General features: G+C 47.1%; 2 protein-coding genes across 2 annotated transcripts in view; both read left to right on the top strand.

The window, feature by feature from the left end:
- The first annotated feature begins 343 nt into the window (after positions 1-343).
- On the top strand, positions 344-33,375 carry CCDC92B (coiled-coil domain containing 92B). Its single transcript, XM_080983189.1, has 4 exons — positions 344-1,182; positions 5,932-6,088; positions 20,867-20,914; positions 29,553-33,375. The coding sequence occupies exons 1-4, from the start codon at positions 1,129-1,131 to the stop codon at positions 30,314-30,316; spliced, it is 1,023 nt and encodes a 340-aa protein (XP_080839315.1). The 5' UTR covers positions 344-1,128; the 3' UTR covers positions 30,317-33,375.
- A 16,931-nt stretch (positions 33,376-50,306) lies between these two features.
- CLUH (clustered mitochondria homolog) overlaps positions 50,307-60,948 on the top strand; it is a 74,924-nt gene continuing 64,282 nt past the window's right edge. Inside the window, exon 1 of the mRNA XM_080982813.1 lies at positions 50,307-50,579. Within this exon, the coding sequence (XP_080838939.1) occupies positions 50,465-50,579 (115 nt within the window). The 5' untranslated portion in view covers positions 50,307-50,464. The remainder of the gene's footprint in view (positions 50,580-60,948) is intronic.

Raw genomic sequence — 60,948 nt, 5'->3', positions numbered from 1 at the left:
AATGGCAATGTTCATCAGCATCGGGGGTGCCCCCCAAAATATTTTATTGGGGGGCAAGTGGGACCTTAGCCCCTAGGAGTAGGCTCCTATGATTTCAGGTAACTCATATATAAACAGCTGTAGCCCTGCTTTGCGCGAGAACAGCCTGCCTGGCCGAAGATGGAACCTCCATGGAGAAGAGCAGCATATCTCTGAATTTCAGCCGCTGGCAGTCCAGCAAATGATCTAAAGCTATTACCTTCAATTCCTGCCTGTGAGCTTCCTCTAAGTACCCGATTGGCGGATTGGGTGCTCCGCTTCCTGCTCTGGGATCTCAGAGAGCTGCAGGGAAAAGCAAGGAGGGGGGAAAGAAGAGGAGGAGGAGGAGGTCTGGCTTAAAATAGATGTCTCCGCCTCTGTTCCCCAGGTGGGTCTCTGCCACCACCACCCCAGTCTCCATCCACTCTCCCCTGGCTCTGTGCTGAATCAGCAGCCTCCAATGCCATGGCCGAGTCCCCTGGGGGAGGCACAGAGAGGTGATTTCATCGGCTGGATGTTGTCAAGTGGAGCCATCCTCCTCTTCCCTCCTCCTCTCCCTGCTGCTCCTGCTGCTGTACAAGCCAACCCAGACTGATCTCACCAGTTCCGGTCACGTTATTCTGTGTTTACGCCTTCGCTCGCTCCCTCGCTCGCCTCTGCTTCTCCTCTAACCTGCCAGGGCCTGCTGCAAACCACCTCCGGCGCCCACCATTTCCATCACCATCACCTCCCCAGCTTTGCCAAGAGGGCGCAAGAGGAGGAGGAAGAGGACGGGGCCCAGGGAGACGGGGGAGAAGCAGCCGAGAGAGCCACCATGGAGTCCGCAACTTTGGGACGGGTGCCCTTGTGTGTCCACTGCGCCAGGAGGCTTTGAAGGAGATCCAGGAGGAAGAGGAGGAGAAAACCCAGCAAGGGGGCGCCAGGGGTGGCGGGAGGGGATCTTTCCCCTCCATTCCCTCCCGCCTCCCTCCTTAATACCTCCCCCCCCGCCGCCGCCGCCCGCCGGGTGTTTGTGGCTGACACGGAGGAGGGGAGCGTTTGGATAACCCTCCAGAGGGGACGAGGACCCAACCTGTTCGCCCTTCCTTGCCTTGGCATCTCCTTCCATTGATGACACCGAGTCGTGGCCACCAGTTCCTGCTGTCGCCTCCTCGTTTTGCCCAGGTAAGGAAAGCGAGGCGGCGGAAAGCGGGGGGAGAGAGACGGAGAGGGAAAGATGTGCATATTGAGATCTGTTTGGGGAGGGAGAGAGAGAGAGAGAGAGAGAGAGAGGGGGGGGGGATTTTCCTAGGAAACCTGAATACAGAGCAGCTGTCTGCTTTCTGGAGATGGAGATCCCACTGGCTCCCTGCTAAATAATAGAAGTTTGTGGATTGGCTGGTTGTTGTTTTTTAGAAGGGCCAGGGAGCAGAGCTGCTTTGCAGTCCTAGAATCTGAGAGGTGGAAGGGGGTCCCCCAGAGGTCATTTAGTCCAAGCCCCTGCTGGTGCCAGGAATCCATGGCACAGACTCAACTTATCCACCTCTGGTTAATTTCAGGGGAAGGGCCGTATAGGTCAGTGTTCAGAGCATGCAGAGGAGCATCCAGAGTTCAGTCCCTGGCAGGTAGGTCTGGGAATAGCCCCTACCTGAAACCATGGAGAGAGGCTGCCAGACAGTGTTGGCAATCCTGAGCTGAATGGACCAATAATCTGGCTCGGTATAAGACTCTTCCTCTGTTTCTAAATCCAACAAAGGGAGGTGTTGAGTTTTGGGGCAGCAGAGATGGGGACTCCTCAGGCTTGGAAGGTGCCTTTTTAAGCCCAGATTGGAGTGGGTGGGTGGGATCAGAGAATGCGCTCTGCTTATGCTCAAAGGCAGTTGCCCTAGGCAGAAACAAGAGAGCAGCAATTGAGCTTCCCTTAGTGCAAACATCAGAGTGTAAGCCTCTCTAGCTGCAAAGAAGAATGAGAGTCAGCGCACAAGGTCTTTGAACTATTTTTTTAAAAAAGAAAGCAGATAAAGCGGTGGCTCAGAGGTCAAATACCCAGCAAAGGCTGGTCCATTTGGGCAAAAGGGGCTTTGCCACCAAGCTGAGTTTCTTCCCTCAGCCAGCCCCCACCTGCTTGCCTCCTTACTTACTCTCAGCCCAGGGGATGGCGCTGCCTGTCAGCTTCTTCGTCCCCCTTAAAGCGTTGCCTTCATACCACTTGAGCACTCGGTCTGGTCCTTCTGCTCTTCTGACCTGCAGTGATGGGTGGAGGTTCAGCTAGAAGACCTCCCAAGGTCCTTTCCAACTCTATGAGTTGGGCAAACATCTGGAGAAGAGGTCATAACCGCAGGGAAGAGCCATAGGTCAGGGGTTCAGCATCTTCTGTGCGTGCAGAAGGTCCCAGCTTCTGTCCAGGTAGGGCAAGGAATATCCCCTGCCTGGAACCATGGCAAGCCAGTCTGGGAATTTATTTATTTGTTACCTGTATTTATATCCCACCTTTCTCTCCAAGGAGCTCAAAGTGGGATACATGGCTCTCTTCCTCCCCGCTTTATCCAAACAACAACCCTGTGAGGAGGTAGAGCTTAGGCTGGGAGATGGTGACTGACCCAAGGTCACCCAGGGAGTTTCATGGCTGAGTGGGGATTTGAACCCTGGTCTCCCAGCTTCTAGTCCAACACTCTAACCACTAAACCACCCTGGCTGCAGACAATACTGAGCTGATGATCCCACTCAGCTTCCTATGTCCCGTTGGGTCACTTCTGGGTGGGCAACCTGTTTATTAGGACTCAGTGGGTAGATTGTGCTCTAGACTGCTGTGTATTCACATGAGGAGGGGTTACGTTTTGCCTCTGACAATGTGGGCTGTGACCCCACACATGCCAGTGACGCCACCATCAACCTCTTCCTTTTAAAAGTTTCGTCAGACTCAACGGCTGGACTTTGCTGCGACACACAAACTGAGGCTTCCTCTCTGGAGTTTGTCTGTCTAGTAAAAACGCCACCGGGAGTGATGTCTCTTGAGTTGGAAGATACCAAGGAAAACTGCATTGCCCAGGAACTGGAAACACTTCCCATATAAGGGAGCTGCTTTATATACCAAGTCAGATCATTGGTCCACGGAGACCAATAGCTGCCTCTGCTCTGGCAGGCAACTCAGCCTGCCTGTGTAATCCTAAAACAACCAAAAGTCCTGAGAAGATGAATCTCCAGAGCAAATGTTGTGCTTCTGCGGTACAGCTGTGGAATCGCAGATCTATCCTACGGTAAGGGTTGTAGCTCAATGGAAGAGCATCTGCTTTGCATCCAGACAGTTCCAGGTTCAATCTCCTGGCAACTCCAGGGAGGGTTCCCACTGGGGGTCAAGGGGAACCCTGTCTGAAACTCTGGAGGTCAACTGCCAGTCAGTGTAGACAGTATAGGGCTAGCTGGGCCAGTGGTCTGGCAACTTCCTATGCACCTTGTTTCCTCTTTTCCACAATCACTTTCCCTCTGACCCACACGCCTTTCTTCTCATGAAAGGGCCCCCTTCTTTCCTACAAATCTGGTTGAAATATTATAATCAGAAGCCCTGGTTTGGTTCCCAAGTGCCCATTGGGACTGATAGGGCAGAAGGCAGGGAGCCGAACAGTAGGTGGCGCCAAAGGCAATGACAGCCAGAGCAAACGGCTTCTAGTGTGGGCCCCATCCTCCTCCCTGCTGAGTTCTGCAGGGGCAACAGAGCAGAAAGCTGACAGGCAGGGCCACCTTCGGGACTGGTTGCATGTGAGAAGGCAGGCAGTTGGGGGATGGCTGAGGGCAGACTGAGGCTGGTGGGCAGCACCCGTGGGTGCCCTTACGGACAAGCCTCCACTGGTTGGAGGTTAGGTGGGCAGATCAAGAGCAGAACCTCCCCGTTCCAATACTAATACTAATAATAAACATTCTTGCTAGAGATGTTTACTTGCCACTTCCCTTGATATTAGTTAAGTACCTAGAGAACATCACTGTATTCTCTTGGGTGTACTGTCTCAATGCTCCTTAATGCATTTGTACCTACTTTGCAATTGCCTTCTTGTATTTCCAGATTCTAGGTCTGCGGTTATACAGAAACCCACAAGGGAAAAGCACCTGAGTTTGCTCATTGTTTGTTTATTTGTTGTTTTGTTTATAGATCTTTCCTTTAAAAACAGTAAGCCACTTTTAATAGCACCAGTGGAAAAGCAAGATCTCAATGTGTGAAGGGTGCAGTTCGAGAAAAACGTAACCAACTCCCATTGTACTCAATGGGGCTTACTTTTGAGTAGGCATATAACATTCCACTGCTCCCTCTCTTATGAATTGGTGTCCTTTACGAGGTTCCCAGGTGCTGATCTTTTCCTGGGAAGATATAAGACATTGTTCTGCATAATTGATTTATTTTATTTGCATTAGGAGCACAGACAGAGAAATATCTGCCAGAGGTTGGTTGGTTGGTTGGTTGTTGTCTTGAAATAGTTCAGAGGCTCAGTGATAAAGCATATGTGAAAGCAAAAGGTCCCAAGATCAATCCCCAGGTAAGGTTGGGGAAGACTTCCTGCCTGGAACCCTGGAGAGAGATGATGTCAGTCAGTGCCAACATTACTGATCTAAATGGACCGCTAGTTTGACTCTGTATAAGGCAGCTAGCTCTCTGTGTTTCTGTGTTCCTGAGTCATCTTTTAGGCTGGTGGTTGACAACTTTAAAAAAACCATGTAAAACTACATAATCATATTCTAATAAAAATCTAATCATTTGAAATAGGTGTTTTAAAAGTTTCACATGGCAGCAGGGCACTCGTGTAACATTAACTGAAACAGTGAAATGTTTGAACACCAGCAACACTAACATTAAATTGTTTCTAGATTCAGACTAGTATCTCAGCTGGAAACCAAAAGAGATGGATTTTTAAGGCCTGTTTAAAAACCCTTGTTGATGGGGCCAAATGTATCTCTCTTGGGAAGGGGTTCCATAAACATGGAGCCACCACCAAAGAAGCCCTGTGTCTCACGCCCTCCAATCCCAAGGATCTTAAATGTGGGTCTGTAAGCAAACCCTTCAGAAGTTGAACTCGAAGGCAGGTTCAGATAGGATACCATGTATTAAATTCAGCTAAGTGCCTGGTGTGCTCTGGTCCATGGGGTCACGAAGAGTCTGACACGACTAAACGACTAAGCAACAAAAACAAAGTGCCTAGCAAAAGGAGTTGCAAAAATAGGCTTTAAAGCCACTTTGCAATTCTGTGAGTGCATATCTAGGTGTAAGCCCAGCTGAAAATGGGACTTGCTTCAACAAAATCGTGTTGAAAATCACCTAACCTACAATTCTGTGAATAATCTTGATTTCTCATTCCGTGTCTAATTAAACACCATATTTGGAATTTTAAAAAAGAGCTGTTTTATTTTTATTTTTTGCATTTATAAACCACCTTTATCTTCTAAGGAGCACAAGGTGGTCACATGGTTCACCTCCTCCCCATTCCATCCTCAGAGCAACCCTGTGAGGTAGGCTAGGCTGGCCCAAGGTCACCCAGTGAACTTCATGGCTGACTTGGGATTCAAACCTTGGTCATAGTTTTCAGTTGGCAGAGCGTGAGACTGTTAATCTCAGGGTTGTGGGTTCGAGACCCATGTTGAGCAAAAGATTCCTGCATCACAGGGGTTGGACTAGATGACCCTGTGGCCACTTCCAACTCTACGATTCTGTGGTTCTGCTCTGTGCAAGAACAGCAGCCTGTTTGATTTGTTTTTATTCAAACAGGTGGAACGTGCAAATATATTCAGATATATCAGTTGCTTGATGTGTTTAAAGCCAATGTCTTTCAGTAAATCAACCTACAGGAATCACTTGAGACAGGGTAGCAGGAGAGAAGAAGAAGCTCCCTCTTCCCGCAAGCCACTATTGCCGTGAGGGCAACTCATGAATCCACGTCTAATTCCCTCTAGGCTCTGACGGTTGACAACTGTGTTGCGATGGAGACCCTGTCCCTGGAGCACCATATCCAAAGTGTGCAAAGACACATCGCCTTCTTGAAGAAGGAGCAGATGGAACTCCTCCACGATTTGCACCTGGAGATCCTCCACTTACAGAAGCACTGCACAGGTGAGCTGTGTGGGTTTGGGGGCAGGGAACTGGTGGCCCTCCAAGTCTCGTGAGGCTCCCTAACCACACAGACCCTGCAGGTTGGGTCTGGCGGGAGTTATGGGCTTCCAGAAGTTATGGGTGTCCCGTCTCTCACTGGAGGAAGATCTTGAACTCCAACCTCTGCATACTATCCTTTGCTTTTTCCTGTAGGACTAATTGCAGTCGTTAATAGTCGTCAACAGGTTTACCATACCCATTGAGTCAATCACTCATCTCCTACTATCCTTCTGAGAAAAGCCCCACCCCACCCTCCCACTATATATAAAGGTCTGTTTCAGTGTATCTGAAGAAGTGTGCATGCACACGAAAGCTTATACCCAGAACAAACTTAAAGGTAAAGGGACCCCTGACCATTAGGTCCAGTCGTGGCCGACTCTGGGGTTGTGGCGCTCATCTCACTTTATTGGCTGAGGGAGCCGGCCTACAGCTTCTGGGTCATGTGGCCAGCATGACTAAGCCGCTTCTGGCAAACCAGAGCAGCGCACGGAAATGCCGTTTACTTTCCCGCTGGAGCGGTACCTATTTATCTACTTGCACTTTGACGTGCTTTCGAACTGCTAGGTTGGCAGGAGCTGGGACCGAGCAACGGGAGCTCACCCCGTCACAGGGATTCGAACCACCAACCTTCTGATCAGCATGTCCTAGGCTCTGTGGTTTAACCCACAGCGCCACCCACCTCCCTTGGAACAAGCTTAGTTGGTCTCTAAGATGCTACTGGACATTTTTTTAATTTTTTAATTTATTTCCAATGTCTGCTTCTGCCCAAATCGTTCAGACTTTATTCACTATGGTGCATCGGCAAGGCAAAGGTTCAAAGGCACTGCAGGTGACTTGCATGGCTTAGGGGCAAGCTAAGTGGATGCAACCACCACCTTTCTTTAGAAGAACGGGCCAGGTACAGTCTGTTTGCACAGCAAGCAGGAGGAGTCTCAGGACTGGATAAGGCACCATTCAGAAGGCTCATCCACAACTTCCACTTGTCCCACCACTTTCCCCTGAGAAAAACTTGCACTTTGCCATTGAATCGGAGCAAACGTCAAAACGGGTTTTCTGCGAGTTGATGTGTGCTCCGATTCAGTGCTAAAGAGTGGGTTTCCCCAGGGAAAGTGTGGGTCAAACATAGAACCTCTCAGACCTGTGGTTTCTAGGCATGGGGCAAGCAGAAATGTGTACAAGCCCTGAGTTGGTTGATGTTCACGCTGGAATTTCCAGGGCCTAGGAAGGGGAGTCAATGCCAGGTCAGCATCCAACTTGTCTCTTCCAAGGGAGAAACTTTACTATTAGAGGAGGCTCTGGAGGGAACTGGCTAGGGTGTCTGGTGGTAACACAGGGGAAAGGTCTTTCCCTGACAACGGGCTTGAACCCTCTCCTGAACAGCAGCTCCTTGCATTCCTGCCCACCCAGTGACATAGCATGGGACAGTTGGCCGGGTCCCAAAAAATTTAGGGACACAAAATTTCAATACCCAGTGCTGCTTCAATACAGTTGCTTGCTTCTGTCACTGGGCTCTATTGAAAATGACTTCTTCATGCAAACCAGGAAGTGACCTCTCCAGACAATGGAACAACTCTTCATTTCTTATCTCTACAGCTGCGATCTCCTGGGTGATGCAGATGCCACTAAGCAGTTGAATGCACATGTGTACTCTGTCCCTTTCCCTCCCTCCCATCCCGTTCTGCATGGCCCCGGGCTCTGGCAACCCACTCTACGCCACTGTGCCCACCAACTCCCTCTCTGGCTCCAAAGTTTCTTGGGGCTCCAGCATTGCTTTTTGGACTCCACTGGGACCTTCCCTGGGGTCATGTGGTTCTAACTCTCCAGGCTCCTCCCATCCCTCTTCCTGATCTGACCGTTCCCTCCACGCCACCTCCAAGGGACTCCAGCTCCCATCAGGACCAGCCAGCATGGCCAGTGGTCAGAGGCAATGGAATTTGGAGTCCAACAACATCTGGAGGGACCACTGGATCCCCATCCCTGACAAAGAGCATCAGTACGTACACACAGCCAGAAGTTTCTGGTCATAGACCCAACAGCTTCTGAGAAAGACCTTTAAGAGTCAGACAGCAATTGAACACATTGATGTTGGGAGACTGTGTAATCTGCTGCCTGGAAAGGTTTCAAGGATACCAGAGTAAGGCCACATTCACACCCTATATCTAAAGCACTATAGCACCACTTTAACCAGCCATGACTTCCCCCAAAGAATTCTGGGAGCTGTAGTTTGGTGCTGGGAGTTGTTAGGAGAACCCCTATTCTTCTCCCAGAGCTACAGTTCCCAGAATGGTCTAACAGTCAATCCCTCTTCTGAGTTTTGTAGCTCTGTAAGGAAAACAGGGGTCTCCTAGCAAATCTCAGCCTCCTTATCAGCTCCTAGAATCATTTGGGTGAAGCCATGACAGATCAAAGTGACAACACGGTGCTTTAAATGTATGGTGCAAATGTGGCTTACGTTAGTAATCAGTTCTCTAATTGGTTTCCTTCTGGGAATACACGTTGAATGAAAGAGAGAGGTTTTTCTACCACATTCTCTCTCTGTCTGTCTTTTAGGAAACGCAGTTGGAATTGTAATTAGGATGGTTGGGCTAAATTTGATTTCAATGCAATCCAGTTTAAGACGTTCCTTTCTGTTAGGAAGGACGACTAAACAGTGTTTTGAGTTACAATAGACAAAAGCCTGGGGGTGGGGAGGGGAACATATGAGTGTGAGCATTTTGTTAATCCAGCAGTCCTTTGCCTGATCCAAGATTGTGGGAGGGAGCCACTGTGGGGGAGGGGCAAAGTACATTGTGTGTTACAAAGCCATCATTAAACCCCCTGTGTCTCCTCCTCTTCAAAGAGGATTAATTTCAGCCCTGTGCCATGTGCATCAGTGTTAAGTGATCTCATTTGTACCGGTTTTGGCGCATGGGTGGGGGACGGGCGGGCAACCGCGCATCCAGCCAGCTTGCAGAAGTCTCTTCTGAAGAGACAAAGGAAGCTGTGGATCCAGTATTTAGATCCCTCGGTTGCTGCTCAAGTTCCAGAAGCGTAATCCGAAAGGAAATTCGAGAAGCAAAAGGTTGCCAACAGAGAGTGAGGAGATTAACTTGGCTTTGGGTTAAGTCATTCTTCCTTGCGCTTGACCCAGAAAGTGCAGCTGGCGCAGAATGCTGCAGCAAGGTTGCTGACAGGTGTGAAGCCCCCGTCAGCATATATAGCACCTGTTCCCAGAGATCTGCACTGGCGGCCCATTTGCTACCAGGCCAAGTTTAAGGTGTTAGAATATAAAGCTTTAACAAGCTTGGGGCCAGTTTATGTGCAGGGTCACCTTAGCCAACATATGCCCACTCAACCTTCTTCCATCTGTGGAACTGGCACGGTGACGGGTTCCCCATAATATTCATTCTGCAACTGTAAGAGAATCAGTCTTTTAGTAGCAACCTATGCTTTGAAAGTCCCTGTGTATTGAACTCACTCAATTTCAATGGGGGAAGGAGGAGAGGGGCAGGGCCCTGCAAACACCAGAGAAGACTTCTGTCCCATGGGCACCATATTAGCAAATCATGATCTTGGAGTGCTCCTAAGGTAGAAACATATTTATGGTTGACTTCTCTACAACCCACTGGACAACAGTGTATGTATGACTTCCATTGGAGCTCTCCGAGGTCCTGAAGAGGCTTAACCTGCTTCCAACAGTACTTAGAACTGCTGCTCTAGGTAGTAGGCAGGGTGAGCCACTCCAGGACTTAGGAGAGCTCCTGGGGAGGACATATATTACTGTCCAGCTGTAGGTAGCTTCATATCCTAGGAGACCTCCCAAGGAAAGGTGGGTGATGTTGCTTCAGCAGTTTTTGGCTGAGCCACAGGTAGGCATTTGCTCTCTTGTAAGTAGTAAAGGAATCTTGGGGGCGATTTAGCGAAGGAAACAACTAAGCCTGGAAGACTTAAGCACACACTTACTCCTCACTGCTCAAAATTGTAACCTTCAATCAGAACTTCGTTACAGGAGAAGGACTAAGCCAAAACAGGAGTGGATGCTTCCCCTCCGCCATCCTCTCTCCTCTCCTCCAGTTTCATTAGAAAGCCTTCAATTGACTCCCCCCCCCCAAAAAAAAAGAGCCAAGAGATTTATCACTTTGACTACACTTCAAAATAAAGTTGCTCTGTTTTCCCCTTACTTCAGGAGTCTTGCCCACCTGCATTTTCTTTTTATGGAAACGCCAAATGAAATATTTGTTTTCCAGTGACACAATCGTACCAGCAAAGCAGGCTCATATAAAAGGAAGACTGAACTTGCTTAATGCCTTCCTTCTGCCTCAAATGCATTAATCTGTTAGGATGGGGGTTGAATTAGTGACCCACGGTTACAGCAAATGTGCTACCCCCAAGTCAGCCCACTTTCTTCTGCTTGCCTTGCTGTTCTGCAAGTTGTACATGGTCTTTTAGGTGCAGGAAACGGGCAGACAGCTCCCTGGTGGCATGGAGATCAGCTAGGGGATCCTGCTTGCCCTCTTCTTCCACTGAGGAGACCCGCCCCCCAGGTTCAAAAGCTAGGCAAGGCTGTAAATCTAATAGCTTATTCTACATCAGTGGTGGGAAACGCATTTTTTTAAGCCAGACGGCCACATCTCGTTTCCAGTATCCTTCTGGGCCCACATGCCAGTGGTGGGCAAGACCAGGAGCAAATGTGGGTGGAGCCACATATGCTAATTTACTCAGACAACACCCTCTGTCCTCTACCCATTATCAGAATGCAAGGATGCATCATAGTGAAGCAAAAGGTGAGGTGTAGGGTCTGTGGAGAAGGGGTGCAGCTACAAAACTGCTAGCACATCTGCAAAGCTAAGCAGGGTCCGGTATGGTTTCAAATTGGTCGGGGGACTGTGTGTTGAGATTGCAGCGGGTTGGACTAGATGACCCTCGAGATCCCTTCCAGTTCTACAATTCTACAGTTCTATGGTATGGCTGGGGAGGGCGGCTTAGGGAGGACCACCACTCCCCCCCCCCATGAGTCAGATAGAGAGGCCTGGATGGCTGCAGTCAGCCTCTAAGCCCATCCTGTTCCCATGTGTGAGTCATTTCCGAAACACAATTGTGTTCCCTGAGTAGCCACCAGAAAGAAAAAGGGCCAAACTCTCCAGTCCTTTGTAATCCCCACATTTCCAGTATCGGGTCTTGTGGGAAGATAAATGCTGTTAACAATACAGGAATGAGTCATTTCTTGGAATGAGCCTGACATACGAAAGGCGCAACTTGGCCCTCCTCCCATCCTGCCTAAACTTAGGCGGAAAATGTAGGCTTCCAGTTCTCCTCACCCCATTCTTTCTGTAGTCCTGGGAAGGTAAAATGGGAACCTTAATTAGCATTGCCATGAACAAAAAAGAAGTGGACTTCTCACACAAAGGGATTGCGAGGATGTGTTTCTTTAGACGCTAATCATCAAAACACTCAGCCAAAACGTTCAGTTTTGTTTCTGAAGCGATAATGAAATGCCAGAATTGGGCAATGGATTTGACCAACTAAGGGAAACAATAGTACCGCTCATTCTGCCTTGGTCAGACCACACCTGGAATACTGTGTCCTGTTCTGGGCACCACAATTTAAGAAGGATGTCGACAAGCTGGAACATATACAGAGGAGGGCACCCAAGATGATCAAGGGTCTAGAAACCAGGTCTGATGAAGAACGGTTGAGGGAGTTGGGTTACGTTTAGTCTGGTAAAGAGGAGACTGAGAGGAGATATGATAGCCATCCTCAAATATCTGAAGGGCTGTCACATAGAGGATAGAGCAAGCTTGTTTTCTCCTGCTCTGGAGGGTAGGACTCGAACCAACAGCTTCAAGTTGCAAGGAGATTCTGACTAAACTTCTTGATGGTAAGAGCTGTTTGACAGTGGAATGTCAGTGGACCCTCCTTCTTTGGTGGTTTTCAAGCAGAGGTTGGATTGTCGTCTGTCATGGGTTCTTTGAGATAGTTGAGATTCCTGCATCGCAGGGGGTTGGACTAGATGACCCTCAGGGTCCCTCCCAACTACAATTCTATGAGTTTCAAAAAATCTTCACATTAGTTAAAATTGCGTACAAAACTGTCTGTGCCGAGAAAGAGTCACCCTGAAACGCTAGTGGATTTTCATGAGGACTTTCTGTTTTCTTGGAAAAACACAAACTGATGTGGAAATGGGGAGAGCTGAACATAACGTTGGAAAAAAAATGAGAAACTGGAATTGGCAGATTCGCCCATCTCTGCCAGAGAGATGCTGTGGAGTTTTACAGTAGCTGCAGGAACGAGGCAGGAGGAGGTGGGCATAAGGCTGCCCGTATTGATTTGCAATAGGATAGCAGGAGAGATTTGAATGGCTTACCAGAAATTGCTGTGCCTAGTCCATTACTTGCATGTTTCCGCCACTGATCTCATTCTCAGAGGATCCGGAGGGGAGGGGGAGGGGGAGGGAGAGGAAGTGAAGGTTCAGCCCTGTTGATCACTGTCTCAAAGTCACAGCAATGACTCGCACAAAGGTGAGGGACCTGTGGCCCTCCAGATGTTGTTGGACCTCCATCAGCCCCAGCTTGCATGGCCAATGGCCAGGGGTGATGAGGTTTGTTCTCCAGCGACATTGATCCACCACAATGCTCAAGCAAGGAAGGTTAGAGTCAACATGAAAACTGTTTTATATTATTTTTAAGAAACACAATGATTAACTATTTCAGTTCTTGTTCTTTTTTCGGCCTCCTCATTTTCCTAAGTGCTTTCCCCCCCCCTCCCAGTTTTGTTCCACCATTGTTCTTAATTTCATGACAGTCCATTAATTATTTTGGAGGCATCAAATAAGGCCAGGGATAGCTCAGTTGGTGGAGCATGAGACTCTTAACCTCAGGGTTGTGGTCTTGAGTCCCACATTGGGCAAAAGATTCCTGCATTGCAGCGGGTTGGACTAGATGACCCTCGTGGTCCCTTCCAACTCCACCATTCTAGGGTTCTATCAGGCTCAATTATTAGAAAAGAAAGACTAGGGAACAAAAATAGACGTGGCACCACGGGAGATCCAGGATTTGGACTCACCTGTGGTTCTTGCTTTTGCTTCAAAACACTTCTGCGTGTCCAAGCTAAAGGGAAGAAATTCAATTCAGTTGACATTTAAAGGTACATCCACCTAATTCAAACCAAAACGCAGCTGTCCTTTGACATTTTCGCTTCTGCAAATTTTTCAACGAAGTTCTCCCACCACACAATGTTTACAAAAGTTCTCCAATAGAAGTTCTGCAATAAAACAATGTTTGCAAAAATGCATATACCAGGGAAAGTGTGCATGAATGCATATATTAGTGAGGTCATGAGGTCCTCTTTTTTAAAAACAACAACAACAACAACACAGAGAGAGAGAGATTGGACAGAAAGGGGGAGAACCGAACATAAGGCTGGGAAAATGAGGACATGAAATAGATTGAAAGTGGCAGAATAACACACACCCCATCCTTAGGACAGACGTGGTGGAGTTGAGCTCACAAGGGCTGGAGTGAGGAACGATGGCTCCCGAGTTTCGGCTGAACTCCAGCTCCTATCACCTCCAAACAGTGGCCAGTTTGACTGGGGCTGATGGAAGTTGAAATCCAACCACATCTGGAGGGCCACAGGTTAGCCATGCCGATTTAGACTAAAATCTAGAAGAGCTTCCTGGTGGTGCAAGCTGTTCAGTGCCTTGAATGTGGTGGACTCTCCTTCGTAATCAGAGCCCAAATGGCCACCTATCAGAGATGCCAGAGCAATGGGTTTCTGGTAACAGCATCCCTGATAGGTGAACCTTTCAGGCAGCTCCCAGCTCTGTGATTCTAAGGTTCTCCGCCCCAGGGAGAATCCACAGAGCAGGCGAAAAACTCCAGCGTGGTGACTTTTGTAGCTCACGTTGATGCGGTTTGAAGAAGGTACCCATCTGGTCTTTCCCCAATGGGGACCAAACAGGCACAACTACCTACAATAGGTAAAAGAAAATTGGAACAAACCCCTGTTAACAGAGGCAGTTGGGACATGTGGTTTCAATTGTTCTTTGCAACTAAACGATTTGCAGGAGCCCGTGTTTCATTTCGGTTTGTTGCAATTCTGTGATCGGCAACAGAAGAAAAGAGACAGGCCAAAGAAGAAGCAATTGTGCTTGAACTGCAACTTTAATTTGCAAAGCTTGCATGAGTTGTACAAGTCAAAGAATGCAGTGCTTTTTAGGGGCTGGCTGCGGAATGCTCATTCTGTTCTTTGTTTTGAGCACTGGATATGAATAGCAGCCTGTTTGTCATAGGCTCTGAGTGGAGCAGGAGCTGGCTAGGCCAGGACAGAGGAGACAAGTGGCCAACAGATGAACACTGAGAAGGATCCAGTGGGCTGGGAAGGTCTCTACCTGTGTCAGGAGAGCCCAAGGAAGAGGATCCTGGGGAAAGACCTAATGGGGTGGATTTCCCTTGCCTTGTCTCCCCACCAGTCCCCACAGTGCAAGGCACAGGCTCCACCTCCAGCTGTCAAACAGCTCTGTCCATCAGAAAGTTCTTCCTGGTGTTCAGTAGGAATCTCTTTTCTTGCAACTTGAAGCCTGTGGTGAAACCAGGTCTGCCTCCAGGAATGTCATAAACCATGATCTGCACTAAGGCAAGAATGTCCAGCTGCACAAATATAAGATAATAATAATAAATAATAATTTTTTATTTATACCCCGCCCTTCCCGGTTCAGAAAACCGGGCTCAGGGCGGCTAACAACAAATGTAAAACACTTAATTGTAAAAGCAGCATAAAATACAGTATAAAAACATGAATAACAATAAAATTCAAAGTTCAGAAATCAATTTGGGGGAAATCCATCTAATAAGCATTAGATAGTCACCAGGGCTAGCTGGCTGAATTAGTCCTACCTGGGCCAGCGAGGAGGCCAGGGGAGAATTAGCTGTGGGGTCTCAGAGTGGGTGATCTTCATAAAAGGGGAGGGGGAGGGAAAGAAAAGATCAGGCTGAATTCAAATTAAAGGCCAGGCTGAATAGCTCTGTCTTACAGGCCCAACAGAAGGAGGTTAAATCCTGAAAGGCCCTAGTCTCATGGGACAGAGCATTCCACCAGGTTGGAGCCATCACTGAAAAGGCCCTGGCCCTGGTGGAGAATATAAGATGTGGGGCTTCTGGCTTACTAGCAGTACATGTGAAAAAGATCTAGGGGTCTTAGTGGACCACAAGCTTAACATGAGTCAACAGTGTGATGCAGCAGCAAAAAAAGGCTAATGCTATTCTAAGCTGCATCAACAGCATTCTAGTATCCAGGTCAAGGGAAGTCATAATACTGCTTCGGCCAAACCACACCCAGAGTACAGTGGTACCTCGGTTTAAGAACAATTTGGTTTACAAACTCCGCAAAACCGGAAATAGTGTCTTGGTTTGAGAACTTTACCTTGGTCTAAGAATGGAATCTGAACGGTGGAAGGGCACTGGCAGCAGGAGACCTCATTAGGGAAAGCGCGCCTCAGTTTAAGAACGGTTTTGGTTTAAGAACGGACTTCTAGAACAGATTAAGTTCGTAAACCAAGGTACTGTGTCTAGTTCTGGGTGCCACAGTTTAAGAAGGGTGTTGACAAGCTGGAATGTGTGCAGAGGAGGGTGATCAAGATGATTGAGGGTCTGGAAAACAAGCCTGATGCGGAACAGTTGAAGGGGCCGGGTATGTTTAGCCTGGAGGAGACTGAGAGGAGATATGATAGCCATCTTCAGATATCTCTAGGGCGGTCATATGGAAGAGGGAACGAGCTTGTTTTCTCCTGCTCGGGAGGGTAAGACTTGAACCAGTGGCTTCAAGTTGCAAGAAAGGAGATTCCTACTTTTTTTTTTTTAAATAATTTTTATTTAAGTTTTAAACAACGAAGAAAGAAAAAGAAAAACATACACAATACATATCTCAAAAAAGACAAGAAAAAAGAAATAATTACAAAAACACACACACAAAAAGAAAAAAAAACACAATTCAACAGTAAAAAACAAAAAGCGTAACAATTAAAAACAATATCTCTTTTCCATTTCCGTTTTTTTAGTTTACTTATTTTCTGGACTTCCTCATACCTCCCTCTTTTGTATTCCAATCCAAAATTGTTTGTCCAGCAATTTCTTTTCCACTTTTTTAATCCCAGTCTTTAATTTAATATAATATTGAAATATATAACTTCAACTTCTTTAAACCTAATCTTTAGTCTTAATGTAATGTAACATTAAAATTTTCCCTCTTAATTATCAAATTTCCATTTCATTAAACATCTTTAATCTTAATCTTTAGTCTTAATCTATCATTAACCTTAACCTGTACAGCTGGAAACCGCTTATTTTCAGTCCAACATCACTCTAACATTCTTTAATTTTGCAATGTTTCTGAAGATAGTCTTTGAATTTCTTCCAATCTTCCTCCACCGACTCTTCTCCCTGGTCACGGATTCTACCAGTCATTTCCGCCAGTTCCATATAGTCCATAAGTTTCATCTGCCATTCCTCCAGCGTGGGAAGTTCTTGTGTCTTCCGAAAGGAGATTCCTACTGAACACCTGGTGGTAAGAGCTGTTTGACAGTGGAAGAGACGGTGAACTTTCCTTCGTTGGAGGTTTTTAAGCAGAGCTTGGATGGCCACCTGTCATAGATGCTTTAATTGAGATTCCTGCATTGCACAGAACTCTACAGTTCTATGAATCTATGTCCAGTCCCACCTGTTTGTTACACCACCTGTCCTATCCACCTATGAGAAGGCAGTAATGCCTCCTCCGTCTCCCAAGTCACAGAGATGTCAATGCAGGCGTAAATAGACACTGGTGTACGCTGGCTGGCAGCAGCTGTCCAGGGATCCATGCAAGGCTCTTGTTTGGGCCCACTTGAACATGCTGGGGGTTGAACCTGCCACCTTCTGCGTCCCCTTTCCCAATGAACATACAGTGTCTTCTATTGAGTCAGGAGGAAGGGCCCTGGCTCAGTGGCAGAGCATCAGCTTTGCCTGCGGAAGGTCCCAGGTTTAATTCCTGGCACCTCCAGGTACGGCTGGGAGAGACTCCCTACCTGAAATCCTAGAAGAGCTGCTGCCAGTCAGAGTGGACACTACTGAGCAAGATGGGCCAATGGGCCAATTTGGAGGAAGGCAGCTCCCTTTGTTGCTATTGAATCAAGACCATGAGTTGTCTTCTTTTCAATAGGGCATTCCTTCCATCATAATAAATAATAATAATAATAATAATAATAATAATAATAATAATAATGTATTTATTTATTTATACCCCGCCCATCTGGCTGGACTTCCCCAGCCACTCTGGGCGGCTTTCAACAAAATATTAAAATACCGTAATGCATCAAACATTAAAAGCTTCCCTAAACAGGGCTGCCTTCAGATGTCTTTTAAAAGTCTGGGAGTTGTTTATCTCTTTGACATCTGATGGGAGGGCGTTCCACAGGGTGGGTGCCACCACCGAGAAGGCCTTCTGCCAGGTTCCCTGTAACTTGGCTTCTCACAGTGAGGGAACCACCAGAAGGCCCTCGGCGCTGGACCTCAGTGTCTGGGCTGAACGATGGGGGTGGAGACACTCCTTCAGGTATACTGGGCCGAGGCCGTTTAGGGTTTTAAAGGTCAGCACCAACACTTTGAATTGTGCTTGGAAACGAACTGGGAGCCAATATAGGTCTTTCACGACCGGTGTTATGTGGTCTCGGCGGCTGCCCCCAGTCACTAGTGTAGCTGCTGCATTCTGGATTAGTTGTAGTTTCCGGGTCACCTTCAAAGGTAGCCCCACCCAGAGCGCATTGCAGTAGTCCAAGTGAGAGATAACCAGAGCATGCACCACTCTGGCGAGACAGTCTGCAGGCAGGTAGGGTGTCAGCCTTCATACCAGATGGAGCTGGTAGACATCAAGACCATTAGTTGTCTTCTTTTCAATAGGGCATTCCTACCACTCAGTTGAGGGGCTTGCTCCTGGTGGCAAATGAAGGTGTCAGGGATTGGACTCGAGAGGAGGCAGGAGAGAGGAGGAGGAATGGTGAGGATCATGCCCCCCGCTTCTCCTGATGCTCCTGAAGGAGAGGAATGCAGTATTGAATTACAGCAGGGCTTTGAGGAGTCTGAGGGAAGTCACAGCTCAGAGACAGGCGAACAGAAGAGTTGGGAAGTGTTAGAAGAAGGGGGGAAATGTGGAAGGGGAACCAGCTGACACATTGTCACTGGAGAGTATTTCTGATCCCCCTTCTCCCAGAACTCAGCGTTCATTAAAGGTGCAGGAACAACGGAATCCGAGACATTTGACCACAGGTGGCCACCGTAAAGGAAAGTGCTGTTGCTACGAAGGAGGGAGGAGGAACCCAGTTTGGAGCAACGCCATTGTTAAGGCTTGTTGTGTTCTTTTGTCTCTCGCTATTAGGATTGGATAAAACTCATTAAAAGGGACTCTACCTTGTTGTCTCTTCTCTTGTTGCAACCAGGAAAGGAATAGCTTTCCCATAGCCTTGACAGAGCCTTGACAGAAGGCTGCAATCTGATACGCACTTACAGTGGAGTAAATCTCATTGACCTGTTCCTGCGTCCTATTCATGTCTCTACGTAGGATTGTGCCATTAAGGTCCAATCAAAGGGCGCAAAACCGTGTTTAATTGAACACTGTTGGCCGCACTGCCAGAACAGAGCGCCATTTGGAATTTCCCTGGAAATTTAACTGGGTTTGTTGCATCGCACAGAGAAACTGGCATCCAAAAAAGGATTGGTTTCCAAGTCTGGCGTGGAGTGCGCTGGGATTCATGCTTTGCTGCCAAGCAAAGTGCTGTTTGCCCTTCTAATGCAACCACCTCTGGGGCTGGCCTGGTTTTACAAGAGAGGAAGGAGATAGACTGAGTGTTCTCCCAGCATGCATTTCTGCCCCACTTCTGGGCCTGCCTCAGCTTCTCGGAGTTAATCAGGCCGAAACGGCCTTCAAATTGCACAGCCGGCATTTGATTTTGATTTGGAGTCTGGCAGCATGAAATCCAAGGCACTCAGGGCGCAGGAGCAGATCTGGAAGGGTGATCCCTTTGGCCTCGCCACCTCAGCTTGGACCTTGCTATTTGGCAGTGTGGCGTAGTGGTTAGAGCAGTGGTTCTCAATGAGTGCGGCGCTGGGGTGGCAGGAGAGGATGGCAAATGTGGCAGTGAAATTCAAGGGGAAATCAAAGAAGCATTTAAACATTTCAACATCAATTGACGTTGGAGAGAAATTGAGTTGAGAAATAAGATTAAGGGTAAAATAATAATAATAATAATAATAATAATAATAATAATAATAATTTATTTGTACCCCGCCCATCAGGCTGGGTTTCCCCAGCCACTCTGGGCGGCTTCCACAGAGACCAAAAATACACTAAAATGTCACACATTAAAAACTTCCCTGAACAGGGCTGCCTTAAGATGTCTTCTGAAGGTCAGGTAGTTGTTTATTGCTTTGACATCTGATGGGAGGGCGTTCCACAGGGCAGGCGCCACTACCGAGAAGGCCCTCTGCCTGGTTCCCTGTAGCTTTGCTTCTCGCAATGAGGGAACCGCCAGAACGCCCTCGGCGCTGGACTTCAGTGTCCGGGCAGAACGATGGGGGTGGAGACGCTCCTTCAGATGTAAAGAAATGTAAAGAAATATACAATAATAAGAGTACATTCATTTGTAAAAAAGGAATATACAACGGGATTGACAGAAAGTCCGTAGTGTTGTTGCATATATGATTTTGGAATAGCTTTTTGTCTTTGTTCTTTCTTTCTTTTTTTCTTTCTTTTTCTTTCTTTAGGTATATAAATTTTGTATATAAACTTTGTATACATGTTGGAAATTATATTATAATAAGCCCTGTAATGTAATATGACAATGTATGCATATGTAACATAAGAACGTTAATAAATAAATAAAATGGGGAGGAAAAAAGAAGAAGAAGAAGAAACATTTAAACATTTCAAGAGCATTGGCTATTCTTCTGCAGTTCCCCACAACATCTTGTTTCTGAACAGGGATTTTCAACTCAGACAAATGTGAAAGATCAGTAAAGAGAAAGGTCTCTTTGTGTTGATGCGGAGATGAGAGTTTGCTAGGCTCAAATTAGACCTAAAATAAATGAGATTGCCCAGCAAATGCAAGCTCATGCCTCTCAATGACTTTGTTTACATACATACTTACGGCACATATGTAAGAGGCTCATTTATAATTATATTTTGGGAGTGATTCATATTCTTATGTAGTTGCATTGCTTAATAATAATAATAATAGAATTTATATACCGCCCTATACCCAGAGGTCTCAGAGCGGTTCACAGAAAAGATCAACATAAAAACCAAAATGTATATATGATCAAAATAAAAACAAGAACCCAATAACACACACATACACAGCCCACCAAAAGGAAAGACTTTCTGGATGTCCCATGATCATATTATAAAGTGGTTGCATCCTATGTTTTAAAGCAAGCACTGTTGTTTCTTTTTGTTTTCCAATGTGTTTCTTCATTTAAAAATTAAAAAAAAATATTTTGTTGAGAGCCACCCAGAGTGGTTACATCGCAAAACATGGGGGTGGGGTTTTTTTGCTGCAAACGCTGCAAAACTTTGGCACGAAGTTGGAGGGGATCCCAGATTTCAGGGTTCATAGTTCACGAATCCCATCTGGTTGGCCGCTGTGAGAAAGGGGTGCTACGCTAGACAGGTCATTGAACTGAGCCAGCAGGCTTCTCTTACGTTTCTATGTTCTTACGATCTCTTTTCTTCTTCTAGAATTGACTCATGATCTTGAAACAAAAGAACTGGAAGCCAGTCAGCAAGGTAAGAGGAAGCCCCCTTTGTGGGTGAGATGTTGTTAAGAGCATGAGACTCTTCACCTGTGATTCAAAAAGCGGGCGAGGCATTTGTATAGCTCTGTCCCAGGTTCAAAACCCTCTCCGGTTAAAAGGGTTTGGTAGCAGGAGGTGAGAAAAGATGCCTCTCTGCTTGACTCCCTCGAAAGCCACTGCCCCTCAGAGGCCACAGTGCTAATTCTTTACAAATATATATATATTAACTTTAATAATGTGTTTTAACCTTCTAGAGGAGACCAGGCTGGCCTCATCCCTGTTTTCCTTCCACCACCAAACAAAGCCTTTTTTGTACCAATGAGCCTTTGGCCCCTAGCTAGCTGTTGTCTTTTGTGTGTGTGTGCTTTTAAATGTTGTTAAGTGTTTCCAGTGCAGTTTTTTATAGGGCTACAGTCATACTTCGGAAGTCGAACGGAATCCATTTGACTTCCAAAACTTTCGGAAACCTGGGCGCGGCTTCCGATTGGCTGCAGGAAGCTCCTGCAGCCAATCAGAAGCCGTGGAAGGCCGTTCGGATGTTTGGGTTCCAAAAAATGTCCGTAAACCGGTACGCTCACTTCCAGGTTTGTGGCGTTCAGGAGCCAAAACGTTCAACTCGCAAGGCATTCGACTTCCGAGATACAACTGTAAAGGGACCCCTGACCATTAGGTCCAGTCATAGCCGACTCTGGGGTTGCGGCGCTCATCTCGCTTTATTGGCCAAGGGAGCCGGCGTACAGCTTCCGGGTCATGTGGCCAGCATGACTAAGCCGCTTCTGGCGAAACAGAGCAGCGCACGGAAACGCCGTTTACCTTCCCGCCGGAGTGGTACCTATTTATCTACTTGCACTTTGATGTGCTTTTGAACTGCTAGGTGGGCAGGAGCAGGGACCAAGCAACGGGAGCTCACCCTGTCGCAGAGATTTGAACCGCCGACTTTCTAATCAGCAAGTCCTAGGCTCTGTGGTTTAACCCACAGTGCTACCCGCGTCCCTCCTGAGTAGGACTAGCTTTGGCTAAAACCAGTGCTATTTTTTTCTAGAAAAAGAGGTGCCAGAACTCACCGTGAACTCCTCCCCTGTTCTCTTATAATGACAATGGCACCCACATAAGGGGTGCCAAAGCTGAGTTCCAGCTGGGGGGGGGAAAGCCCTGGCTAAAACCCCAGGCCTTGAAAATAGTTTCATTTCCCCAGCTCTCCCGGGCCTGAATGCTTTTCGACCCAGTCCTAATTCTTAGCGACAGTGCGGCCAGCAGAGGGTGCTGAGTGAGCATGTGATTGGCATTCCCTTCTAGGCTTGGAACAGTTCCCAAGGATTCCACTATTATTCCGCTTTGCCGTCTCGGTTTCTGGCCTGGCCTAGTTTCGCTCTTTACCAATGATGTTTGCGGGTATTGTTTGAAAGTCTTCAGACTGAACAAGCTGGCATCCGGTACTCAGAAGCCTTGTTTCCTCACCGCTTCCCACTGCGTGGGTGCATAGGAAAAAGAAGTCAAGATGTTTGGATCAGTGGTCCAGACTGGATTCCATGGCATTCATTATTTGCACATTGCCCGTATTTCTTGCCCAGGATCGGTGTGATCGTTAGAATATCCGACTCTCTCTCTCTCTCTCTCTCTCTCTCTGTCTCTCTGTCTCTCTGTCTCTCTTTCTTACATTTGTATAGCAATCTTCAAATATCTAACAGGCTGTCACATGGAAAATGGCACCTCCTTGTTTTCTCCTGCTCTGGGGGGTAGGACTTGAACCCATGACTTCAAGCTACAAGAAAGGAGAACATCTGGAAGAACTTTCTTACAGCAAGAGGGGCCAGCTTTCTCTAGAGGATTTGGAGGGGGCAACATCCTCTGAATATTGAGGGGGATCAGCCCCCTCCAGGAAAATATTCAACTGCATCAGCTCCTGGAAGTTGGCACCTATGTCTGACAGTAAGAGCTGTTTGACTCCCTTGGGAGATTGTGGACTCTCCTTCCTTGGAGGTTTTAAAGCAGAGTTTGGATGGCCATCTGCCATGGATGCTTTAGCTAAGATTCCTGTATTTCAGGGGGTTGGACTAGATGACCCTCAGGAGGTCCCAACTCCACGATTCTATGATTTTGTGATTGCTGAAACCCCAAACCAGCAGTGGCCTTCGTGGTCAAGTGACAAAGCCACCAATAGGAGGACAGGAAGCTGCCTTATATCTGACCATAGTTCTATCTAGCTCAGTATCGTGTTTCCCAAAGTTGGGTCTCCAGCTGTTTTTGGACTACAACTCCCATCATCCCTAGCTAGCAGGACCAGTGGTCAGGGATGATGGGAATTGTAGTCCTGCAGCCTTGGCTGCTGGATGATGGAGGGGAGAGAGAAAAGGTCCCAAGATCTTTATCGCCAGGAGCAGCTCTTTTATCACAGCGAGGTGGTGCTGCAGAGCGTCTGGCGGCCTCGCCCCGGCCCCGGAGGCAAAAGGCGAGGCTGCAAGTGGCACAACAAAGGCGTTTGAGGCGTAGACGGCAGCAGGAAGTCTCAGGCGAATGGAATGCTGGTGGAAGGCAGACGCAGAGAAGCGAGTGGCCGATTCCAAAAAAAGCCTCTCCTCTTTCCCTGCCACACCCTGGAGGAGGAAACAGCACCGCAGCGAAATGTATCCGGTGCACCTTTGTCCTCAGCTGCCCTTTGTAGGTTCAGATAAAGCAGAAGTCAGCCCGTTAGGGGTCACCAAGGGCAGCCCCACCAACCACAGCCAGCCCTCAGAAACCGGCCTTTGATAACTGCCTTTCTTGAAAAGATGTGCCAGTCACTAAAAGCATCCAAAGAGCAGAGCTCGAAGGACCGTTTCTTTGCAATAGGGCACGGTTTTATTTATTTCCGTTGGAAGAGCATGGGACTCTTAATCCTAGGGTTGTGGGTTCGAGCCCCACATTGGGCAAAGAGTCCTGCCCTGCAGAGGGTTGGACTAGAGGACACACACACACACACACCAGCCCCTTCCAACTCTACAAATCTATGATTCTAGGCAAATATGGAAGTTATTCGGTCCCACCAGCACATGCAAATGTCTGGCTCATTTAAGACTATGCAAAAGCTTTGTTCCCAGTAATGGTGGAGCTCATTGGTGGAGAATACCTTTATTTATTTATACGACTTTATTGTTTGCAAAAAGAATCTTCCTGCCACTGCTAGTCAGTGTAGACAATACTGGGTTAGATGGGCCCAGTGGTCAGGTTCTGTTTAAGACAGCTTGCTTTCTTCCTCACCCTGCTCTGGAAGACTAGGCGAGGGGTGGGGAGGCTGTGGCCCTCCAGATGTCATTTATTTATTATTATCATTTATTAAATTTGTATATTGGATATATAGAGGGACGCGGGTGGTGCTACGGGTTAAACCACAGAGCCTAGGACTTGCCGATCAGAAGGTCAGCAGTTCGAATCCCTGCAACGGGGTGAGCTCCTGCCAACCTAGCGGTTTGCTGGGTCCCAGCTCCTGCCAACCTAGCAGTTTGAAAGCATGTTAAAGTGCAAGTAGATAAATAGGTACCGCTATGGCGGGAAGGTAAACGGCGTTTCCATGCGCTGCTCTGGTTCCCCAGAAGCGGCTTAGTCATGCTTGCCCCATGACCCGGAAGCTGTACGCCGGCTCCCTCGGCCAGTAAAGCAAGATGAGCACTGCAACCCCAGAGTCGGTCACAACTGGACCTAATGGTCAGGGGTCCCTTTATCATTTACCCTTTACGTTTATATCAGATGTATAACCAGGTGTTGCTGGATTCTCCCATATCCAGCAACCCCAGCATGGTGACAGGAGCGAACCAGCAGGAAACCACACTGAGCCAGTTGGCGTTAACTCTTTATTAGCAAAAGCAGGATCTGCACAAGTGTGTCGGGCCTAATGAACACAGCAACGTATGTCCGGCAGGTCTTTTCCCCATGAAGCAGTTGCTGAGACTGAAGGTCTCTGCCTTCCCACAGCTGCCTAGGTCCCGTCCTCTCCAGGGTTTTCCCCAAGCAATCTTAGACTGCGCCTTTGTTGTTGTTGTTGTTTAGTCATTTAGTCGTTTAGTCATGTCCGACTCTTCGCAACCCCATGGACCAGCACACGCCAGGAACTTCTGTCTTCCACTGCCTCCCGCAGTTTGGTCAAACTCATGCTGGTAGCTTCGAGAACACCATCCAACCATCTCGTCCTCTGTAGTCCCCTTCTCCTTGCGCCCTCCATCTTTCCCAACATCAGGGTCTTTTCCAGGGAGTCTTCTCTTCTCATGAGGTGGCCAAAGTATTGGAGCCTCAGCTTCACGATCTGTCCTTCCAGTGAGCACTCAGGGATGATTTCCTTCAGAATGGATAGGTTGGATCTTTTTGCAGTCCATGGGACTCTCAAGAGTCTCCTCCAGCACCAGAATTCAAAAGCATCAATTCTTCGGCGATCAGCCTTCTTTATGGTCCAGCTCTCACTTCCATACATCACTACTGGGAAAACCATAGCTTTAACTATACGGACCTTTGTTGGCAAGGTGATGTCTCTGCTTTTTAGGATGCTTTCTAGGTTTGTCATTGCTTTTCTCCCAAGAAGCAGGTGTCTTTTAATTTCGTGGCTGCTGTCACCATCTGCAGTGATCATGGAGCCCAAGAAAGTAAAATCTCTCACTGCCTCCATTTCTTCCCCTTCTATTTGCCAGGAAGTGATGGGCCCAGTGGCCATGATCTTTGTTTTTTTGATGTTGAGCTTCAGATCATATAGACTGCGCCTAGCCCTCTTCATGCCTCTCCTGGTACTTGGAGACCAATGGGGAGGGGAGCTTGTTGTAGCAGGAGGGGGAGACACCCATGCCTCTTCACCAGCCAGACTCATCTCTGCCTCTTGGCCTCCCTCCTCTCCTACTTAAGCCTCTGCCTCTGATTCTGGACTTCTCCCTGCCACGGACTCCCCCAGCTCACTAAGCCCTGCTGCCTCTTCAGCTTCCGACACCTCCTCTTCCCAGCCTTCTCCCTCTGACTACTCACTGTTGTCCCACCACCGCTCCCCAGGCTCTGAGCCTTCTTCTCTTGGGGGTCTCCCCATCTGACTGCTCCCACCATTCCTCTGCATCCAACCACTCTGTGGCATCTAACCAATGGTCAGCAGGAGGGTGGGATGGCAGCTGTAGCCCCAGAACCTTCTGGAGGACCACAGATCCCCATCCCTGGGCTAGGTGAGGACTGTGCATGACAACATAGGATATCGGAATGACTCATTGCTTTCTAAACTCCTAACTAGAGAGCCAGTGTGGTGTAGTGGTTAAGAGCGGTAGTCTCCTAATCTGGGGAACCGGGTTCGCGTCTCCGCTCCTCCACATGCAGCTGCTGGGTGACCTTGGGCCAGTCACACTTCTTTGAAGTCTCTCAGCCCCACTCACCTCACAGAGTGTTTGTTGTGGGGGAGGAAGGGAAAGGAGAATGTTAGCCGCTTTGAGACTCCTTAAAGGGAGTGAAAGGCGGGATATCAAATCCAAACTCTTCTTCTAGAAGAGGGCAAGCGAGGTGATAGGGGAAGAGCAGGGCAAGAGGAGCATCAGCAAATTCATTTCTTCCTCAGCATCCTTGGATCTGCAAGCAACTGACTCACGAGCCACCCTATTCCACACAAGAGGCCGCCTCCCATCCTGTGGATTCTTTGCCTATGTCAGCTTTCACTATCCCAACATCTTATAGGACAATAAACTGATGATGAGTCAAATAATTGCTTCCCCCTTGTCACCTTGTGTACATCCATGTCTCTCAAAGAGCTCCTTGTAAGCCTCTGAAGAGGCAGTGCTGGGAAGCAATTGCGTGTAGGAGAAGGGTTGAAATAATAATAATAATAATATTAATAATAATGAAAGGAATCCACAAACTGGAACGCCCTCTGGACAGGTTTTTGCATGGCTAATCCTTTGGTGAGGATGTCTTTGCATTACAGTGTCTGAGAGGTGTGTTAGCAGGCATTTACAAAGAAAGCTGGAAGTGGAAGCAAAGTGACTTCTTCTTCTTCTTCTTCTTCTTCTTCTGGGGAGACTGGATATCATCCTGCAGGCATACCAGATGTGTGCGCTCCAGCTGTCTTTTGCCTGGGCCAGTCCTGGTTTTTCAGTCTGGCAAGCCAAAACAGGTCCATGGCAAAGATCAACAAGAACACTACCCACCAGGCACTGAGCTTGTGGAGCTATCTGCAGGGAGTCGTTCCTCCAAAAACTGTGTCATCGGGCAGTGAAAAGGGTGGTAGAGCACATGCTTTGCAGCCTACATTGACAGAAAACCCGTTCTGTGTCCAGGGCGGCTGTCGACCAGCTCTGTTTGGTAGGCCGGCTGAGACCCTACCTGCCTGACCGTTGTCTTGCCAGAGTGGTACATGCTCTGGCTATCTTCTGCTTGGACTACTGCAATGCTACCTTTGAAGGTGACTCGGAAACTGCAACTAATCCAGAATGCGGCAGCTGGACTGATGACTGGGTCGGCCACTGGGACCATAGAACACAAGTCCTAAAGGATCTGCACTGGCTCCCAGTACATTTCCAAGCAGAATTCAAAGTGTTGGTGATGACCTTTAAAGCCCTAAATGGCCTCTGCCTTGTAAACCTAAAGGGATGGCTCCAACTCCATTGTTCAGCCGCTGTTGTTTGGACTGTTGTCCATTGTTTGGACACTGAAGTTCCACCTTCGAGGGCCTTCTGGTGGTTCCCTTACTGCAAGAAGTGAGGTTACAGGGAACCAGGCAGAGGGCCTTTTTCGCAGTGTTGCCTTCCCTGTGGAACGCCCTCCCATCGGATGCCAAGGAGATAAACAACTATCTGACGTTTAGAACACATCTGAAGGCAGCACTGTATAGGAAAGCTTTTAATGTTTGAGGTTTTATTATGCTTTTATATTTGTTGGAAGCCTCCCAGAGTGAATGGGGCAACCAAGTGAGATGGGGTGGTGTTGTTGTTGTTGTTGTTGTTGTTAATCTTCAATGTTCTAGAATCTTCATTGTTCAGTCTTCTAGAATCCTTGAGTTGGAGGACAATTTGAGAGAACATCTAGTCCAACCTCAACCCCATCCATGCTTCTTACATTTTCATCCCGCATTGGAAAATAGCTGCATTGCAGGTTGCTGGGCTAAGCACTCTTGGGGTACCTGCAATACTATGATTTCCCCTGAGGACATCTTGAAGGGTCTCAGGACTCATCCACACTTCCCCTTGTCCGTCTGCTTCCCCCTGGCTAAAACTGCTCTTTACAGTGATCAAATGGAGCAAATGGAGCAAAATGTGTTTTCTCCAGGTGGATGTTTACTCTGATTCCGCACTAAAGATCATCCGTTCCCAGGGAAAGGAGTGGGGCAGGGGGAAACTCCTTGGACCCATATCTAGAAAGTGTGGGGCAAGCAGAAAACCGCTCAGCCCCATGCTTTTCAAAGTGAAAGTGTGGGTGAGCCCTCATTAGACTATTATTTGTTTTCATTTCACTTAAAAATATTTCTATAGCCCAAATATATTTGGGGACACCCCCTCAAAGGGCTCAGCCCTCAGAAGCTGCCCCCTCCCTGTTCATGATTGTTTGGGTTTTCTGTTTCTGTGCATCACAAGTAGCACGGGGACTAAGTTCACGGTTACATCTTCTGCATCTCGTTTGCAATTGTTTTTGTCCACTTGAAAAATCTCAGTTAAGAAAAAGAAAGCCAAAAAGCCTCTCTCTTTCTCTTGGATGTAGAGCTTTTTCTTTTTTCTTTTGAAAAAATTTTTTGTTCAGTTTTACACTATACATTTAAATTCAAACATTAGACATCTTCACCAGCATTTGGGATATCCTGAATCCTTAGACTCCCCTCCATGGTTTCCATTTTCAATCTTTTCCTACTGCATCACATATTTTCTCCATTTTTCTTAAAGAATCCATTTTTACCTTAGTTTTTAGTACATTACAAGCGTTACTCAAATCCTGCCAAAGTTTTTAGTTGCTTACAATGTTCTCTTAAGCAAATTGTAATTTCCCCCCATTCCTTATTAAAGTTCCTCTCTTCCTGGTTTCTGATTTTCCCAGTCATTTTCGCCATTTCACCGTAGTCCATCATCTTCATTAGCCATTCGTCTCTGGTCGGGACTTTGTCTTCTTTCCATTTCTGGGCCAGTAGTAGCCGCGCTGCTGTTGTTGCATGCATAAACAATCATTTCTGCTCCTTTGGTATCTCTGCACCTAAAATTCCTAGTCAAAAAGCTTCTGGTTTCCCCCAGAAATGTTATTTTAAACTTTTTTCTCCAACTCATTATATATACAGTGGTACCTCAGATTACAGACACTTCAGGTTACAGATTCCGCTAACCCAGAAATAGTACCTCAGGTAAAGAACTTTGCTTCAGGATGAGAACAGAAATCGTGCTCTGGAGGCACGGCGGCAGCAGGAGGCCCCATTAGCTAAAGTGGCACCTCAAGTTAAGAACAGTTTCAGGTTAAGAACGGACCTCCAGAACGAATTAAGTTCTTAACCCTAGGTACCACTGTATATATATCATTTCCCAGAATGCTTTTGTTGTCTTGCACATCCACCACGTGTGGTAGAACGTGTCTTCCTTCTCCTTGCACTTCCTTTTGGCTAAGATCAAGTGTAGTATCTGTTCTTCTCAGTTTAATATCTTGATATGTTCTCTATTTGAATGTAGACATCATTGACCAGGAGCTGGAGGAGAAGTGCAAGATCATGGAAGCCCAGCTGCAGGAGAAGGAGATGAACAACATGGAACTGCGCAAGGAGTTGAGGCACAAGGAGAGCTTGGTGGCTGCCCTCCGCTCCAACCTGAGGAACAAAGAGAGGAAGTTCCTGGAGGAGCTGAAGAGGAGGAGCCACCGGGTGACCATCCTCAACACAGAGCTGCAGAAGCAGACGGAGGCGGCTGCCTACCTCTCCTTCCAGCTCCACGCCACCAAACAGAAGCTCCACAGTTCCCGGCAGAGTGGGAAGGCCCTGCCCGAGATGCCCCCTGAGAAACCTTTCCTCCCTCCGCCCTGCGGCGAGGCGAGGCCCAAGAAACGGACGCAGAAGTCCCACACTCGTCGGCAGGCTTCCAGCAACTTCCACAGCAGGGGGGCCTTCAAGGAGCCTCCGCCTCGCGACCGGCTGAGCAGCTTCGAAGACGTCGAGCCCATGCCCGACCCGGCACTTTTCCTGTACATGAAACGGCACCACACACCGCCTCACCGCCAGAGAGCGGAGCATCACAAAGCCTCGGCCTTGTCCGCCAAGGTGGGCGCCGACCAAAGCGACCCCAAGGGCAGCCGGCTGAGGTCGTCCGCCCGGCAGGCCTCCTCTGAGCCAACGGAAGCTTCCGGAGGCACCAGGACTTTGGGCAAGCTGCGGCCGTCTTCCAAAGGGGAGCAGCGCAAGCGAAGCAGCCCCAACCCCCAAACTTCGAAAGATGTTGACTAAAAGGGGGCAGGCAAGCGAGAGAGATATGATCGAAAAGGGGGGAAACACATGCAGCCATTTTGAAATCGCTTTTCTTAAGAGGTCACACTGGGGAGGGGGGGGCAATCTTTTCAATTACATCCCTAAATTAGAGGTAGTCTCCGGGGGAAGTGCTGTGGGGCCTCGTAGGTGCCGCCATTTTGTCTACCAAGTTGGGAATGGCGTCCACAACAGCGGAACTGCCAAGGCCGGAGTGGTTTTGAACGTTGCGGTCGGAGCCGCAGTGAATGTAGCAAGCCGTTTGCCGCCACACCACTCAACAAGCACTGCACAACGTATCGGCAAAGTGGATCGAGGAACTGAACCTGAAGTTTCCGTGCCTTCAGATTAACAGCTTTTTGCGTTTGTTTGCTTTTTTAGTTTCCCGTTTCGAATTCTGACATCAGCTTCGAAAGCCTGCTGTCTGAAATCTCGGCGTCAGCGGCAAAAACTGATGCTTCAGTGCTGGCAGCTGGGTTTTTGACTCTTCTGAATGTGTACGATTCATCCCATCTTAAATGGGTGTGGTTTTATTTTCCGTTTCAGCACTAGTTGCGATACCTTTGGCTCAAAGAGAAGGTGGCCTCAGAGGCTGGTTATGGGAGAGTGTTTAGGGAGGGGACTTTGATGGGATGTGCTGGGGGGGAGCGGGTTTTGGGGGAGTATCTAGAGCAGGGTATTCTTTTAAGAAAGTAGCATTCAATCCACCTCCTTTGGGGGGTCGCACGACGAGGGGTTGGACAACAAAGTGCAACTCTAGAAAACATAAACATGAATGGTGACCATTGTTCTGCTTAAGTATAGGAGAACAGTATAATACCAGAGTTGAAATCCTGGAAAGTATTTGTGATGGATACCCAGGCTTAACTTACAGGGCTGCCAGAGAGATTTTAGCCCATTGATCTTCTGTGACTGCCTCCTTGGCTATTTTTTGGTAGCTACAGGGGAGGCTTTGTCTAAAATTGTGAGGGGTGTTCTGCCCAAGGGGGTTATGCCCTCTATCTCCCTGGCCCCCCCATAATGCAAGTAGCAATGGGCATAGTGCAGTACAGTGTGCGATAGCAGGCATCCATCCTCAGAGGTATTTGGGGAGGGATTTAACTAAGGCTGGGTCTACACTGATCTGGAAAACACTATAAAAAACGCTGTTGAAAATATAGCTCCCAATGCAATTTCCCATTGGCGAACATTCGCTGCTCTATGGGGCCCTCTGGTGTCACATTTTTATAACACATTTTTAACGTTATAACTCACCAGTGTAGATTAGTCCTAAGTCTTAAGTCTCTCCTGCAAGGCTGAGAACCCTGTGTCCCTCCAGATGTTGCTGCACTACAACTCCCTGATCATCAACTGGGGATTATAGGAGCTGAACATCTGGACGGCCACTGGTTCCCCATCTGTGGTCTTCCTCTTTTTCTCTCTTTGCTTTTGCACTCTGCAGGCAGGGAAGATGCTTCCAATTCCTAGGCACACCCAGTGTTAAATGGGGAGATTTTGAAAGTGAAATCTGAATTTCAAGCCAAACTTAAATTCTGGGTTCTCCCCCCCCCCCTTTTCTTTCTTTTTTGGCCAAGTTTTGAATTTGGACAAATGTTTGTCTTGGGCAAAAGCTGAATCATAAACACAGGGGTATGTATCTATGCATTCCAGTTCCTACGTTCTAACATCACAATACTAAGAGCTCAATTTAAAGTATCTACTCAGTGCTCATATGATAGAGGGGCCTTTGGTGACTATTTCTAGATGACCACAAGAGGACCATGATTTGGGTAAAACTGAAGGGGAGCCAGCAGGAGCATCTAACATTAGTCGTACTCAGAGCAGATCCATTGAAATGAATGGGTGTAATTAACTTTAAATTGTAATGGCTCTACTCCGAGTAGAATTTAGTTGACTGCGGAGCTTGTGCATTCCTGTCTCCTGCTCCAATAATTTGAGTACTTACCTGCCCAAGAGGAATAATTCAGGTTTTTGGTTTTTGTCTTTCAAAAATATGTTTGGGGACCCAAATCATGAAGGACTGGGGATTTTTCCAACCTTGGTTGGCCTCCAAGTTAGGGTGCTGAAAGCCTATCCAGCATAATGGTGAGGGGGGTGTTGGATATGCACGCATAGAATCATAGGTCTGTAGAATTGGAAGGGACCTGAGGGCCATCTAGTCCAACCCCCTGCAATGCAGCCATGTATAGGAAGAGACAAAAAAATTGCACAGCAACCTGTTCACTGAAGTGGAGTGAACGGGGCGAAATCAACCAACCTCAGTCTAGGCCAGAACTCCGCCATCTTCCATGGAGTTCTGAGACGGAGAGGTTTGGTTCCAAATTCTCGTCGCCAGATCGCTTTACCTTTTGAGGCAGAATGACAATCAAGATGGTTGAAAGGGTATGGCTTGGAATTCAGGAATTCAGAAATTAAGGAGTTCTGGGAAAGCCACTGAGGTCTAAAAATACGCATCTGTCCGTGTCCATGCTCATATGCTTGGCTACATACACACCATGCACTGAAATCACATTTGCTCTCCACAAAGAATCCTCGGAACTATAGTTCACACCTCGCAAAGCTACAACTCCCAGCTCCCTTAGCAAACCACAGTTCCCAGGATTCTTAGGGTGGGTGGGGAGGTGCTTAACATGTATGGTGTGTAAGCGGCCCGACAAGTTTTGCTCATCTGCTTCCATAGTGACGTTGTGCTTATTCAAGGCAGTGATCCAAAGTGCTCTTACGATGTACCCGCAGAGCAAATGAGGGAGAGAGAGGTCGTGAATGAATGAAATAATAGGAACGCAAGTGGGGCCTGCAGCAAAATGTTGCAGTAGGAAGCGATCTTCTTTTTAGGATTCCAGCCATTCAGCAATGCCTTTTTCCAGGATACTCCATTTCGTTATCTTTCCTCCCCTGCCACTGAGAATCAGCTGCACGATATGCCGTATTTTTTCGTGTATTGGATGAGGTTTTTTGACTCAAAAATCATGTCAAAAAACTGGGGTAGTCCAATACATGGATAGTGGCATTGGGGGGGGGAGAAGCAGTGTGCACCTGCCAGCCAGCCGGTTGGTGGGAGCGCAAATTCCCCTAATGCCTCTGCGTGCAGGAAACAATGTAGGGAGTGTTCCCTGCCCGCAGCTGCATGGGAGGAGAAGCTCAACAACTTTGGGCCCTCTCCCCTCATTTTCTTAAAATTGAATCCCCCAAAATAGAGGGGGGTCTTATACATGGGGGTGTCTTATAGACGGAAAAATACAGTACATTTAAAGCAGTATCGTACCACTTCCCCCAAAGATGCCTAGGAATAAGGTAAGGGTAAGGGGACCCCTGACCATTAGGTCCAGTCGTGGCCGACTCTGGGGTTGCGGCGCTCATCTCGCTTTTTTGGCTGAGGGAGCCGGCGTACAGCTTCTGGGTCATGTGGCCAGCATGACTAAGCTGCTTCTGGTGAACCAGAGCAGCGCACAGAAATGCCTTTTACCTTCCCGCCGGAGTGGTACCTATTTATCTACTTGCACTTTGACGTGCTTTCGAACTGCTAGGTTGGCAGGAGCAGGGACCGAGCAACGGGAGCTCACCCCGTCGCGGGGATTCAAACCACCGACCTTCTGATCGGCAAGCCCTAGGCTCTGTGGTTTAACCCACAGTGCCACCCACGTCCCTTCCTAGGAATAGTAGCCTGTTAAGTGTGCTGAGAAATGTTTGGAGGTCACCCCATTCTGCTCACACAACTACAGTTTCCAGAGAGATTTAGAAATCAACTCCTCTTCCTAAGGGACCTCTGGAAATTATAGCTATGTGAGGGAAATAAGGGTCTTCTAGCAGTCCTTTGGGAGCATCTGTGACTGTTTACAGGGGTGTAAAACTGCTTTAAATGTGTAGTGCAGATGGGGGCCCTGACAGATTTCCATGCCCACTGGCATGCTCAGTCTCCATTGGACTCTTCTTGGGAGGGGGTTGACCCCTTAGTTTGTTTTGCTACATATTCTGCATGTGTGAACTTCTACATGCCTTTGGGTTTCCACTTGTCCCTTCTAGGCACAGATCCGAGTGGTTTTGCCCTTGTCCTGCCACTTTCCCTAGGGAAACCAGCTCTTTAGCAATAAATCAGCGCAAACAACCATCCGGAGAAACCCCGATTGAAGTTTGCTCTGATTCAGCTGTAAAGATCGGGTGCAAGGGCAAGTTTGAATGAGCCCTCAGCTTCCGAAGACTAAAATCTATTCGAGAGCAGATTACTAAGCCTGGGGTCACAAATCAAATCTAGATCTTGTCCATTTCATTTTGCATGTGTGCATAAATCCATCCGATCCCATTTCCACATTCATCTGTTGTTGTTTTTTAACTGCACAAAAATTCACATTGAAATAGGTATTTTCATACATATTTTAGAAATGTGTTTTGATACATTTCGCGAGCCAACAGAAGATTCAGGAAACACAAAAGCCAGTAATAACTTACAGCACTTACTCAGAAGTAAGCCCTCTTGATTTCAGTGGGTTATATTCAACGTGGCTCGAAAGTGAAAGTCACTTGGCAGTATCCTTGCTTCGTGGGCAAAATGTTTTGCACCAGAGGAACGTGGTTGCACAAGGGAATACATCAGGTACATCAGGCACGATAGTTTTTGCAATCAGCAATCAGTGCAGAGAGTTTCTGCTTCTGCAGCTGTTGCGCTGGAGTCTTCTGTTGCTCAACATTAAGACTCACCTGTCTGCTAGACCAAGGAGGAAGAGGAAGCTGACAGCCAGGGCTCCACTCTGGACTGGGTGCAAGTAAGAAGGCAAACTGGCTGCAGACTGAGGTTGGTGGGGCAGAGCCTCGTTTGTCCTAAGGGAACAACCTCCACTGCTTATATATGCAGCTACAGACAGCACCAGAAATCAGCGCCTGCAAACAGGCTACAGGACACATAAACAAAAGCCATTTTCTACTGAATTGGTAAACCAGTGTCTGTGCCACACGAGGGATGAGCAAATCTGTCAATTTCGGTTTCTTATTTTTCTAGTCTTAAGTTTTCCCATGTTTTCACATCAGTTTGTGAATCTTATTTAAAGTCCTCGTGGAGATTCATCAGCCTCTTCAGGCAAACTTCTCCTAACATAAGCATCTTCCTATGCCCTTTCCAGTACTGAAACCCCCTCTTTTCCTTTCTTTTTGCAAAACAGCTTCCTCTCAAATAACGCATTCTTGTCTGCTCTTTTCCACACCCACATGTGGGCAATTCTACTCCATTCTTGCTTCTTCAGCGGCTGTTTCGCTGCAGCCCGAAGCTCCGCGTGCTTCTGAGATGGGAATGAAGCTCTGGCTCGCCTGAGGCTGCTTTGCCCAGCGCTGTGCATGCGCAGCGAAGATTTCCCCATTGCATGCGCAGAGAAAAGCTCAGAACGGAGCCCGCTTTCGCACGCATGTAGCGCTACGTAAGCGTTGCGGTTTCTGGGTATGCAATGCGGCTTTGCTCATTCGGAGCAACTACTGTACATTCAAAAAGATTTGGGTTTCTTTTTTAAATAATAATAATAATAACAAAAAACCTTTGTATTTCTATAAACACAATCAGAAATATATAAATATATATATATATTACCAGTGTTTTTACATTTTTAAGCAAGGAGTCCCTGCGTCTGAAGGAATAACTCGCAAAAGCACACACCTGATGAAATGCAGAATCTTTTCTAACAGCTGTGGATGGGTGTATGTGGTTGTACAGACTGCCTTGTATAAATTATACACTGAACAAGAGATTTTTACGATGTTCTTTCTCCATCTTCTGTTATAGGCTTCCTGCGAGAGGATTATAAATAGCTGAAATGGCACATTTTACCTGTGTACTTTTACCTGTGCGCAAGTCCCACTGAACTAGGTGGAACTTAACTTCTGGAACTGACAACTGGTTGCGCGTTTGTTGTGTATATCGGCCTCCTTCAACCTGGCTCCCTCCAGATGTTTGGAACGGCAAAACCCATCATCTGTAAGTGACGGATTTTCTGGGGCCGATGGGACCCAACATCTGAAGGGTGCCAGCTTCGGGAAAGGTGTCGCAAATGTAAATATCTGCTGTATTTACATTTATCAGGGAGCGTACCAAATGAAATTGGCCCGCTTTGTACGATGAGGACCAACATTCAAATGTTTTGTTAACTTGTACAGCTTCACAACGAGACTTTGGGAAGGCTGAGGCATAGCAATAACTCATTGTAGTTATGTAAACAGTACGTCTTGTTATATTCACATGGGCTAAAGATGCCTTCGGTGTTGCTTAACAATCACTTGGGCTATGGTTTCCTGATTTTGCATCCGTCTCCTCCATTCTGGAATTGTCCAGCTGGCTGAACATCTCTTTGTCTTATTTCGTTGCACGTTCTCCTTCCAAATGAAAATGTTGCCTCCCCCCCACAATGTGTGTGTCTGGCTTTTAAGCGCTCTGAGAATTGTGTCCCCTTAAAGTGAAACTTTGGGGTGGGGAGGAATATATGAATACTGCTCTTATGGGAGTTGTTGTGCAGCAACCTCTGGAAGACCAAAGCTTGCCCACACCAATGTAAGATGTTGGATCTGGCAATGCCAATGTAAGGCCATCTTCTCACAACCGCTAGATGAGGTAGTACGGTGGTACCTCGCAAGACGAATGCCTCGCAAGACGGAAAACTCGCAAAACGAAAGGGTTTTTGGTTTTTTGAGTTGCTTCGCAAGACGATTTTCCCTATGGGCTTGCTTCACAAGACAGTAACGTCTTGCAAGTTTGTTTCCTTTTTCTTAAAACCGTTAATACAGTTGCGACTTGACTTCGAGGAGCAACTCATAGCACGCGGTGTGGTAGCCTTTTTTGAGGTTTTTGAAGACTTTGGTGATTTTTGAAGCTTTTCCAAAACTTTTCTGACACCGTGCTTCGCAAGACGAAAAAACCGCAAGACGAAAAAACTCGTGGAACGAATTAATTTCGTCTTGCGAGGCACCACTGTAAATGCAGATCTCTGGACTGTGCCACTACAGACTGTAGACGCAGACTCATGTCACTGAATGTTACTTGGCTGAAATAGCGTTCATAAAATCCTACAGTCTTTGCTCCAGATGTTCCATACCCTCCAACATTTATCAGATGAAAATAGGAATGTCCTATTCCATCATCATTTTACTATTTATACCCCACCCATCCGACTGGATTGCTGGATTGCTCTAGCCACTCTAATATATATAAAACATAATAAATCATTAAACATTTTAAAGAATTCCCTATGCAGGGTTGCTGTCAGATAGCTCGGGGGTTGGATAACTCCATTACCCCCCCCCCACACACACACATTTCTCTGATGAAAATAGGGACGTCCTAAGGAAAAGCGGGACATTCCGGGATCAAATCAGAAACTGGGATGGCTTCTGTAAATCCATAAAGTTAGGCAAGGCTACATGACCCCTTTTGGGGTGTAGGAATGGCATACCTTCCAACATTTCTCCGATGAAAATAGGGACGTCCCATTCCATAATGATAATTTTATTCTACTTATACCCAACACATCATACTGGGTTGGCAGTATAATAATAATAATAATAATAATAATAATAATAATAATAATAACAACATTTATTTTTAAAAACCCAAAGTGCTCTTCAGGGCGACAGCACTTTGAAGAAGACTAGCAGGTCTCCACTCAGCCTTCTCCAGGCTAAATACTGTATAACCAGTCCCTCACTGCTTTCCTCATAGGACTTACCCCTGGCCATGTTTGACAGCCTCATTCTAACCTCTTCCAATCAACATACATCTTCCAGCTCCTTTACATCCTTCATTCTTAAGATGCGGTGCCCAGACCTGGAGACAGGACTCCAGATGAGGTCAGACTGAAGTAGCACTTTAGATTGAAGTAGCTCTTGCAGAATAAAGTAGCACTCTGGTGGTGGCGGCGGCTAGGAAACTCGATGGCTCTATTATTCAGTAGCCTTTTTTCTTTTTCTCAGTCACATCACACTGCTGGTTTGTGCTCAGCTTGCTGTCAGCTACAATTCTTGAGATCTTCCTGGTTCATTCGTTTATTATATTTCTTAGCTGCTCTTCACCGTGAGGTGCCAGGGCAGGTTGCAGCAGATAGCACACAATGCCATTAAAGCCTACCGTGAAATAACAAAAACCTGGCTCATGACCCCCAGACAATGTTGCTGCTGCCAAGACAGGGATCCCTTATTCTATACCTATGCATTTGGTTTTTTAAAAAAATATATATATTTTGCTTTCCTCAGTACAAAACGTTGCATATGTCTCTGCATGTAGAAATCTCAATGTCAGAGGAAGGGTCTGAGTGCAGCCTTCTCCATGACACGCTGGCTTTCAACATGTAAGGATTCCTTTTTGTAGAGGACAATTCCATCCTTTGAACTGCCGCAGCCACAAACCCAGAGTCTGAAGTGGTACAGTCCAGACAGCAGCTTTAACAAGCCGCAGCTACCACGATTTTTTCAGGGAAATAAAGTGTTTCACCTGTGGTTTGAAGGCGCAGTGTGGAGAAGCTTCAAAGTTTACCACTTCACTTCTGTTTCTGAGACTTGGGCCTAACACAGACTGCAGATGTACACAATGGTTTTTTTTCTGGGGTGCTTTTTTTGTTTCGTTTTGCTTTCCTGAGGATGTTGGAAACGTCTTTCCCGGTCAGCGCAAACCATTTCAATTAAAAGCCATATTCTCCAAACTAGTCCATTGTTACTGATGGATACCTACGTTGAACCAATTTCCGATCTGAGAAACGTCCGTTCCTGGAGCGCACGTCTGATGCTGCGCAACTTGGGGTGGCAGGATTCACAGTGTCAGCACCCGGCACAACTGAACAAAAACTGAGGACTGGGGTCTCTAGCAGGGCCCAGGGGGACTGGTGCCTTGCATGCTACTCCAGCAACCTCTTCTGGGATAACTAGCTCTGCACTGCATGACGGGGTATTAAAAACGGCTTCCTCCTAGCTAATTCTAGCCCCACAGCCAACTAAGTTGGGGTGGATCTGGACACGGGGGGGGGGCGTCATAATTACGTCAGAAATTAGATCTTTTCAACAACAACAACAAATATCTATGGAAAACCGTGTTTTAAAATTCCCTGCTCTCTTGCACCATCTTGTGCTGCATGTTTATAGCGCATTCAAATCGCTGTTTCTTTACTAATGTAGCTGAGTCCCTAGCTAGCTAGTTCACCAGCCCAGGACTGGAGGTGGCAGGCAGTGGCTGCAACAGCAGTTGCGCCAACGCAGCAGGGGGAGCGACCCGCGATGCACTGCAAAGTGGTTGGGGATTGGGGCCAATCACTGGGAGGTGTCGTGCAGGGCGTGTGTGTGTCCAGTTGCAATATATTGAGGACTCGCCATATCCTGAATAGCAAAATATTATTCTCGAGCTGGCTATATAGCACACAGTGGTGCCTTGCAAGACAAAATTAATTCGTTCCGCGAGTTTTTTCATCTAGCAAATTTTTCGTCTTGCGAAGCACGAAATCCCATAGGAATGCACTGAAATTCAATTAATGCGTTCCTATGGTCAAAAAAAGTCCAAACAAAGCCAAATTTGGTACAAGAGTTTATTAAGTGCTCTTTAAAGTCACACATACTATAAAGAGCATTTCAAAAATTGAAGGAACAATAAATTAAGTTTCTAAACATGACAGAAAAATATTTAAAAATCAACAAAGTCTTCAAAAACCTCAACTGTTCCCCCAGCTACCCACCCACCACACAGAAATTGCAAACTCCTCCCCAACTGTTGCAAACCCCTCCCCAACTGTTCCCCCAGCCACCCACCGCACAGAAATTCAAACCCAGAAATTTTTTTAAAAAAACAACAACATGGCCCAATGGTCACAGAAAATCATAAAAATGCAGAAAAAACCCACACAAGCTCCCAGATTCTTGCAAACCCCTCCCCAACTGTTCCCCCAGCCAGCCACCACACAGAAATTCAAACCCAGAATTTTTTTAAAAAAAAACAGCAGAGTGGCCCAATGGTCACAAAAAATCATAAAAATGCAGAAAAAAACCACACAAGCCTCCAGATTCTTGCAAACCCCTCCCCAACACCAAGTCCTTGAATTCCAAACACCCCAACCCAAAATCCAAAAACCCCAAAAAAAGTTTTAAAAGTTTAACTTACCAAATGGCTGCAAAAGAAGTTTTGGAAAAGCTTCAAAAATCAGCAAAGTCTTCAAAAACCTCAAAAAAGGCTATGAGTTGTTTCTCGAAGTCCAGTCGCAACTGCACCTCTTCAAGCAATGCACCCTGGATATTAACGGTTTTAAGAAAAACGAAACAAACTTGCAAGACGTTTTCGTCTTGCGAAGCAAGCCCATAGGGAAATTCGTCTTGCGAAGCAGCTCAAAAACCGCAAAACCCTTTCGTCTAGCGAGTTTTTCGTCTTGCGAGGCATTCGTCTTGCGGGGCACCACTGTAATCAACTTTCAAGAGTACTGGTGGTGCGTATGTGTTGCTATTTATCACACACACCACTTTTTCCCCCGAGGCGGCATGCCTGATTCTCCCTCTCTCCATGTTATCCTCAAAACAACCCTGTGAGGTAGGAGAGGACGAAAGAGTTGGCGACTTACCCAAGGTCACCCAGCGAGATTCGGGGCTGTTATCTGTATCCCAATCCTTCTTCCTTGTTCATCCTTGAACCACGGCTTCAGGTCATATTTTGATTTAATATAGATTACAACCTCTCTCTTTTTATAGTTTTATCTGATGTTAAAAAGCCCACACCCAAGCTTTTATTTATCAAGACTCTTCTATGTCGTTTTGCAACATGAGTTTCTGGAAGGCAAATCCCATCTACCGTACTTTTCCGTGTATTAGACGCCCTCATGTATAAGACACCCCCTGTCATTTAAGAAAATGAGGGAAGATGGCACAGAGCTATTGAGCATTTTTTTTTCCAGAGGATTGCCCCAGAGTTGTTGAGCTGATTTGGGGGGGGGGGATTACGCAGGGTTGCTGAGCTTTTCTTAGGGGGGATTGCCGAAAATCACTCACCCGCACGTGTCCCAAAATCCGCCTCTTGTCTGTCCCGTCACCGGCAGAAGCTGCCAATCGCCCGCCCAACGGCCGCAGCGTCAGCCAATCAACACCATCCGTTGATGCAGCAACCAATAACACGCCCACAAACCGCTGACAGCCGCAGCAACAACCAATCAAACGTCCACCCTATGCACTATCCATGTATAAGATGACCCCCCACTTTTAAGCATAATTTTTAAAGAAACAAACCTGGTCTTATACATGGAAAAGTACGGTAATTTTTTTTCTTTTGTAACGCATGTCCTATCTTATTTATCTTTATTACTGAGTCCAAGTTTTTTAAAAAATAGATCCATCTCAGAAAAAAAAATTAAAATTATTAGATTTATCCTAGTGCAACACTCTAAGCACTACATTGCTTTTTTTTTTTACTGTTTGCACATTTCCTGTCCTTCGCAGAATGGTCTCGGGGCAGATTACACTGGGGAGAGGTGTAAGAGGCCTCGCTGTTATTTGTGTGTGTGATTTTGTGCGCGCACACTCCTGTTGAGTCACCCGTGTGAGGAATATGCCTGTGCTTGCTGCTGAACGGGGAGAGCTCTTGCTTTCTCCCTTCCCCTGCCAAGTTTATACTGTAAACCTGGCAACTTTTCAGAAAGGATGACTCAGCAAAAGTCGAATCAATTGACCATCCGTTGGAGCCCGGGGTAAAAGGCATCCATTGCTCCAAATCTCCTCCTCCCTTTCCAAGAAACTGGGTCCATTTAGCTACTAGATTCCTCGCAACATACCGTATTTTTCCATGTATAAGACTAGGGGTTTTTTCTAACCAAAAAATTAGGTTTAAAATTGGGGCTCGTCTTATACATGGATAGTGCTGAGGGGTGTTTCCTTAATTTGGAGTCCCCAAAAATAGTCTTATATATGGGGGCGTCTTAGACACGGAAAAATACAGTAGTTGTGGGAATTTCATATATTTGAAAAGGCAAAGGAAGCTGCCTTCACAACAGTTGAAGCCAGTGAGACCTCTTTAAATGAGAGAGGACTAAAAGTAATCCTTCAAATGCTCTCAATGACCGGGGGATTTAAGTGCTACCATACCCTCCAACATTTCTCTGCTGAAAATAGGGATGTCCCATTCCATAATGATAATTTTACTATTTATACCCCACACATCTTACTGGGTTGCCCCAGCCACTCTGGGCAGCTTACAATATATATAAAAACATAATAAAACATTAATTTTTTTATAATTTTTTTTTAAACTTCGCTATACACAGGGTTGCCTTCAGATGGCTCGGGAGTCAGATAACTCCATACCGTCCAACATTTCTCCAATGGAAATAGGGACATCTTAAGGAAAAGCAGGACGTTCAGGGATCAAATCAGAAACCAGGACGGCTTCTCTAAATCAGGGACGTCCCTGGAAAATAGGGGCGCTTGAGGGGTCTGTGAAACCTGGCTTGATTACAAGGAAATCTTGTCCTAGTGTATCCCATGCCTGCTTTGCTCGGGGGAGAAGGAAGGCTGGCTTAACCTTTACTCAAGGCTTAATCTGTATCAGCAACACCCCCCTGCCCCTGAATTTGTTTGAAATGCCAGGGACGGCTGAATCTAAGAATAGGCACAGTAATGATCTGTGGTGCGGTAGTCAATTAAGTTTTACAAAATAGATGCATTGAAATGACCTAACATAGGCCCCCGGATACTCAAAGCAGTATTAAAACACTTTAAACAGTCGTGGCTCCCCTCCCACCCAAAATAAAAATAATAAAAATCCTGGGAACTGTAGTTTGTAAAGGGTGCTAAGAGTTGTGAAGAGACCACAGTTCCCTTCACAGAGCTCCAGTTCTCTGAGTAGCTTAACAACCAATCCTTTTTCCCAAGGAATGCTGGGAATTCCAGCTCTGTTGGGGAACAGGTGTCTCCTAACAACTCTCAGCACGTTTAACAAACTACAGTTTCCAGGATTCTTGGGGGGGGGGGAAGCCATGGCTGTTAAAGCAGACCCGCTGAAATTAACAGACGGGACTAATTTTCATCCATTAAAGAGTAGGATTTGGTTGGCTTGCATACTATCATGTCTTAGCACACACTCAGCCTTTATACAGCCATGTTTTGTATTTAACTTACATCAAAATGTGGTAAATCCTGGGTCCCTTCCTTCTCCTTCTGCTGGGAAGGGCCCCAAACAAACGTCCTGCCTTGATAGCAACTCTACGAATAATAAAGGGGAGGGGTGGCTAACACCCCAGAGGACAGGATCACACTTCAAAACGACCTTGACAGATTAGAGAACTGGGCCAAAACAAACAAGATGAATTTTAACAGGGAGAAATGTAAAGTATTGCACTTGGGCAAAAAAAATGAGAGGCACAAATACAAGATGGGTGACACCTGGCTTGAGAGCAGTACATGTGAAAAGGATCTAGGAGTCTTGGTTGACCACAAACTTGACATGAGCCAACAGTGTGACGCGGCAGCTAAAAAAGCCAATGCAATTCTGGGCCTCATCAATAGGAGTATAGCATCTAGATCAAGGGAAGTAATAGTGCCACTGTATTCTGCTCTGGTCAGACCTCACCTGGAGTACTGTGTCCAGTTCTGGGCACCACAGTTCAAGAAGGACACTGACAAACTGGAACGTGTCCAGAGGAGGGCAACCAAAATGGTCAAAGGCCTGGAAACGATGCCTTATGAGGAACGGCTAAGGGAGCTGGGCATGTTTAGCCTGGAGAAGAGGAGGTTAAGGGGTGATATGATAGCCATGTTCAAATTTATAAAAGGATGTCACATAGAGGAGGGAGAAAGGTTGTTTTCTGCTGCTCCAGAGAAGCGGACATGGAGCAATGGATCCAAACTACAAGAAAGAAGATTCCACCTCAACATTAGGAAGAACTTCCTGACAGTAAGAGCTGTTTGACAGTGGAATTTGCTGCCAAGGAGTGTGGTGGAGTCTCCTTCTTTGGAGGTCTTTAAGCAGAGGCTTGACAACCATATGTCAGGAGTGCTCTGATGGTGTTTCCTGCTTGGCAGGGGGTTGGACTCAGTGGCCCTTGTGGTCTCTTCCAACTCTATGATTCTATGATTCTATGATTCTATAAAGCAAATTGCCTTTTTTAACACAGTTATTTGACTGGTTTTTTAAAAAACTGCTGGACTTCAACTGGTTTAACTACAGTGGTACCTTGGGTTACATATGCTTCAGGTTACATACGCATCAGGTTACAGACTCCGCTAACCCAGAAATAGTGCTTCAGGTTAAGAACTTTGCTTCAGGATAAGAACAGAAATGGGGCTTCGGCGGCGCAGCGGCAGCGGGAGGCCCCATTAGCTAAAGTGGTGCTTCAGGTTAAGAACAGTTTCAGGTTAAGAACGGACCTCTGGAACGAATTAAGTACTTAACCCGAGGTACCACTGTATATATTTAAAGCCGTATCAGATCGCTTGAAGCAGCCATGGGTCCCCCCCCCCCCCAAGAATATTGGGAAGTCTGGTGCTGAGAGTTGCGAGATGACAAATTCCTGGAGGGAAAGGCTGTCCATGGCTGCCAGCTGTGGTGGCTAAGCTCTGGTTCCCTGGTCAGAGGCAGCAATGCTGCTGAATATCAATTGCTGGAAACCACAGAAGAGGAGAGTGGTCTTGTGTTCAGGTCCAGCTTGCAGTTTTCCCACGGACATAGGCTTAGCTATTGTGAAAATGGGATGCTGGGCCGTTGGCCTGATGTTCTCCTTGGAGAGCTCCCAGAGTTCCCTGGGAAAGAAGGAGAGCCACTGTTAAATCCCTCTGGGAACTGTAGCTCAGTGAGGGGAGCTGGGGTCTCCCAGCAATGCTCAGCACCCTTAACTGACTACAGTTCCCAGAGGGGAGCTGTGATGTGCCGCAGAAAGGCTTCTTAGCAGCCTGCTTCCTAGTGCTCTTGCGGGAATGAGGTGCTTGATCTGCTACTCAGAGGAACTGTGCTCGATTAAATAGTGGAGTCTCCTTCCTGAACGTGCCTGTTCTTGCCCATCTCTCACCCATCCTCCTGCTGTGTTGCCACGATTAAGCCTGTCTGTGCAGAGTCTCAGGGTGGGGGTGGCGAAGAGGGATATCCCTTCCTCGCTCTGGTGCCTGCCACACTTGCGCTGACTCACCCCCAGGACGCACAATGGCACTCTTGCATTCGCAAGCAAGGAAGCAAGGAACTCATCCATGACGTCTTCTGCCGGAAGCGATGGAGCACTCCACATTCGGACCCTCTCAGCACCATCTCTGCCAGGCCTGGAAACAAGCATAGGATAAACATCACCACCCCAGAAGAAGTCTCATAGCATCCTCAATTGAGATGATCTTCAGTGGCGAGGGGACAGGCCAAAGGCATTCTGCTACGTCTGTTTTCAGAGGCTGGGTCGAAGTGGCACGAGCCTTTTCCCTGGTCAAAATTAGGGCGATGTCCGATTTTCAACATTGTGATATCTCGCCAGCTAAACATCACAATATACCGATATATCTCAAATGTGGGCTCCCGATGTGGGTCATTGCAAGTACAGGCAACCCCTGTTTCAGGTGTGACTGATATGTGTGCGATTGTGCACACACGCACATCGCTGAATCCGGAAATGTCATGAAAGACGTCACTCAAAGAGCAGGGCAGAGGCAAAACAGGGTCTTTCCATTGCCCCTGATATTCAGGGTTGCCTGTACCCAATGATGATGACCTCTGCATCAGTTTGCAATTTTTTAAGTCCTCGTGAAAATTCGCCAGTGTTTTAGTGCAAATCTCTCCTAAGGTTGTGCGCATTTCTGCAAGCAATTCTTGCCGAATAGCATGTTTTTTCACATGTTATTTTCACAAATGTATGCATTTTATGTACACTTGACACACACATAGAACTATATGCATTTTCCCTAAAACACGTTATTTGGCTGGATAATTGCACTGCAAATTTCGAAGCTTGGCTGTGGTTTCAGTTCAAATATTGTTTCAGGACGTGAATTAGGCAGTTTCCCCTTTAAATGCCAGCTGGAGTTAATTTCTCCTCCATGCCTAATGAGAGGTCATATGGTTCTAGGGAGACAATAGGGCCAAGTGTGTTAATACGATAAGCATGAGTACTCTCTTGAACAAGGACCAATGAGCTTGAAGCCCCAGCTGTGTGAGAGTAAGAAAAACTACCTTGCTTTTCTGGAGGAATCAGGTTGAAGCTCCCTGAATCTGCCAACTCTGCCAATCACAGAGACCTTAACAGGTGTTTGCACCACAGAAGCCGGCAGGTGAAGCTTTCAATAGCACAAATCACTTGATAGCTGTGCTGGTTGCTTTCTAGAACGAACCATTGTTAAGGGGGCAGAGCTAACAGGAGCCAATTCAAACCTTTCTCTCCCTATACTCCACGCTGAAGTATAGAAGTTTGCAAATGGTGATGATCAATTTTTAGTTGGGCGGGACAGAGAATTGGCTCTTACTTTCAAGCTCCATTCCAGACCTTCCAAGTGTCCCTATTTTCTAGGGACATCCCTGATTTACAGAATCCGTCCCGGTTTCTGATTTGATCCTGGAATGTCCCATTTTTCCTTAGGATGTCCCTATTTCACTGGAGAAATGTTGGAGGGTATAGAGTTGTCCAACTCCTGAGTCATCTGAAGGCAATCCTGTATATGGAAGGTTTTTTTTAATGGTGTGTGTGTGTGTGTGTGTGTGTGTTGGAAGCTGTCCAGATTGGATCATCCCAGTAAGATGTGGGGGGTGGGTATAAATAGTAAAATTTTCATTATGGGACATCTCTATTTTCATCGGAGAAATGTTGGCGGGTATGCCGTTCCTACACCCCAGTGGGAGTCATGTAGCTTTGCCTAACTTTATGTGAATGGCAGGGTGGAAAAATAGGGGAAGGGCGTGCTGGAAAGAGAGAGAAAACGGGCGCATGCACAAGAGAGAGAGAGAGTGCAGAGGCAAAAGAAAAGGGAAACGGCAATAGCCCTTGACTAGTCTAGGGCTGGTGCCATTTAACTAACACAGGCAGTGGCCCCAATTTCCCACCACTGGCCTGCAGCCCTCAATGTATTGCCCCCAAAGGAATGAGGCCCTAAACAGAAAAAGAGGTTTCCTCTCCTGCTTTGCCCCCTTGCCGGGGAGTAAGCCCCACTGACCACAAGGAGACCTCTCTGAGTAGGTATGGATAGGTTTACTCTGTTAAGTTTCCTATGCATGCATTATAAATCCTACGGACATCATAAACGTGCGCGCACACACTCACCAATCTAATACATATTAGAACATAAGCATTAGCACCTTAACTACTTTCCCAGTTCATTGTGGCCAAATGCCACCTCACCTGAAGCACAGGATGCTATCCTAAGTTGGCATCGGTTGATTGGATGCAAAAGAGGACAAGGGGCGCTGTGCCTTTAAAACTTGCACTGAAAGGGGAATTTCAGCAGGTGTGCCTTGCATGACAAGCTGCACCTGCTGAGATTCCCCCATCTACACAACTGTTAAAGTCAGAGGAGCCCTGTCTGTTTGGCATCTGGCCTCCCAAGTGGGTATACAGCTCAGGGTCATCTAATCCTCTGCAATCCACAATTACAGAGGACTGAATTGCTTTGTTGCCCCAGTACAACAAACCCACTTGTTAAAAACTCTTTCCTTTTGCGGTTTGGAAAGTGGCAAGGAGATGCACTTAAAAGTGTCAGAAGTGGGGGAGAAGGAAAGCACAAATACATATATACTGTGTGCAAGCAAAATTAGGGTGCTCACTGTTGTATTACCTCCCCTCAAACAAATCCGAACTGACGTCAGTCCAATGTGGATATATTCTAACCTCCACGTAAGCTTTATGCAAACAAAGCAGGATGAATGCTCAATAAACAGATCTTCTGCAAGAGACTTGTATCTATATATCTCTAAATATATACACACAGGTAAAGACGAAATGCAGTGGTGTGCAGTGAAATTTTTCACAGGGGAACAGTGCAAGGGCGATGGGGGGGCCTACGTTGCACGTGTGGCACGTGTGGCACGTGTGGCGCATGAGCATCATGCCTCCTAAGCTGAGCAGAAACTTTCCTCACTTTGGGAAGGAGGCACCAAGGAGACATTTAGGGGACTAGCCTAGCCCCTCTAGTCCACCGACCACACGCCACTGACAGAAAGTTTTTGGAGGGGGTGGGTCATGTTATTATAAAGCAGCATTGGAAGAGATGAGTGCAGCACTTGGCTTCAGAGAGAATGAAGGAAAGCCAGAGATATTCAACAGGGTGAAGATCTGCTGGTAATGAAGTGGCCAGGATAAATGGTGTATTACATAAACAACCAAAAGAGTGACAGGTACTTTCTCTCATGAGTGAGTCACTCCTAGTCACCGTTGAGCCCAAGTCTGAGAATGTGGCATCTACAGGTGATGGGACACCTGTTCAGAAGAAGATGCTGACTCAGGATTCACTTCTGGGTTCAGTTTCACTGGGCACGCAAGTTGACTCGAAAGCAATTTCTGTTGTGTTACGCACGCACCCCTCCAAATATACACATTTTTGCACCTATTGGTTGGAGGCCTGCGTTGCAAAATCCAGAGAAGTGTGGATTTCAAAGGACAGCAATGTCTCGGCTTGTGTATTGGTTTGAGAGGTTTTAGGTAGGTAGTTTCTAATTAAAACCCAAACAAAAATCAAACTCCCCACCCCATCCCTGCTCTCAGGTAAGTGTGCATCAGATTGCAGTCTTAGCAACATGAAAAAACTATAATGTTGCTGCAGTTAGGGCTGACAGGTCAGTGTCTAGTTAGGTGGCTGCTAGGGACCACCCTCTTATTGCTCCTTGCTCTTTATTTATTTATAAAGGCATTTATATACCTCCCTCTCACAAAACATCAGGGCAGCGTACAGAAGACTTTCAGAAGGAATACAGAATAATCATTAAAATGCCCCAAAACATTTTTTTTAAAAAATATATTTGCTTAGGCCTGTCTTCAGAGGGAAAGTCTTCAAGAGACACCTGAATGTCAAATGCAATGATGCCTGCCAAATCTCTGCGGGGGGAAAAGTATCCCACTGCATGAGATGGGCAACACTAAATGCCTGACTTCTAGCTGAAGCCAATGAGGCCTGTTTAAATGGGAGAGGCAAAGTATTCCTCTGGAATTCCTCTTAAATGGCAAAGTATTCCTCTGGACCATGCTTTCAGTGACCTAGGTGCTACAACAGTCCTTAAGGCAAACTGGGCCCCAGTTGTTTGGGGCTTTGCATAGCAACACACTGGCTATTCACCTGCAGTGACAGAACTGTACAGAACAACCTTACATTTGCAGAGCAAAATATCATTTTGAATTATATGTGCAGCACATGGAACCTTACAAAAGGACAATATGAACGGACTCTTAGTGCCCTTACCATGGCCAAAAGACTGATACAGGTGAATTGGAAAAATAAAAATGCGGCTCCCTTCTGTGATTGAAGACTTATACAAACTCGCAACATAGGAACTAAGTGACTATAAACGCAGATTCACCCTGGACAAATTCAACGAATCCATTCTTACAAATACTGTAATAGGTTAAGATCTGGTGAAGTACCATAACAACTTTGTAAAGTATACAGCTTTGGGGGGGTTTCCCCTCTCCCCCCCCTACTTTCCCTTCTAAACGGGGTGCTGTTTCTTTCATTTACGCCTCGCCATGTTTAGCGCACCTAGAATGATTTATTTTTTGAAGTTCCAATGAAGAAATCGGTGGAGGGGGGGGAGAATACAAATTGGGAAGAAAAGAGACACAACTTATTTTTAAAAAACCATTTAAATTGCAGCTTGGTCATTATACTCCTTCCCATCTTCTTCTCCCCTCCTTCTCCTTTTCTCTCTGTCCTCCTCCTCCCCCCCTTGCCCTCCCCCTTCCCTCTGACTCCGCGACTCCGCTGTCCCTTTAAGGCGTTTCTGCCCCGCCTCTTCCGCCCCCTTCCCGTTTTTTGTCCCAGCCGGGGCGCCGTCGCCGTCGCCGGGCGGAGTTTGACTCGGGCAGAGGGTGGGAGAGCGAGCGAGAGAGCGGCCGCCGGAGGTGAAGCGCGCACCACGTGGGGCTGCGAGTGGTTCTCTCCGTCCTTCGCAGCAGCAGCAGCAGCGCCAGGAGCAGCGGCAGCGGCGGCGCCTTCGCCAGAGGCAGCGAGGAAAGGGAGGCGGCGGAGAGACCGGCCATGGTCATCAAGGCGGACGAGGTGGCTTCTGCAGGGGCAGCGGCGGCGGCGGACGAGGACCAGCAGCAGAAGGGAAGCCCGGGCCCGGCCGGCAAGGAGCCGGAGCTCAGCGCAGGTGAGCCGTCTTGCGCGGTCGGATCCCGGGTGGATCCCTCCTCCGGGTTCCCTGCAGCGTTTCACCTTGCCAAGGAATGACAGCCCTGCCCATGGGCAAAGTGTTTCAAACACTGCTCGCGCCGGCTTGTTGCCTACTCGCGAGTAAGACCCCAGCCGGAGCGGGTGGGTCTGACTCCCTTTCGTTACTCTCGAGCAGACCTAACGCTGGGTGCAGCGTTTTCGCTTTGGGGACGGGAGTTCTGCTGAAACAACTCGCCACCCTCTTATTTTTTTATGGGTGCAATGTGCATATAGGTGCGCGTGGTTAGTTTTCTTTGCTTTTCCGACAAGTGTGCTCAAACCTGTTCTCCTCCCCCCCCTAAAAAAAAATAGAGAAAGCTGCAATCCTTTTAAGCATGTTCTACTATTTGGGGGTTGTGGGGGGTTAGGGTAGGGAGAAAGCGCCGGCCCCAGTGTAGCTGTCTCGCTTGGGCTGTTTCTTAGGGTAATGACCCCTGTCTCTAACTCCATTTCCCCTCTCCCAGCCCTTTGGAGATTGCGACCCGGAAAAATTTCCTGTTCCTTGGCCTCTTACGGTTCCATATACGTGACCTTTCCGACGGTGGTTTGCAAGGTGGCTTGTGACGTGTGAAAAGGTTGCAGTTCTGTATATGCTCCCCCCCCCCATTAAGCCTTGCTTCTGCTCTATGTGGTGTTGGGGGTAAGGGTCCAGGCCAATGACGCTTGCTTGTGAGTAAAAGTCTCTAAGGTGGATTTCTAAAGTAGGCAGGCGGCCTTAACTTCCGCTTGCTTTCATTCTGGGCTAAATCCCCCAGCCCACCCTGCTTTGGAGGTGGTTACTCCTGAATAATCTCCAATCCCTTTCAGTGCATTCCCAGCAATGCATTGAAAGCGGCTTACAAGGCCAAACCATTAGAACAGAAATTAAAATGAGATATTTATATGGGGGGGCTTTCTCCTTGAACATGACCCATATTTTCACTATTTGGCCGCTACAGTGGGTTATTGAGGTCCCTGCTTCGCCTCCTGTATGTATCCTTACTTGCAAGTAAGCCCAGTGGAACTCACTGGGACTTTGCATGGGCCGTGAGCTGTGACCCAGATTCTCCCACCCACACTTTGGTGGTAGCGAACTTTGTGAAAGTGTCGGGCCTTGTGTTGACAGCCAGTCGGCACCTTCTTTGCATTTGGGGACCCTCCCAAGTGTTGAACTTCGGACTCCTAAGGGGAGTTATTTGCAACCTCACGTGGTCAATCATTTCCCCAGCCCATGCATGGATGCCTAGATCTACTTGCCCATACTGAGGAGCAGTGGCTGCGGTCTATAGCAGAAGAGTAATCCTTGGGCTGGTTTTCCCACTCTTGGGACGGATCCATACTGGGAGGGGGGGGGAGAGAAATAACTGTTAATCCCCCCCCTCTCCCCATCTGCTTACATCATAACACATCTTTCTAGGCTTGAGGGTCATGACCTTTAGCCCTCTTCCCCCATGACTCCCAGGATTTGTGAATGACCCCTGCGTAACCTTATTTGCAAATGACGTCCCACTGGCAAGAAGGGAGGGTGGATAGCCTTGCCTTTTTCCTTGATAATACCCAGCTGCAAGGATTTATTTGTTTTTCTGTATTGAAGAGCATTCCATCCTTTGAGAGTTCCCCCCCATTCCCCTGAAATGGTACAGCTCACACACAGATTCCTCACCCCCACCCTTAGCTGGTGTGAACTAGGCCTGTCTTGTAGTAACTGTCTCATCTGATCTGATTCACACACTTTGCTTGGGAGTCCCCTGACAGCTACCCCTGCAAGTGTGTTTTGTCTGCAAGGGTTAGAGTACTGATCTCGTGCTTGGGAGGCCAAAGGTTCAAATGCTCCTCGCAGCCATGAAAGCTCAGTGGGTGGGTGACCTTGGCGCCAGTTGCTGCCTCCAATGTCTGCCTTACAGGGTTGTTGTGCAGGTAAAATGAAGGGGGGTGAACCATGTAACTATGCTGAGCTTATTGGCATAAATGTTAGTACAGTGGTACCTTGGGTTAAGAACTTAATGCTGTTCTTAACCTGAAACTGTTCTTAGCTTGAGGTAGCATTTTAGCTAATGGTGCCTCCTGCTGCTGCCGCTGCACGATTTCTGTTCTCATCCTGAAGCAGAGTTCTTAACCCGAGGTACTATTTCTGGGTTAGCAGAGTCTGTAACCTGAAGTGTCTGTAACCCGAGGTACCACTGTAGTAAGTAATGTAATTATGTAGTACAGTATAGATGTCAAAATAAATAAATAAGGCCTGTAACCCAGGGTCCGAATGTGTAGCAAAGTCCAGATGTCCTCCGTAGTTTTGTGTCCCTGTGATGGTGCATCATAGAGGAATTAGGCAATCAGTAGCTACTAGCAGAGTTAGAAACTCAGATATATAAGCTAATCGGCCCCTTAAACCTAGGTTACGGTCACCACAACGGCCTTTTTTTACATTGAGATTTATTATTATTATTATTATTCATTTCATTTCCATATCGCTTTATATTTTAAAGAAAACAAAAACCTCAAAGTGGTTTGCAGCTGATTAAAACATCAAATCAAACCATCCCGAAGTCAAGCTTCACGGAAAATATTTCAGATCCTTCTCTTAGTTACATTTTCCTTTCCCCATTCACCTGCTTAATTTATATAGCTGCCTCAAAGAAGTGCTCTAGGAAGCCAGTGTGGTTGTAGGGGTTAGAGCATGGGTAGGTAAACTAAGGCCCGGGGGCCGAATCTGGCCCAATCGCCTTCTAAATCCGGCCCACGGACAGTCCAAGAATCAGTGTGTTTTTACATGAGTAGAATGTGTGCTTTTATTTGAAATGCATCTCTGGGTTATTTGTAGGGCATAGGAATTCATTCCCCCCCCCCAAAAAAAATAGTTGGGTCCCCCACAAGGTCTGAGGGACAGTGGACCGGCCCCCTGCTAAAGTTTGCTGACCCCTGGGTTAGCGTCTCAGACTAGGACCTTGGGAGATCAGGGTTCAAATTCCCCCTCAGTCTTGCAGCTCGCTGGGTGACCTTGGAGTCAGTCACAGCCCCTTAGCCTACCTCACAGGGCTGTTGTAGGGAACTGACCAAGGAGGGAGGTGAACCATGTACTCCTTGGAGAAAAAGGTGGTATATAAGTGCAATAAATAAGTTCTTTCTTGCCTGCTTGAGAAAATCGCTAACCTGGCATCCAGAGATCTCCACGCTGTTGCCATTGGACCCGTGCCAGTCGCAAAACAGGCCTGGCTAATTTCTATGGCTATACTCTACCTCTGCCGTCAGAGGCAATAAATGCTTCTGATAACCAATTGCTGGAAGACCACAGGAGAGGAGTTCTTTTGTGCTTGGATCCTGCTTCCGGGCTTCCCACTGGGGCCTCTGGTTGGCCACTGTAAGAGCAGGTTGCTGTATTTGCTCAGCTACTGGTAGGATCCAGTAGGGCTGTTCAGGAACCAGTGACCGCCCAGAAGCTGCTGGCCTCCCATCAGCCCCATCTGATGTGGTCAGTGGTCATGGACAATGGGGAGTTATAGTCTTCCCAACCCACCCAAAGCCCTTGCGGGTGTCTTCTTGTCCAGAGGCAGTGAAATGAACCTAGAAACAGCATTTGCTGGGTCAGGCCAAAGGTCTGCTGTTGGCTGCATAGAGGCAAGTGTCCCCTCTGGTTGCAGGTCCTCATCATCTGATATTCCCGAGATACACTGCTCTTGGCAATGGAGGTTCTCACCTTGGTCATCCAGCAGCACATACTGTACTATCTCCTACACATAGAATCACAGGCGCTTTCTTAGTGGAGAATCAGCTCCCCATCTTTCCTTGCTTTGAGGGTGGGGGGTTAGAGCTGTAGAAATTGAGTGAGGCGCCCTCAGTTCCTCCTCTTTGAGAAGAGGGCCAGAACTACACATCAGCTGAGGGAGTCAGTGGAAGGGTGTCTCATTTGTGGAATGCGAACCCAGAATAAGTGAACTGAAACCTGGTCTCTTTGTTTCTTGGGGCAATGTGAATAACCAAAGGGGTAACCGAATTGTAGAGTTGGAAGGGCCCACAGGGATAATCTAATCTAGGTTTTCCAAAACTTGGGTCTCTGTTTTTGGACTACAGTTCCCATCATTCCTGACCACTGGCCCTGCCAGCTAGGGATTGTGGGAGTTGTAGTCCAAAAAACAGCTAGAGACCCAAGTTTGGGAAACCCTGATCTGGTCCAACCCCCTGTGATGCAGGGATCTTTTACGCGACGTGGGGCTCAAACCTGTGACCCTGAAATGAAAAGTTGCATGCTCTACCAACTGAGCTGTCCCACGGCAACAGTTGTTGTCAGTGCCATTTTTCTAGGGGAAAAATGGTTCTGGAACTCACCATGAATGCCTCCCTTGTTCTCTTGTAATGGCAATGGTACCCACCTGAGAGGTGCCGGAACTGAGTTCCAGGTGGGGGGAACCATAGTTTCTGTCCTCTCTTTTGGGGGGCTCCCTTGCTCTCCTGCTGCTCAGAATTGAATCAGGATGACAGAGGGGGAATCCTGGCCCTCCAGTCCAGCCTAGAAGACCACAGGTTCCTACACTTGTGAAGTTTGGTGTTGATCAGAGTTTCCCACACTTGAAACCCAGTCAGATGGGTATTGTTGTTGTTTTGTTTTGTTATTATTTACTATACACCACCCACCTGGCTGGGTTGTCCCAGCTACTCCTGGCAGTTTCCAACACATAAAAGGTAAAGGTAAAGGGACCCCTGACCATTAAGTCCAGTCGTGACCGACTCTGGGGTTGCGGCGCTCATCTCGCTTTATTGGCCGAGGGAGCCGGCGTACAGCTTCCGGGTCATGTGGCCAGCATGACTAAGCCGCTTCTGGTGAATCAGAGCAGCACATGGAAACGCTGTTTACCTTCCTGCCGGAGTGGTACCTATTTATCTACTTGCACTTTGACGTGCTTTCGAGCTGCTAGGTTGGCAGGAGCAGGGACCGAGCAACGGGAGCTCATCCGGTTGCGGGGATTCGAACCGCCGACCTTCTGATTGGCAAGTCCTAGGCTCTGTGGTTTAACCCACAGTACCACCCATGTCCCATCCAACACATACAAAAGCATAATAAAACATCAAACTTCTCAATACAAGGCTGCTTGTACATACATGCGCTAAGAGGTTCACAAATTTGGGGTGGGGAAGCCAGTTGCTCGAATCCAGTCTTCCATGGGTGCTCTCTAAGGGAAACCTATGCTATAATCACCAAGAGCCCATGGGCTAATATTGGGGGTTCTTTGTTCATGAAACGGTTTATATCCGCTATTTCAGCTGTCCCAGAAGGGCCCTCAAGATAGCGCACATCATCAAAATAATAAAGTGCAAAAAAGGATGTTAAAATGGCGGCAACACTCAAATCTCTTTAGTACCCAAGGATGTAAGTTGCTGAAGGACAGGTCATTGGGTTAGAGGGTCTGTTTTGCATACAGAGGGTCCCAAATAGGGCTGGGAGAGACTTCCTGTCTGAAATCCCAGAAAACTGCTGCCAGTCAGTGTTCAGAACATAGAGGTGGATAGACTGATGTTCTGACTTGGTAGGAGATGTTTTCTTATGTGCCCGTAAAGGCCAGGTGGGAGGGCAAGTCTAATCTCTGAAGGTTACATTGAGAGGGCTTTGATTATGATAATTTATTTTGTGAAGAACCAGACTGTGGATCTAAGAGTTCTTCCTGGTGCTGGTTTGTTGTGGAATCTGATCTATCTATCCATCCAAATAACATATTCTCATCCGTATGGCAGCCATTTATTTTGTCCCATTTTATCCGCTTTTATCCTTTCTGGGGGAAATATGATAATCTTGAAAAACCAATGTAGACCTGTAGCCGACGCCCTGTTTGCGATATCTTGGAGACCCATTTACAACCACTGTTAGAAACTTGCATATAAAAGCCGATCTTACACCTGGATTACGGTTGTCATGAAGGAATGTCTAGGTGCCTTTTTATTATTTTTCGTTTCACTTCTATACCATTTTATATTTTAAAGAAAGAAGATCTCGAAGCAGTTTATAACACACTGAAACATCAAATAGAAACAATCCAGAATCAAAACAAATTCAAGCAGCAAGGAAAATATTTCATATCTTTCTCTAAGTGACGTTTTCTTTTCCTCATATTTATTTACCTACTTAACTTAATAGAGCTGCCCCATAGAAGTACTCTAGGGAGTACTCAGAAGTACTTGGAGCGGATGTTGTCTGAAACTCTGGAGAGTTGCTGCTGGTTAATATAGCCAATGTGGCGCTAGATGGACCATTGGCCTGACTTGGTGACGGAGGAAGATGGCAGCCATGGCCACCGCCAAAATGGACTGGTTGTAAGTAGCCAGGTAACCAGGTGGGGGCTGGCTGAGGGTAGGCTTAGCTTGGCCACCTGAAGGATGCTTCCCATCATGAAATCCTGGAGAGGCAGCAGCTGCCTGCCAGTGTAGACAATACTGAACTAGATGGACTCGGTTTAACGTCGTTTACTATGTTGCTAAGTCTCTAGGTTTGTGTGCGTTTACTTTGGGATAATAAAGGCACTGACAGACAAAATTGCATCCCTGTGCTCTGTTCAACAGGAGCAGCAGTCATTGCCTCTTTTGGGGCTCCTTAAAGGTAAAGGAAAAGGACCCCTGACAGTTAAGTCCAGTTGTGAACGACTCTGGGGTTGCAGTGCTCATCTCGCTTTACTGGCTGAGGGAGCAGGAGTACAGCTTCCAGGTCATGTGGCCAGGATGACTAAGCCGCTTTTGGCAAACCAGAGCAGCGCACGGAAACGCCATTTACCTTCCCGCCGAAGCGGTACCTATTTATCTACTTGCACTTTGACGTGCTTTCGAACTGCTAGGTTGGCAGGAGCAGGGACCGAGCAACGGGAGCTCACCCCGTGCGGGGATTCGAACCGCCAACCTTCTGATCAGCAAGCCCTAGGCTCAGTGGTTTAGTCCATAGCGCCACCCGCGTCCCTGCTCCTTACACTTTCTAAGTGTGCTTTTGGTGGCATTAGATATCCACCCAGCTTAGCAGCTTGCATTCTGCTTGTAGGAAGGCTCACAGCTCTGTTGGTAGAGCATGGGGCTCTCAATCTCAGGGTCGTGGGTTCGAGCCCAACGTTGGGCAAAAAGATTTCTGCATTGCAGGGGGGTGGACCAGATGACGCTTGTGTTCCCTTCCAACGCGACAATTCCATATTCTAAGGTGTGTACCTGTACCTCTATCAATTCTGTTGCCTGTATGACATTAACCACCTAACCACCACCTAACCAAATCCCTCAATCCGGGGTTTCTCAAACCCCCCTCCTTTTGGATTGAGAGCTGGGGAAAGTGTGGGAAGGCATATGGAGAAGAGCCTTCACCATTCACAGTTAAATGACAGTATGAATGAGCCCTGTAGCTTACCCTTATTTCAGTAATCTTTTGAGCACAGGGCTTTGCCAGTGAGTGTGTTGACTTTCTCTTTTGTGATCCTGGGCTGGTGCTTTTCTCCCATTTTTTTAAAAAAGGAAGGGGAGGGTGTTAAGAAGGTTTTACCTGGTATTGCTGCCAGAACTTAAATTCTCTTTCTTTCTTTCTTTCTTTCTTTCTTTCTTTCTTTCTTTCCCTCCCTCCTCTAACGGAGTTGGAGCCAGAGGCTTGTACTGTACAGGGTTTAATCTGTGCCAGGCTCTAATGCTGGGGCTAAATTCCAGCACATGTGTCCTAACAAACTCTGAGAATGTGCAGAGTGCAACGATGTGAGCTTTCCAGAAACTTTTGAAGGAAGGGTGGTTTTCACTGGACAATTTTTAGTTTGCCTCGGGGGGGAATTCGGATGGTCTAAGCATGATGTAACCTAGCATGTTTAGTTTACTTGCATTTAGTAAATAAAGCTTAAAATGCAATTAATGTTTGGTGTTTTACTATGTTTTTATATGTGCTGTAAGCCACCCAGAGTGGCTGGGGAAACCCAGCCAGATGGGCGGGCTATAAATAATAAAATTATTATCCTAGGTTGGCCTAATACTTATTTGCAGTTGGCACCTATTCATTGTTTATGAATGAACTTCTAAAACAGAACATTTTCTGCCACACACTGCTGATGCCAAGTCACAATGGGCTTGGGGAAAGTTGCAATGGGTATGAATCTGTGTGTGTGTTCTCTGTGTATATATTTTATTTCGCCAGGGAGAATAAGAATCCTGCAATCCGATTTTCAGAATCCATATTGGTGTTCTAATGTTTATTTTCCACATGGTTGCAATTGGACTTGCGCCAGTTGCAAAACGTGCCTGGCTAATTTCTAACACTGGGCACATACGGGTTATGGTGGCCTTACCACCCTCTCACAAAACATCACATCCATGTGCAGCAGCATCCTAAATAAAGCTTTGAAAGCAGTTCAGCCTCATATGAAAACTTGCTGGACGGAAAAGTCCCAAGAAGTAGTACAGAGTTGAGTTTGGGCTGTTTGGTTCCTGTTCTAACGTAACAAGACATACTGTTTTCTCACCTGCACAGTCATTCTCTGCATGTAGGCTATAAAATAGGTTTGATTTTGGCAGTTTTTCCTGACTCCTGCCCCGCCCTGATTTAACCGCACACTTGAATCAGCTCGTCGGTAGACCAGGAACATTTGGGGTTTTTTTAAATGCTGCTGTAAAACTTTGCTGCTAAACATTGCACGCGTTTAATGCAGCTCAACGGACCTGCCATGGGTAGCAAAGAACTGCTACTGTGAATCTGCCCCCACTTGCAAGTGACCATCTGTGCTACAGTTATCTCGCTAGCTACGTATTATAACACTGGGTTGCTTTGCTTTGTTTTGGCTTCACGTGGACCTGCTGAAAATCAGCCGATGGACTACGACAGGTGAAGACGCTTCAAGAGCAAAAGTGGGGGTGTAAAATGTATTGTGCTTTCGGTCTGGTAACACAGATGGGGTAGATTGCAGTGCTTCCCATTCTACAGATGGGGAAAACTGAGGCTGGAAAGCAAAAGCTGCACACTTCGCTCCTCCCAGAGAGGGCACTCTTTGGTGCAGATTTGAAATAGTCTGGGGGGGGGGGATTATTCTGCTTTATTAGTTGTTCTATTATGCTTCCCCAAGGCTACCACACTGGGCTATTTGGAATAGTCTCTACACGGACCCATACAACTTTCTCCTAGCTATAGTGGAAGGGATGACCATCTCTGAGTCTTTTAAATGCACTCACAAATTCTCCTAGACTGCCACTGATTTTAAAAAATATTTTTAGCAGCCCGCTGAGAGGCCCGTAGCCTGCATTCCCTGCAGTCAGCATAGAAACACTGATTAGGACCAATTCCCCACCCCTTTTGTCCAAGCAGGATCAAACAAGAGGGACTAAGCGATCCATCTCTCCTCTGCCAGGTCTGCACCTGAATGCAATTCCTTATCACCTGTATATTTGGCAAACTGAATGCTGATCTAGCTCATTATGACCCAAAAGCAAAGCAGTGTAATTTGGGCAGGGTTTGCCAGCATGGTGTCGGTGAGCGTAATGTTCCCACTCTTCCGCCCCCCTTCCCACTTTTTCTGGTGCGTCTGAACTGCCCCCCTTGGTCATGTGGGGACCAGAGTGCCTACCTCCCCCACTTGAAAAAGAGCATAGAGTTGAAGGAGGAAGTGTGGCGCTCTGGCCCACTTCCTCTTTCAGCTCTATGTGCTTTCCAAGGCTCAGATAAAATTTGGCCAGAGCCCAGATTCACCAGATCTCTTTGTGTGCATGCATTTAATATCTTAACTTTCTTCCAACCGAGAGGCTAATGGGAGTCAAAATTGGCAACGCAGCCCATGTTAAAAATTCTGATATTAAAAGCTAGGGGCCCAGTGGCTCTAAAGTCTTGTTTTTCAAATGATGGACTGACTGTGATTGCTTCTCAGTTAAACATCTGCCTAGTTCAGATGGCAGCCTTGAGCTAGGTTAAGAACATTGAGAACCTAAAGAAGAAAAGTCCCTTGATTCAAGGACAGTCTGCATATCCCGTACTTTTCCGTGCATAAGACTAGGTTTTTTTACTTAAAAATAATGTTTAGAACGGGGCTCGTCTTACACACAGGCAGTACATTGGGGGGCCAGGTGATTGCTTGCAGCTCCCAAAATAGGGGGCGTCTTATACACAGGGGCATGTTATACACGGAAAAATACAGTATATTGGCCTGTTCTGAGCTCTTTTTCTTAATGGTGACTGCTCCTGCTCAGCATTTCGGTTCCAGAAATTCATTCTGCTTGTTTGGATAAAGTATAACTGATAGTATTCTACAGGATGGGGTATTAGGGTGTGAAAACGGTCCGCATCCAATGATCCCCAGATGGCAGAAATGTCAGTTGTTCCCAAGTAGTCAAAAGCCAGGTGCAAAATGCGC

The sequence above is a fragment of the Podarcis pityusensis genome, assembly GCF_964106645.2.
Source record: "Podarcis pityusensis genome assembly, chromosome: 15".
In the NCBI taxonomy this organism is placed as follows: Eukaryota; Metazoa; Chordata; class Lepidosauria; order Squamata; family Lacertidae; genus Podarcis; species Podarcis pityusensis.
Note: the sequence above shows the minus strand (reverse complement) of the source record. Positions and strands in the feature narration are given on the sequence as shown.

Bases quoted from the DNA above. Each gene is read 5' to 3' on its own strand.
- CCDC92B (XM_080983189.1), top strand. From the start codon at position 1,129: ATGACACCGAGTCGTGGCCACCAGTTCCTGCTGTCGCCTCCTCGTTTT. The intron at 6,089-20,866 runs GTGAGCTGTGTG...TTCTTCTTCTAG, and splicing joins CTTACAGAAGCACTGCACAG to AATTGACTCATGATCTTGAA. The intron at 20,915-29,552 runs GTAAGAGGAAGC...ATTTGAATGTAG, and splicing joins ACTGGAAGCCAGTCAGCAAG to ACATCATTGACCAGGAGCTG.